General features: G+C 42.6%; 1 protein-coding gene across 3 annotated transcripts; it reads left to right on the top strand.

Moving 5' to 3' along the window:
• The first annotated feature begins 23,030 nt into the window (after positions 1–23,030).
• LOC124789531 (dehydrogenase/reductase SDR family protein 7-like) lies at positions 23,031–52,500 on the top strand. Of its 3 annotated transcripts, none has more exons than XM_047256926.1 (6): positions 23,031–23,273; positions 30,587–30,730; positions 35,854–36,073; positions 49,536–49,620; positions 49,724–49,884; positions 50,050–52,500. In XM_047256926.1, the coding sequence occupies exons 1-6, from the start codon at positions 23,124–23,126 to the stop codon at positions 50,235–50,237; spliced, it is 948 nt and encodes a 315-aa protein (XP_047112882.1). In that variant the 5' UTR covers positions 23,031–23,123; the 3' UTR covers positions 50,238–52,500. The 3 variants fall into 3 exon arrangements, with proteins under 3 accessions (XP_047112882.1, XP_047112881.1, XP_047112880.1); XM_047256925.1 differs by having other exon boundaries at positions 30,587–30,739; positions 49,539–49,620; XM_047256924.1 differs by having other exon boundaries at positions 30,587–30,739.
• The last annotated feature ends 19,589 nt before the right edge of the window (positions 52,501–72,089 follow it).

Here is a 72,089-nt window from a genome sequence, read left to right as displayed (position 1 = left end):
AAGCAGTCACCAGTCGCAAGAGTGGTTTGAACACCACAGTGCTTTAATAGGCACGGTCTTGTTGGAGGTGGTATGCTGTTGCTTTCATCCGACCTTTAAGTTGACTTACCTAGCCAGTTAACAGGGGAACCTACAGTTTTACGTGGCTTTCGGACCACAGTGCAACTCGGCATTTTTCACATCAACAAACACTGCTCCAGGGGAAATATGTGTAAAACGGTACATAAAAATCGTGGGACTGGTGATGGATCGAACCTGAGACCCTCGTATCCATAGTCTTGCTCTTTATCACCTTGCCACCATGCAGCCAATACTGTGGTTTCTGCTTGCCATTAAAATTAAGGATCTCTCGTTTGTGCCTGCGTTGGCACTTGCATGTCCCTTAGGAGACCTTACCTTTGGGATTACCCTCGTATACGTGTGTGTAAACGCCTTCCAATGCCCACTCAAGAAAGACAAGGATACCTAGTCTAGCTTCAATATTACAAATACGCCTCTGTTTGTGGATGAACGCAGACTTAGGTTGATAATCATTTTGAATATTTATCAGTACTGTACCCATTGGTGTGAAACTCGTTTTCTACCAATGATTCCCACAGCTACAGGAACACTACTTTAATACCTCTTAGACAAAATACTTACGCAGTGCTATCAGACGAAAAGATCAACCTGACACAAACTGTGAGAAGTTTGTTTTACGACCTTCGTACCTGGATAAAGAGCTTTTCCTATTTGAGATATCTGTGAACGTTGCTGCATAAGACGATTTAAGAAGAAACAAAATTCCTTCAGCTACGCCAATGTTTAAAGAAATCGTGTTAACGGCACTAAATCGTAGTTTGTAAATCGTTTACCAGCCGTACTCTGCCGCATTTCGCTGGTTCGAAGGCAAAAAGCTTAGTGACAAATTTCGCAGAAGGAAAAGGGGGACGAAATGTCTCCCACTCGAAGGTCATGTTGTTTTACTTAAATGATTGCAAAATCGAGTAAAACGAACAATGAGGTTGTCAGTTTAAGCACATTACTGTTGTCAATAAGACGTTGCACCGCCCACGGCCTGTATTGATAAATGGCCCGTTTAGGTCAGGCATATTGTACACAGAAGTGGAAGAGAGAGCACCACTAAATTCTACAATCCGTATGTATTGCATACACACAGAAATTACTGTTACAATGTACTTATGGAGCCCAATGAGTGAATTGCATATTTTCCGGTGAGAAAGAGCAGTGGCGAACAGTCTTCGCTACCTTAGGTTACTTAAACTGACGTCACTTTGAGCTGGAATTTATGGCCAGCGACTAAGTGTAAGGACAGTGAGTCGGATGCGGGTTTTGCAACTGTGAAATACTGTCCTTACATTATGGAAACGAATATTAAATTTCAACTAATATTCCGAAAATTTTGGACTTGGATAGCTTAGAATGAATATCTTTTTGTTTATTGCAAAGGAAAACAATTGATTTTCTAAAACATTCTGTGTCATACACAACTTGAAACAGGTCACGTCGACCAAATCATATGGAAGAACCGACAGCGACGTATATTGGAAGGCCGTAAGATCCCTTGGCTTTTGGTTTGGCAGTATTCGACAGCCATTTCTAGGCGCAAGTAAATGAAGAAAGGCAGCGCATTTTCGTTATCAAGTAACGTCTTCATCAATTACTTTAGTTTTAATGTGGTCTACGAGTAATTGCTGATGTTTGATATTAACATGAAAAGGATTCCGTAGACAGGGAAAGAACTTGTTCTTGGGCAACTACTTCTATAATGACCAAAAGGACTTAAATGATCTTCAAGCACATGTGCTCCAGTAGCGGTATGAAGAAAATGATAGTAATAATGATGGTGATAATCGAATTATCCGGTAACTTCACACTTCACAGCGGATTTTCTGGAACTAATAAATTTCCTGAATTAGTGAAAATTTCAAAATGGCTTCAAATCGAGGCTATGACGCCTAGAAGAGTCTTTACATCCTGCTGATATGAGAATAGCAGAATCTCCACGTCAGAAGCTTGCTTCTACTTAACCATTTAATAGACTCGCGTTTTTTTCCACCGTGAATAGTTTAGTAAGCTAAGAACATCATCCATTACAGCACACCCCTGGGGCTGGGAAATGTGGCCACAATGGACTGGTGGAACGAAATATCACAAGTGCAATGCGTGTGTTCAGGCATTTACTTTTAAGAGGCACAAACAGATTTACTTTACCTCTGGCAACCTCAAGAGAAAGCTGTTATAATCCAGAATCCGCATTAAACATCACGTTCCTTCATTCCAAACTGGGCAGAGCCGGTTTACGTTGGAAAATGACATAGGTGGAAGTCAGGGTAAACAGAAATACTGTCACCAGTAAACTTACTTACATTAGAAAATTTTATTTTATTTGATGAACTGATAGCCGTCTAAAGGAACAGGGCTCTTATTTTACTTGTACATGATTGAACTAGAGACGTTGAAAAATTTGGTGCTGGACTGTGATTGGAATTCGTATCTCCTCTTTCGAGGATCTGAATCTCTCGGAACAGTATAGTTCAATCATTTCATTCCTTTTCCCAAGATTGCAGTCTTCTCTAGGTCTCCTCCAAAGGTAAATATGTGGGTCCGAATCCTGATCCAGTACAAAAATATTCATAATTTCATTTCAAGCCCTATCACGTGCGCACCGGCCTGCTTGTGAAAATTAACGTGCATTTTTCATGTCTGTTCATGTTGCAAACAATTTCTGGACAAACACGCATACATCTTACTGTTGGTGAGTAAGCAATTGATACTTAAGCAATATTCGTGGACAATAGACAAGAGCGATAGGAGTGCGGTTCGATTGTCGCTCAGGCACAAAGATTTGTGTCCTTATTTTAGATTAAACACCTAGCAGATGGCAAGAAAAACCGATACGTAACATTTGATTTTACTTAGTTAACAATCCGATTACGTCTTGGGTTCGTATCTCCGTCGCAGAACTTCACATCATGCGCTTCATCTTTAAATTCATACACACTTCGTTACTTCTGAATTGAGGTATATCAGACATCTTTCATGGTTAGTTAACAGGGATGAAAGGGTCTTGATAGGAGTCCCGGTTTATTACAAAAACTGTCGTCTTTTATTTTCAAGTTTAGATTTGGTTACTTATATAGGCGTAAATTTCGGTACTTCATGACTCTTCATGGATAGTTAGCAATATGATATGATTAGATTAGATTAGATTAATACTTGTTCCATAGATCATGAATACGACATTTCGTAATGATGTGGAACGAATCATTTTAAAGAAAGATTTCTTTACATACCAGTATTCAACTTCTTTACAACAATTTTTTACCCTCTCTCTCTCTCTCTCTCTCTCTCTCTCTCACACACACACACACACACACACACACACACACATTCTCTTTTTATTTTTATTTGTTTGTTGTGCTCGACGAAGCACGAAAACGTCCGTGAATAACTTTCTTAGTTTTGAGTACAGTAACGAAAGAAATATAAAAACAACTAAGACAGTTACTGATTTATGATGCTTAGTAGCAGTCAGTTCTGAGTATTATTAGCAACTAAGCTCCAGTCCCTAAACCTAGTTACAGAAATGCGAATCAGTCGCATTACGTATTCCAGGCCGTAGCAGTCGCGTCTTTGAGGCGCCAGCTATGGTCACTTCCCAGCCCGCTGTAGGATCACATCGGTTCGTCTTCTTCCTGCTGGCAATGTAACTGAGATTTGGCAACAACGCAAGGTATGTTTGGCAACTCTGTGATCGACGAGTTACTTCCTGGTGTGCACAGAATTAAGCCTCAAAGTTCACTTGATTTCTCGTGTATTTCCATTGAATAACCTGAGTTGTTATCGCTTGAGGTGTAATAGAAGATTGTAAATTTACGGTTTTGAGCCCAGCAAAGCCATTGAACGTGGCAATCGCAACTAATCTCGTCCTGTAAATAGCGGTTTACGAGTTCTAGCCACTATTGACCTCGTAAGAGGAAGGCGCGAACCATATCTATCCGCTAGCTCTGTGATAACGTGCTGTCTTGTGGAAACGCAACTGTTATGGTTCGCGGTTCCAGCCTCGCTGAATGTAACGCTTTTATCCCTTCTGTGTAAGAATTGAAAGCAGTCAGATCAAATATCGATAAGCAAATCGTAAGAAAATACTTTCAGCTCATAGTGCAATGGTGAAAAACTTACAATGCTGCACAACAGGTAACGCCTCTTACCGCTGCTGAAAAGCAAATTTTGGGTTTCTAGGAATACGTAACTTTATTTATGAAATGCCACATTTGCATACCTGTTGAGTATGACACAGCATACCATTTAAACACAGACGCAATCGAAATCTAAGTGAATAGTGTTTTACTAATTCGTGCAGATAGAGGCACGCTTGTGTGCAGATACTCAGTTTTGTTAAAACAGACTTTCGTCGTAAGGTTATCGTGGGTCGTTTTATTTCATTTCTTACAAAATAATGCACAGTTTTCGTAAGGTTTCTTTTAGTGTTGTTAAAACAATACTAAACATGAGAAAGAAATTAATCAACGATATATGCGAATTCTCTGATGTTATCTGTAACAGTCTGACAGTGCACATGCAGTTTATTGATTACATGCATGTAGAAAACTTGTTCTGAGATAAACCTATCAAACAAGGTTTGAAGAAGAATAAAATACCACTACCAGACGACAGCTAATGTAGAAAATACTTTTCTGACTATTTTGACACGATGCGCTCTCCCCATACATAATACAAAATCTTCGAGCGCATCTGCTGCCTGGCCGTCTATTAAACCTGAAAAGAACAAAATGACGCAATAGTTAGTCTTTTTTCCACATGCGACTATTTTGGGATGACAAGTGAAGTGAATTATGTTCAAAGTTCCATTACATTGTTAACTTCAGCAGACAGCAGAATTGCGTTTTAAAAAAATTGTATTAGCGAATGTAATAGAACATGCGACGTCTTATCAACAGTGCGCGACACTTACCGTTAGGCTACTAGCTGTGACGTAGCTACAGCACCTCTGGAAGAGAACAACAGTTCCTCCAGAACTTCGGCATTCCACAGTGCTGTGAGATAATGCATATGGCCGGATATAGATTTCTGAGAGACAGACATTTACAGCATTTCTTTTGCACTGCACGATGGTTTCAACAAACAGATAACGCAATAGAGTAGCTCAAATGGAAAGGAACACTTCCTATTTAAATTTCTGCATCCTACACTGTTGGCAGTTCTGTGTAGGTGGCAGTTACGTTATTTTATTTCGGTGATTACAAAATAAAGTCGAATGTATGCACTGGGTAGCCAAGGCAGCTAGTTCATGGCGATTCGGTCAACCAAGTAAATGAATGTGCTGAACATCCTGCAAACCACTACAGGGAGCCTGTGTGTCAGAATTCTCATCTTGTGTGCCGCAACGGTGTTATGATAGAGAAATCAGTCGTAGAGGAGAGGGTTTGGTGGTCTGTTGGACTGATGATAGTTTCATATGTTGATGGTCTCGGTTCGATTCCAACTTCTGCCGATGTTTTTTGATAGGAAGAGGCAAATTCTATTCTCTTCTGGCTACGCCAAGTGAATAAGGTTGAAACACGTATGTATTCAGCACCAGCGATGGCGAGCCATAACAGAATCTCTGACCAGAGAGTTATTTATCGTTGCTAGTCTGCGCTTGACCGCGCGAGAGTTCAGTTGCATGTAGGGAGTCGGCAGTAGCAGTTGCGGTCGAGTTGCGAGAGAGTTCAGTTGTACGTAGCGAGTCGCGAGAGCATGTAGTAGCGCGCGAGAGACAGTCGATGTTGTGTGTGAGGAGTCGGCGGGCGTCGACATGGGCCTCTGGTCAAGATACACTAGTGTAACCTCCCCACAAAAATTTCGAATGAAAATATTTAAATGTTAATGAGAATAGAACCAAGTGTAACCTCCCAGCAAAAATAAATAATTTATAGGACAATGACAATAAATGAGAAATAGGAATCTGAGCCAAGTGTAAACTCCCCACAAAAATGAAAGTCAATTCAATAAAAAAATGAAATCTCAGTGACAATGAAAACGCAAATAGACCGAAATGTCGATCTTAGGCCCTGTGCAACTTTGACTTGAAGTGAAACTTTTCTTTAAGGAAATGCATGGGAAACTTTCTTTCAATTCAAATGATTGTTTTCTTAAAAAATTGCTTTGAAAACAAAATTATTATTGGGGCGATTCTTGAACAAATTAATTACAGTTAAGATACATTACATTATCAGATGTGCGCAATGCTGCTTCATTACCTTATTTAAAAAATATACCTCGTCCCGAATCTTGACCAGAGGCCCATGTCGACGCCTGCCGACTCCTCACACACAACTGCGACTGTCTCTCGCGCGCTACTACAATGCTCACGCGACTCGCTACGTACAACTGAACTCTCTCGCACCTCGACCGCAACTGCTACTGCCGACTCCCGACATGCAACTGAACTCTCGCGCGGTCAAGCGCAGACTAGCAACGATAAATAACTCTCTGGTCAGAGATTCTGTCATGGCTCGCCATCGCTGGTGCTGAATACATACGTGTTTCAAGGTATAATGGCATTGTGGTCTGAAAATCACATTAAACATGATATTCCTTCTCTACCAAGTTAACGTTGGGTGGAACCACAATAAAGTAAGGAGTGGCGACATGTAGAAACTCTATCACCAGTAACCTTTCTTATACTAGTTATTTATTTCTAGTGACGAAACAAACCCTGTGTATGGTCACAGGACACTTATTCCGTCTTTTATTTGAGCTTCTGTACGTCGATAAAATTGGTTCTAAACTGGGAATGCAACTCAGACCGCCCTTAACGCGGAATTTGATCCCTTCGTGACAATACAGGTCGACTACTACTTGTTGTTTGTTCAAAACTGCAGATTCCTCAACATCTCCACATATTGCGCATGAATGAGTTGGAATCCTGGCCCAGCACTAAACTTTTCACTATGTATTATCAAGCTCTAACATGAGAACACCTATCTGCTGGTGGATAATAATTTATATTTTTAATGCATTTTCATTCTTTGTCAACACTAACGATATCTGACGTTTTTGACTCCCAGTGAGACACAGAACTATTTGCGAGATCACTGTAAGTTCAAGGAAGTTATTCCGAGCTGCTGGTGGAGAAAAATTCGATAAGTGTCGTCTCTTTGTGTGTAGTCAACAACGATATATTTGGCGTTCGATTCTCAGTCAGCACTGAACGCTTCGTCATATTATTTCTAGTTCAAACATGCTCACATGTCGCTGCTGGTGTAACAAACCCATACTTAACGTTCCTTTTCTCTAGAATATAACAGCCATATGTGCCGGGTTGGAGTCCTGGGAAGGAAAAAATTAATGTTTCGTCTCGTCATTTCAGTTAATACATCTAGCTACTGCCGAGAAAATCCGATATGTCAAAGTTGATTGTGCTTCGATAACAATCCGATTAGGTTCTGGGTTCGAATCCCTGTCCAACACAAAACTTTACCTCACTGCATTTCAAGTAAGTTACTTGTGAAGAAGCAGTATTTAACATCTCTCGTAGTTCGTTAACAGAGACAATAGATGCTGGGTAAGAATTGGCGTCCGTTAAAAATGTTACGTTATGTAATTTAAAGTTGATATTTGTTAACTGATACTGTCTAAAATCGAGGTATATCACTCTCTTTGTGCCTAGTCAGGAATGACTGTTAATTTCCGTCCGTCACGAAATCTTAGTTTGCATGACCTGGGTTTGAATCCATATGCAGAACGAGGCGGTTCGATGTGTCATTTGAAGTTCATATATATTCTCAACTAGCTGCTCGTGAATAACGTAAATTTTTAATGACTTTTGTGTTAAATAACAAGTATGGTATGTTACTTTGAAGAGGAAATCATGAATACGACGAACTTACTACGTGCATTACCTATCTGACGTAATAATGAGAGTGCTAACATTTCAGGTATGTCATTTATTGCAATAAATGCGAGCTTACAAGCCTTAAGGGCAGTCTTATCTGTCAGGTGTTCCCTGATATTTTTAGTATCGTGGTATTACTTTACATCCTGAGTTATTGCGATACAGAGCAGTGTTTTCTAGTGGTGACTTGTTGGAACCATTTTCAATAGTCAAACGACTGTATCAAGGAGCGATTAGAGGACCTGCTAGACAGCTGCGTTATGTGGGTTGCATGGGAATCAGGCGAAATGCAATCCAGGTCGTTCGGATACATTTGAGCATGACTGTACTTCGTTAACAATCCGATTAGTTGCTGGGTTCGCATCCCTGTCACCAGCTTTATATGATGGCATTTCAATTTTAAACATGAGCATTCCTTGTTTGTTGTGAATGACACCATATTAAACGTCGTTAGGGGTAGTTCCCAGGACGGTAACTGTTATGACAGGATTCCCAGTTCAGTACAAACATTTTCGTCATTTATTTTCAGGATCTGCATTGATAACTGATACTGGTGCAAACGTCTATACTTCACGTCTCTTTATGCCTAGTGATCCAGTCTCAATAAGGCGCAAACAAAGCTTAGCTTAGTTAGCAATGGCTATAGGTGCTGGATTTGAATCCAGGTCCAGAACGACGACGTTGGTCATGTTCAAATTTGCGTACACGTAGCTGTTGATGTGTTACGAGAACAATGGTATTACTGGTGATTCACTGTTAATGTTGAGATTTCCTTAGAGTGCTTGTTGCCGTTAATCGCGTTTTTCTACTGGTTCGTCCAATATCCATTTTCCAGAGCCACTCGCTGTTGAGCGACCTTCAGCACGTGGATGGAAAACCTTTTAGTGAGCGAAAAACTTTTTTCCAATTGCCATACAGCTTTGTAACTCCATATATTGTCTCAAGTATTTGATTTTGACTAAAGATTACTGTGCGATATATGTAAAATAATCCGTTTTCTCAGAACTTTTGGAATGTCACTTGTTGTAATTAAGGTTAGTTTATGTTATGGGGTGTCTCATCGCTAAGAACGTGTTTTCTAATATGTTTTGTATGACGGTATTAGTTGACGCTTAGACTGACTGCCATAAAGACCTTTGGTCTCTTAGTAGTCTCTTGTGGTACCCATTGTGTGTAGTCAAACGACTGTGCCCCATGGGGTGTTAATGTTTAGAGGACCTGCAACACAGCTACGTTATGTTGGTTGCATTCAGCAGTGACCCACTTTTTTTGCTGTCAAGTGTACCTCTCGAATATATACCGCTGTCCGCAGACCGATAATTTCCTTCCACAGGAATCCCGCTTTTCTGACTACTCTTTCATTTTGCCAGACTGATGTTAGGCAACGACATGGAGCCTTTGAAATTGCGTCATGTCGTAATATATTAGCTATTTATACAGATATATATGAAACCAATGAAAAGTAAGAAGCGCAATGCGTTTGTCATATAGAGGGAGAGACGGTAAGAAAAATATGCTGCTACATTTATAAACCAGCCCAAAGTGATAGTTCAGTTACAAGTGCGACAGGGGCTACGATCTCCTTGGGATCTGTGAACTCCAGCGATGAATGTTGGACATCGTGGACTAACTATGGTGTTATGGAACGCAAAAAGCACATTCAACCAAGCAGGATAATTTCGAGAATTTCTCCTCAAAGAACCTACACAGCCCAGTTACCACCGCCTCTGTTCAACATCTGTATGCAACAGTCACTCGCAGACGGCAGGTAACAGCACTAGTACTGGAGGTATAGAAAACAGTGCAGTTGTTGTCGTAATACAGAAAAAGAGCGATTTATCTTACGTCCGCCGGCCGGTGTGGTCGAACTGTTCTAGGCGCTTCAGTCTGGAACCGCGCGACCGCTACGGTCGCAGGTTCGAATCCTGCCTCGGGCATGGATGTGTGTGATGTCCTTAGGTTAGTTAGGTTTAAGTAGTCCCAAGTTCTAGGGGACTGATGACCTCAGATGTTAAGTCCCATAGCGCTCAGAGCCATTTGAACCATTTTCTGACGTCCAAAGGGACACGATCATTGGCTTTCTGGGCAAGGATGAAAGCATTTCCGAAAGGGCTAGGTTTGTAAACTGTTCACGTGCTTCAGTGGTTAAAGTATACCGCGCATGGTAAAGTGGTGTTACCCAGGGCCAGCGCCGAGGCAACTGCGGTGCAGCATGACTACAGATGAGATGGGTTGGTTGGTTGATTCAGAGTAGGGGAGCAAACAGCGAGGTGATCGTTCCCACTGGATTAGGGGAGGAAGTCGGTCATGCCCTTTCAAAGGAACCATCCCAGCATTTGCGTGACGCAATTTAGGGAAATCACGGAAAACCTAAATCGGGATGGCCGGACGAGGGTTTGAACCGCTGTCCTCCTGAATGCAAGTCCAGTGTGCAACCACTGCACCACCTCACTCGGTCGATGACATGGGTGAACGATGTTTGCGGTGATGAGTATGGGCGAACAGACGTGCAACTGTTGAGCAACTGACCACCCAAATGAACCTAGGGGCCACCAACAAGCCTCCTCAAGGACCATTCAGCGAACGTTGCTGGGTGTAGCCCTGTGCAGCACGCACCTGGCTCATGTACCCTTCATGCCTGCTGTTATTCGGCGACGAAGGCTGAAAGTTGCCCGCCACTACCGCAATAAGATGCCCACTGAGTGACGACAGTTTTCAGATGCATCAAGGACAGAAAGCAAACACCCTGCAACAATCGTCGGAGGGGTCCAAGTTGGAGGAAGGAAATTTCGTGGCATTCCCTGGCCGTCTTTCTGGAAGGCAGAATGGATCAGCACAGGTAGGTATATGTGTCTATCCTTGGGGACCATGTCCACCCCTACATGCTGGTTGTTTCTCCTCAGCACGATGACATCTGCCACAAGGACAATGCAATGTGTCACACTGCTCGTAGTGTACGTGTGTGGTTCAAAGAGCATTACAAGATTAGTTTACCGTACACCCTAGCCACCATACTCCCTGGGTTTAAACCAGATCGATAATCTGTAGGACCACCTAGGTCGGGCTGTCCACGCGATGGATCTTCAACCAAGACACTCAGTGCAACTGGACATGGCACTGGTTTCAGCATGGCTTCACATCCCTGTTGGTACTTTCCAGGGCCTCAATGTCTCTCTTCCTGCACATCTGCACTGCAGAAGATGATTATTCAGGCTTTTTGTAGGTGGTCATATTAATGTGACTGTATCGTCGGAAAGTCATTCAAAGGCTGGTGTGAATGTTAGAGTAGCAAATTATTGCTGCTACAGAAATGATCGTCCGACTGCACGGTCGGAATGGCTATCTACGTAAAGAAATCGCTTCGTCATCATTTCCTACAACTATCAATCATGAAGACAACAAAAGAAACTGGAGTAGCAGTCGACACAGCGCAAGGGAGAGTTACTTTTATAACCATTTACAGGCCTTCAAGAGAACTTTACGATCTCGCCGATATCGAGACCTTTCTAGCATTGCGCGGCAGATTTCATCAGTGGAGAATTGGAATTCTAGCGTGACCAACGTAAGTGGCCGCCGGGTTCTGGGTGTCATGGAAACAAATGACGCCATCATCTTCAGCCCACATGATTCCACGTGCTGTCCACCCATCAGAGGAAGATGTAGCTACTGCAAAGTCGCTAACATATGACATAAAGAGAACGTGAGAAACGCCACACCACGCCAAGGACTTGATATCCGCGTGATATCATGGGTAACTATTCAACAAAGAACCAACGATGCTATGCAGCACTGTCTCTCAGGAACGCTATACAGATACAGTCCTTCAGCGTATAGCCTTAGAAACGCACCAGATCACTCAAGACGCCATTCCAGAACCAAAAGACGAAGAAAACAGAGAAAACAGAAGGTTTTGGTAACATCTCTCCCCTCATCTGCTGGACACTATCAGAAAAAGAAGAATATCGTCAGAGAACGCCAACGCACCAGCAATCCGAACACTGGCCATTACTAAACAGGACGAGGAGAGAATCCAAAGCTGCAGTAGAAGAACACAGAATTTTGCAGTGGAAGAACAGAGAATTCAGCCATGTACAGACTACCTTGCCAACCTGTCGCTTGAAGGTGGGATGCATTGAAAGTGTTGCGTCTGTTCACTAAAAGGTCACTCAGATCCCATCGTTTCTAGTTGACAGTAACACCGTCTATGAACCTGATGAGAAAGTGAACCCACTGGCTGGTCTTAGCCAGTAATACACTCTCACTAACTCGGTGGATCCACAGCTGTCGACCTCGTCACTGAGCGACAACCAATATTCGTAGGTGAACGAGCGGAAGACTTAGAAACCATAACACCGTAAGAAGTTAAGAAACAGACAATCTCCTTGTCGTGGAAACAGCAGGAGGCCCAGACTCCTGCCCAGACTTACTAATATCGTACTAAGATAACTACCATCTGCAGCAGTGGACCATCTGGCGAAAACCTTCAATCAACTACTCCGATTTCCGATAGCCTGGAAACACGTCGAGATCGTCCCTGTTTCGAAGCCTGGCAATGACCAATAAGCATCTTTCTTGCGCGCTAAACATTGTTTAAGAGACTCTACCTGATACGTCTCCAGAGGCACACTGACATAGAAGGGCTCCTCCCACACGACCAATTCGGTTTCTGACGTGGCCCCACTATTACTCGCCAGCTTCTGCGCTTTGTGGAAGAAACTTTGCTGCCATGGACATCCTGAGTATTTCGGTGCGATCTTCCCTGATGCCTCACAAACTTTTGATCCACATGGCATGAACGTTTCTGGTACAAGTTACTTGGGCAAGGTTGTCTCACCTGTCTCATTTACTAAATATTTACCTACAGTTTCCACGTAAGGGTAAACCATTGTGTCTCATTCATGCAGGTGTTCCTCAGGAGTCTGTTCTCCACCCGCTGTTGTACACGATCTACACAGTGGATTTACAGTGGTTTTGCACAAATATGGATACACCGCAAGAAATAGATGCTTGAATATAAATACAGATGCCGGCCGAGGTGGCCGAGCGGTTCTGGGCATTACAGTTTGGAACTGCGCGACCGCTACGGTCGCAGGTTCGAATCCTGCCTCGAGCATGGATGTGTGTGATATCCTTAGGTTGGTTAGGTTTAAGTAGTTCTAAACTCTAGGGGACTGATGACCTCAGATGTTAAGTCTCATAGTGCTCAGAGCCATTTTTCTAACCAACACTGCACGTTGCATTGTTGTATTTGAGATTACAAACGGCACCTATAGAATGTCCTCAATACGCTGCAACTTTTGGTCGTGGTCAGGACAGCGTTCTGTTTAGTTGTAAATGCATTGTGTCAGAGCTGAGTGAATTCGAACATGGGGAAATTGTCAGTGCTCCTATAGTGGTTGCTTGGTGCTTCAAGATGTACTGTATTGAAGACTTATGCCATATACAGGGAAAGCTGAAAAACATCATTCACTAGGTCACAAAGCGGTCGAAAGTGTGTGTTGAGTGGCCGGCCGGTGTGACCGAGCGGTTCTAGGCGCTTCAGTCTGGAACCGCGCGACCGCTACGTCGCAGGTTCGAATCCTGCCTCGGGCATGGATGTGTGTGATGTCCTTAGGTTAGTTAGGTTTAAGTAGTTCTAAGTTCTAGGGGACTGATGACCTCAGCAGTTAAGTCCCATAGTGTTCAGAGCCATTTGAACCATTTTGAACTTAATAATCTGAGAAGAATTCCATTGTATAAACACGAGCTCATTGAAGTTGGGGGGACATCAGCTGTATGGACTTCCGTTCCCAAGAATATCGCTGCAAAAACAGTAACTCTGGACCTTGGGCAATGTGTTCTGAGACACCAAGTCTTTTAAGTTGTATCTGTCGGTATAATGTGTATGAATAAATGTTGTGCATGTGAATCGGTAACGTTGACAGTCGTTACACATGTTGAACATTGTGTTCGTTACCCGAGTCCCACATTGGTGACCACGAGTTTATTGACAATCGCGCAGCGACATTTTGGTGTTGCTCCACCTCTTCCGACTTGAGAATCCAACACCTCGCCGAGGTGGATCCTGCACACGCGGACTGTCAGCCAGCTACGGTCAATGACAGCAAGTGTAGCGAGTGTTTATCTAATGCCTTTTCACCGCTGCAAGACGGAAATTGCAATACTTGCGTGTTTAATACCCGCACAACAATGCAACCATTGTCATATAAACGCACACTTAAAAACTACGATATTGAATTTCCATCGAGTGCCTTTAACAAACACTGATCATAGTGCTATGAGTGCTTATGTCGACACAAGCCTCGTTAGAATACGTAACGAAGGGACAACGACGATCAGCGGTAATGAACAGTTGCGCTACCCTGCCGCCCCCGCCGTTCTCGAGTGCAATATTCCATTAGATATTCACTTAGCCAGTACTAATGCAAGTTGGAAGTATACATCAACCAAGTGACCCTACCATTATTGAGATATCAGGCACTGACAATCTGATAACGGACACCAACCACAATGATGTAACAATCGCCGAACAATCAGTGACAACAAACAAACATGCAGGTCAGTGTATTTGGTGGTCTCAAGGACAGATAATGCCGGTTAGCAGTGATTTTGAACAGAATGGCATATTTGCGCAAACCGTTTTCTCTCTCACACGTCACGCGGGTGATGTCAAGGCAGCCGCGCTGCGTACACCTCGGGCGTGACGTCACGGCTCCGCCGGCCGCACCACTCCCCACACCTCAGCTCGCAACGGGATACGCTGACGCCCGCCGCGTGCTGGTACGGACGCAAGACACTACCGTTTTACCAAGACCACACATCAACAGCTACCAGGATGCCATAACAGACACATCAACAGCTCTACGACCACAAGATGAATACCAGAATTACAGCCTGACTGCTACACCACCCGCACTGACAATGAAGGGCGTGAAGTTCGAGCTCGACATTCCCGCCACGCCTATAGTGAACCCACTACCACGTGGGCCTACGATCTACGACGAGTTTATGCAGCCGACCATGATTACAACACACGCCGCCGATCCTATGGGCACACCACACGGACCGCCCGCGCCCAGATGGCCTCCGACCGACCGTGACTTCACCCCACCCACTGCGACGCGGGTAATGACCGACGGGGGCGATGCTCTTAACATGGACTTAACTGTTACACCACCCGCACCACACGATACGTTTCGTTACACTGACCCCACCATTGCAACCGCGATGGCGGCGACGAGACTGACGGAACAGTAGGCACAAGGACAAACACTGCCAGAAAACTGTGACATCCAACAGAACTACACTACTGGCCATTAAAATTGCTACACCAAGAAGAAATGCAGATGGTAAACGGGTATTCATTGGACAAATATATTGTACTAGAACTGACATGTGATTACATCTTCGCGCAATTTGGGTGCATAGATCCTGAGAAATCAGTACCCAGAACAACCACCTCTGGCCATATTAACGGCCTTGATACGCCTTGGCATTGAGTCAAACAGAACTTGGATGGCGTGTACAGCTACAGCTGTCCATGCGACTTCAACACGATACCACAGTTCATCAAGAGTAGTGACTGGCATATTCTGACGAGCCAGTTGCTCGGCCACCACTGACCAGACGTTTTCAATTGGTGAGAGATCTGGAGAACGTGCTGGCCAGGGCAGCAGTCGAACATTTTCTGTATCCAGAAAGGCCCGTACAGACCCTGCAACATGCGGTCGTGCATTATCCTGCTGAAATGTAGGGTTTCGTAGGGATCGAATGAAGGGTAGAGCCACGGGTCGTAACACATCTGAAATGTTACGACCACTGTTCAAAGTGCCCTCAATGTGAACAAGAGGTGACCGAGACGTGTAACCAATGGTACCCCATACCATCGCGCCGGGTTGTACGCCAGTATGGAGATGACGGACATACGCATCCAATGTGCGTTCACCGCGGTGTCGCCAAACACGGATGCGACCATCATGATGCTGTAAACAGAACTTGGATTCATCCGCGAAAAGGACGTTTTGCCATTCGTGCGCCCAGGTTCGTCGTTGAGTACACCATCGCAGGTGCTCCTGTCTTGTGATGCAGCGTCAAGGGTAACCGCAGCCATGGTCTCCGAGCTGATAGTCCATGCTGCTGCAAACGTCGTCGAACTGTTCGTGCAGATGGTTGTTGCCTTGCAAACGTCCCCACATGTTGACTCAGGGATCGAGACGCGGCTGCACGATCCGTTACAGCCATGCGGATAAGATGCCTGTCATCTCGACTGCTTGTGATACGAGGTCGTTGGGATTCAGCACGGCGTTCCGTATTACCCTCCTGAACCCACCGATTCTATATTCTGGGTTGGGTTGTTTGGGGAAGGAGACCAGGCAGCGAGGTCATCGGTCTCATCGGATTAGGGAAGGATGGGGAAGGAAGTCGGCCGTGCCCTTTCAAAGGAGCCATCCCGGCATTTACCTGGAGCGATTTAGGGAAATCGCGGAAAAACTAAATCAGGATGGCCGGACGCGGGGTCAATCGCCGTCCTCCCAGTGTCTAACCACTGCGCCACCTCGCTCGGTTCCATATTCTGCTAACAGTCATTGGATCTCGACCAACGCGAGCAACAATTTCGCGAAACGATAAACCGCAATCGCGATAGGCTACAATCCGACCTTTATCAAAGTCGGAAACGTGATGGTACGCATTTCTCCTCCTTACACGAGGCATCACAACAACGTTTTACGAGGTAACGCCGGTCAACTGCTGTTTGTGTAAGAGAAATCGGTTGGAAACTTTCCTCATGTCAGCACGTTGTAGGTGTCGCCTCCGGCGCCAACCTTGTGTGAATGCTCTGAAAAGCTAATCATTTGCATATCACAGCATCTTCTTCCTGTTGGTTAAATTTCGCGTCTGTAGCACGTCATCTTCGTGGTGTAGCAATTTTAATGGCCACTAGTGTATATTTCTACGCAGTCCACTCATGCCTCTATACACGGGCGATGGCACTGAGATATCAGCCGCTCCGACATCTCGCCACTCCACAGGCGTGACGCCGCCGCCCGGCCGGCCCCGCTGCACGCCGGACCACAGCTCCTACTGGAATATCACACCACACCATGCCGACAGGGACAACAAACAGTGGCCATACCTCATCAGGCCACCACACTCGGTCCGAGCAAGGCCATGCAACTACTGCACAAGGACAACTCAGTGGGACCGACACAAAACAACCACTACAGAAACCACCCACCATCTATCAAACTCCAACTCCCGCCCATTCACACAGACTCACCAGATGTGTGGATTGCTTTATGCTAATATATGACGAGGACTGCAGGGATCGAGGATGGCCGGAGAGAACTGTTAATCCATCTCGGTGAACAAGTGGATCTCGTCAGCGATCTACTGCTAAATATTCTGATTGCGCACAAATATGAGACAGTTCAAAATGGTTAAAATGGCTCTGAGCACTATGTGACTTAACTTCTGAGGTCATCAGTCCCCTAGAACTTAGAACTACTTAAACCTAACTAACCTAAGGACATCACACACATCCATGTCCGAGGCAGGATTCGAACCTGCGACTGTAGCAGTCGCGCGGTTCCGGACTGAAGCGCCTAGAACCGCTCGGCCAGCGCGGCCGGCACAATCTCTCAACCATACAACACCGAGCGGTAAGTGATTCAATAATACCGGTAATGGGGACAACCTTTGCTACCCTCTGGCTAGGCGACCACACACCACGTCCATGGACTTTCCTTGTGGCTGAAATGGTGGAACCAGTGCTCAAAGAAGACTTCCTCCATCATTAACGCCTTATCCCGGATCTCAGCAGGGTTCTGTTATTACAAGGTAAAGGACTACACGTCTTCAGTGACAGTCTGCCGTCCACCACAGACCCTCCCTCTCCACCGCTAGACATGGAGACTGCAGCGGATCTTGCGTTGCAGCGTGTAACACTGTGCGATGAACTCCACGAAAAGATCGCAGCCTACAAGAACATCTACAAGGAGAACAACAAGACATGTACAGAGAACGAGCAGCTACGCAGCCGCCATCACGAACTGGACAGCCCACTGCAACGAATCAAGCGGCAACTACGTACAGCTCGGCACACCCGAGAGCCACAGGATATCTGTACAGCCGTTAGCACGGATACAGAGGTTAGTACAGTGCCTGTTATACTTGGTGACGCAGCTCTTGCGAGTGGGTTGAACTGCAACAGCGTTTCTGCTCTTGTGAGCGGGTTACCCACCGACAAAGCTACCACCCCTGTGCACAGATCAGACAACAGGAGTCCGCCTCCTGGACCACCCCTACCAAACAAAACAGCATAGCACGGTTGGCACCATCCACAGAATTAATACAACTCTGGAACCGTCCGTACGCCGCTGTCCCCACCACCTAGACTTCCCCCCCCCCCCCCCCCCACTAACTCAAGGCAACCATTGACGAATTTCTCCAGGACAGTATAATCAGACCTTCGGACAGTGCATGGGCATCACCTATCACTATGCGGCCAAAGAAAGACGGTACAAAAAATGTTCAAATGGCTCTGAGCACTATGCGACTTAACTTCTGAGGTCATCAGTCGCCTAGAACTTAGAACTAATTAAACCTAACTAACCTAAGGACATCACAGACATCCATGCCCGAGGAGGGATTCGAACCTGCGACCGTAGCGGTCGCTCGGTTCCAGACTGTAGCGCCTAGAACCGCACGGCCACTCCGGCCGGCAAAGACGGTACATGGCGCCTCTGTGGCGACTACCGGTAGCTCAATGCCAGAGCAATTATAGATAGCTACAAAGTCCTGAATATCCAAGATTTTGCACATGAGTTGGCAGGGGCAACCATTTTTAGCGCACTGGACTCTAAAAGGGCGTACTTCCAAATACCTGTGGCCCCAGAGGACGTTCACAAAACGGCCATTATAATACCATTTGGTTTATATGAAGTCGTATTCATGCTGTTTGGGTTGAAAAACACCGCACAGACATGGAAAAGATTCACTGATCGTTTGTTTTTCAATCTGCCACACTGTTACAGCTGTTTAGATAATTTAATTATATGCTCAAAATCTACATAGGAACACGAACGACACCTAAATGTAGTATACGACAAGCTGTCACAACACGGAGTGGAAGTTAATACTGTCAAATCCCAACTGCGACAGCCTTGCGTCACGTTCGTCGACCACCTAGTCGACGCAACAGGCATACGGCCCACACAGGACAATATTGAGCAGATTACTAATTGGTCCCCTCCCACAAATTACCAAGAACTACGTTAATTTCTTGGCGTTGTCAATTTCTACCCTGTGCAGCTGAGACTCTACTTCACATCACTGAAGCTCTGTAGGGGAAAAGCACATCAGGGAAGAGGAATCTAGCATGAACAGCCGAGATGCAAACTGCATTCGACAACATTAAAGCTCAACTAACCCCCACTGTCACACTCGCACTACCTTCACCGGATGCTCATCTTATGTTTACATCAGACGCGAGCGACCGAGTGATAGGCGCTGTATTACAGCAGGAAGTGCCAAGGGATGACACAACCTCTCTGGGTTTTCTTAAAAAAACTGAGAGACTCTCAAAGGAAGTGGTCGAGCGTTGACTGTGAACTAGTGGCCACGTACAAAATGGTGCGCTACTTCCGCGACGATACTGAAGAGAGACCACTTACTAACTATACAGACCATCGACCATCAGCTGTCACATTAAAGAATCCATCTTCCGACGCCACACTTCGCAGGTGTAGGCACTTGGATCATATCTCACAGTTCACAATAGACGTTCGCCGTGTGTGCGGAACAGAACCTGGAACGATTCTTGTCAGGTGGCGACACGGGATTACAACCACGACAATGCCCAGTGCCCAGAACCAACAAACTAGTTTGGGTGCGACATATCAGTGGGAAGGTAACGACCTTTCGTCCCTGCAAACTATCGCCGAATAATATTCGACTTGCTCCATAACTTAGCTCACCCGGAGTGTGCCACACGACTAAACTAGTTTCGGAGCGTTATGTGTGGGTGAATCTGAAGAGGGATTGTGCATCTTGGACACATGCGTGCGTTCCTTGCCAGAGGGCGAAGACAGGACGACACAACCAGCTGCCGTTAGGGAGTTTCCTCATTCCGAAGGGCTATTTTTCCATTCACATATAGATTTAGTGGGGCCACTACCAGAATCTAACGGATTTCATTATACCCTATTGGTCATCGGCCGAATGACTCGCAGGGTGGAGGCTGCTCTGCTCAGGGACATATCAGTGGAGACAGTGGCGAGATCGTTCACCTATCTATGGATAACGAGAGTTGGCTGCTGTGATTTGCTAACAACCGATCAGGACAGACAATCCGAATCGACCCTTAACTGTGCCGCCTCTGCGGGTGCCACCGATTCCATACCACAACATACCATTCACAGTCAAACAGCCTAGTGAAACGGTGGCACCGGATGCTGAAACAGCACTGGTGTGCCACGATAATGAATGGTCAGAGGCCCTACCCTGGGTGCTGCTGGGTATCAGAATGGCCCACAAAGAGGACCCGACGCCTCACTAGCGGAGATCCTCTACAGTGAAGCAATTAGTCTTCCGGCGAAATTTGTCACACAGACAACGGACGAAGGCAATGAGGACCTCCAAGACCTCGTACAATGGGTCAGAGAATGGATACGCAGCATCAGAGCCCCACCGCCGTCGCACTACGCAACACCCACTGTATTTGTGCATAAAGACCTACTCACGTAATGCCATGCACAGACACCATCAAGCCAGCACTGCACCCAGCGTATCGTGTAACTTATAAGGTACTAAGACGGGGACCCAACACATTCGAAATCATGCTAGCCGGCAAACCCACTACTGCGTCCGTCAATAGACTGAAGCCAGCATGGACGTTGCTGGAGACACCGGGGAACAATTCCGCCCCTTTGACCTCACGCCACGACACAACCCCCTTTTCCGTCACAGTCGATGTCAAACATTACCTTCCACAAGATATCACAGTGTCTCTACATGACACGATGATCGTGGTATCTGCCACGTACGAAAACCGACAGGTCGGCAACAGCACAGTGTTGTGATCATTCTACCACTCCGAACCGATACCATAGTCAGTTGACATAACTGCATTATTATCTACGCTATCCAGGGACGGCGTCCTGTATGTGTAGTCCCAGACCACAACACGGAAAACCGGACACAGGATCAGCCTATACCCCCCACCACAGGATCACGTGCAGTCACCGATGGACGACCTGACGATGACACCGCCAGTACCACCTACACAGCCAGTACCGACGTCACGAACAGGACACAATCTCTATGGACTTCCGTCCCCAAGAATATTGCTGAAAAAACAGAAACTCTGTGTATAAATAAATACTGTGTATGTGAATCGGCAACGTTGACAGTCATTACACATCATGAATATCGTGTTCGTTACGCAAATCCTACAAAGTTACCCAAATCCTACAAAGTAATTTTGTCTACCTACATAAGAGAACTGGACAGGAAATGCTGGGAAGGTGTACTCTGTCTGTAGAAAAGCAAGCAGTGCTTGTGGTGGGGGTAGTCGTCTTTCCCATAAGAACAGTACGAGATGAAGAATCAAGTTCTCCTGTAGCAGTGCAGAACAACGTGCAGAGGAAGACGGTCACTTTTCCACGTTTGTCCCGAATAACTCGAAAACTGCGTCCTTCGGCGGAGAAGTATCCCAGTCCAAATTTAACTACATTAAAATTTCTACGAAAAAAGTCCTGTTCATTTTTTCTGTAGAACTTAATAGTTGGCGCGTAGCTAACGAGAGAATATGAAAATCTCGTTTGTGGTTTTTGAAGGCCGGGTATAACACCGCGGCTTGTATACAAAGACATCGGGAGGGACATCTGAATCACCCTATACATTCACTTACGAAATATGTTATCAGTAACCCATCCCAATAGCAATTTGCACAGCTAGAACACTAGGAGAAGGGCTGATCTTCAGTGTCGTGAGTTAAATCTAACTTTGGTACGGAAGGGGACGAACTATGCTGCCAGAAGAGTCTTTGGACACTTACCAAATAGCTTCAAATTTCAAAACTCTGACAGATAGCCAACAAGCATTTAAAAACAAATTACAAGAACTTCTGAATGATAACGTCTTCTGCCCAACAGATGAATTTTTAGAAATAAATTAGTTATCTTGCAATTATATAAATACTTGAATTACGTCATGTAAAAGAACCCGTTTGTTAAACTGACACGTTTCACATGATTACGAAGTGTCGTGTACATGATCTCTGCAGCAAGTATTAATCTAATTTAAGCACTATTGACATTCGGAAGGACGACGGCTCAATCCTGCGTCCGGCCATACTGATTTAGGTTTTCCGTGATTTCCCTAAATCTCATCAGACAAATGCCGGGACGGTTCCTTTGAAAAGGGCACGGCCGACTTCCTTCCCTAATCCGATGACCTCGAAGTTTGGTCTCCTTACCCAACACAACACAACCCCTAAGCACTCTTGGAAGTATAAATATAAGCGAAAAATGGTAAATGGTTAATTTCATTATCCCCGTTGGAGGTAGAAGGGTTAAATTCTATCGGAGTCACCTTGTTTACGAGGGGATTCCAAAGCTGGATTTAGTAAACCGATTTTCCTTTACCGCTTCTGGGTGGTTATGTAACCACCCGCAATCGATTTTCACTCCCATGTGAATGCAACTGGTTTTGAAACGTGCTTGGATTGTCAAGTTACGTCTTATTTTAGAATATTTGGTTAATATGGACTTCTTGTGCAGTGAAGGAGAAGCAGAAATATTAGGCTGAGCATGAAAGTGTCTACCTATTACATTTAAGTGAAGAGAAGTAACAGTTGTATTGACCACATCAGAACTGGATCAGCTGTTTTCCAGACGCCATATTTAACTGGGCTAGCAAATCCGCTTCAGATCTTTAAATGTAAACACGACAGCAAAAACGGTTTCCAAAATTCGGTTTTCGTCTTTTAAAAGGTGTGTCGCTTGTAAACCCGGTGCAATAGCACTTTCGTAATTGATTTATATCGATCACAGGCGGTACCGAGTACCGACTAACATTGCGATATTAAAAAATTTTCGATACCTCGATACTTTTGTGATCTGTCAAAACAACAGTAGAAACGTGGTGGGGGTAGAAGCGGCACGGAGGAATAAGAGCTGAAGGAGAACATGAACGGGTTAAGAATCTGAGAGACGATAAAATGAAAATTACTGCAAGTGATAGAAGAGGACTGTCTATATGGCGAACGCTGGTGACAATATGCGCTACGGTTACTCTTTTACCATTCACAATGTTTGCAGCATACAAGTCTTTACAGAGGCGTCGACTGAAATACAGGCTGAAAGAAAAGGTTGAGTTGGAGACAGTTATAAAATCTATTGTAGAACCAATTATTTTTTAAGACCCTTATGAGTTCGCACAGTTGTCTATATGTTTCATGTTGCCTCATTGTTTGTGAGACACTGCACAGCGCCCAGTGTGGCAATATAAAAGTCATTTGTAATGTATGTCCTTACGATGTTACCCGGACGATGAAACCCTTTTCATTTTGTACATATTTTAATGTGGATTTAGTGTTCATGTATTCCAAGTAAGTTTAGTAACCCGTTTCAAAGTGAGAAAAGTCCAAAACCTATATAACTTCGTTTATTACCCATTTGGTATATCATTTATCAGTTGTGTTCAATAATAGAACTACTGGCTTAAATTACTTCTACAGTCGTATGTGGAAGACGGCACAGAAGGGTAATCTACAAATTGTAACTTGAAAGATGCCATAAATTTCAGGGTAAAAACATGTACCTAGCCTTAAGTTATTAATTTGATTTATTTATTTATCTAGTGATCATCTTACTATTATATGATTTGTCATCATAATAAAGTGCCTCATTAGGGTGGTCCTTGTTGCACAATGCTCTTTGATTTACGTACAATTTTCCCCAGATAACTTAAGATATGAAACATAGTTTTACACTGCATTTGCAAAGGATGCCCACTGGTGGCCCCTGGACCGTGAACATGTTGCTTTGCACCTTGCACTCCACTCGTCTATTGTTACAACTGACCCCAGACCTATAAACATGCAACTGCACTCCCTGGACAGCTCCATGGCCTCCTCTCAACCTGTCTGAAAAACTGAGTCGGCATTCTCCCTGTGATATGTTGAGTTCAGAAGAATGACAAGTCATAATCAATCAGTTACGATAAAAAAGGTGCCCCTTTTCCCAAAAGGATGGGGGTATCTTAGGAGTGCAGATTATTCCTCGGGGGATCATAAATCATTTTATTGTAAAAGCATTATATTGTGATCATAGGTCAACTGAAAACTGCAGTACCACCTGTCACCTTAGGCTTCTGATGTGTATGTATTGTGTGACATCACTAAGATGAAGCATATTTGCAGAGGACTTGTTGAAGTTGTGGCGTGCTCTAGTGTAGGGTGTTTAGAATCACTAAATGGGAGCAAAGATTTGTGCACTTCAACTAAAGTGCACTTGCAGTATTTGTGGCTCTTATGTTGTATGTGGATGTTGGCAGCTCATTGATACTGTTTGAAGTCAATTAGTTGATAGTATACGTTAGCTAATGAGAAACTGAATCTAATTATTTTGTTCGGCAGTCAATCCAAACCCTTACGAATGGTCAGCATGTAGCCATATTTGCACATGAAAGAATAATGTGAATGTAAAATGACTCATTCCACATCGTTGTGATTAATGTAATAATTATGAAAAGGATAGTTGCTACTCACCAGTAGTGAAGAATATATGGCGAGTAGCAATCTGTCCTTTCATAATACTGTAATGGTAATGAAGCTGTTGGAAGGGCAGTAGTACTTCGCAAATTTATGTAGATGAATATGAGAGATTCAAGTGTGTCTCCCTGTGTAAATAGTTGAATCATATTTGGATGCTGTATCCTCTGTGCCTTTTGAAGTGTCTTATTTTTTTGGTTCATTTTATTGATCTGGGGTGTTGGTCCATGATTGTGTTGAAAGGGGGTAATGGTGATGTCTGTGTTTTTCTTTTTCTTTTTGTAATTATTTTAGTATCAGTTAAAAAATTTTCTTTAATTTAGTCTTATTTCTTTTTTCGTATCTCTTTCCAAGTATTCTTCTGTATGAAACTGCTGCCTGTTTTAACAGCGAGGTTTAAGTGATATGGAGTAGGCCCTACATTGCATGTTTCGCTACTTAAGCCAAAACGTTGATCCCTTGAGTGGAGTGTTGCTTAAATCATGTTGTTTGCTGAACCTATATAGGTGTAATAGAGTGGCGAAACATTGAGGGGAGAGTTGCTTGTATACTGTTGACCCTGTCAGTATATTTATACCTCAAATTTCCAGTTTCAGTAAGACTCACTTAGAGTATTCAACTTTGAACAGTGAAGTTCATAATTATGAAACATGGAATAGGAATGGCTTTTTTAGGGACACACATTAACAAATCTATTGGGACAGTATAATATGCAAACCAAAAGTCCTCTTCAATGCATTGTCAGATGAAAGCAAAGGAACATCAAACTATAACACATTTAAAATAGAACTAAAATATCTACTAATCATCCACAGCTTCTACAACATCAATGAATATTTGGAATATTGATCAGATTTCTAAGTTCTGCCTTGTAATCCCTCTACTAAACAATATATAATTATCAAAATATTTGTGGAAAAATCTAAAGATCTTTTACTAATGTACTTACATTAATTGATGTGTGTGGTTGTGTGTGCTTTGTGACATAGACATGTGATTCAGTTTTCTTACCCATATTCTGGATTTTTGGTTATTTTACCACTGTCTATCGATATGTGTCGATAACTTTCCAGTAATTTCTACCTTGTGTGTATGTGTGTACATAAACCTCTTATACTTAGATGAAATATCATTTATTTTATTACAATCAAGACAAATTTGTTGGTAAGAAAGCTACCAGTGTAGATGTAATATTACAACTTATATGTGTCAGTATTTCGCACATATTTATGTGTAAAATTTTATGCTGTCTTGTACTTTGACAAGTCTTGCCTCAGAACAGAGGGAAAAGAGGGTCTTATTAATGGTCTCACAAGCATGAAAGTAACCTCAGAATGGGTAATATAACACACAAGATCTCTCAGTAATCCGCAATTTGGCCACTCTTGTTCTTTACCTACATGAATAATCTTCCAATAACTTAAAAGGATGGTTAAAAATGATGATAACACAATGGTCGAAACTCTGTCGTAAGTCAACTCATATGATAGCAGTAAAGATCCAGTAGTGGTTTAGCCTATTAGTTTCTGATAATCTGACAAAAACTGAAGTAACACAATTTTCAGAAACTATAATAAAATGTCAGCACTAGAAATAGATGTTGATAGACATTTACTAAATGAAACGGCATGTAATATTCCTCTGGGTGCCCAGTTAGATAACAAATTGAAATAGTCAACACACAGATACCCCACTAATCTGAGTATTGACTTATTTTGCATATTTTCATTCTGTTTTATTTTGGAATTATCTTCTGGGGGCAGTCCAACTAAAGTAAACAAAGTGTATTCACCAGAAATAAACAGTAAGGATGTTTTGTAAAGTAGATCATGGAGCATTTTTAAGGAATCTGGAATTTTACCTTTAATTCCTATTACATTAAATATGTTTTTGTTGCTGATATTAAAAATAAGTTTTAGCTAAACTGAATCACAGTAAAAGACACAAAATTAATTTTCATATAGATGTTGCCTCCATGACTAGGTTTGAGAGTGGGATTCTGTACTCTGGTGGGAAGACAGTCAACTAACTCATGTCTAACATAAAGGAAGGAAAAAAAGAAAAAAAAACTACACCATTAGCCAGTTTTTCATCGAATTAGTGTAATATCTAGAATCACGACTTCATGAATTCTGTTAATTCTATAACAAATAGCAGTGTTAATGGTAAAACCGCATGGCAAGTAGTAATTTCCTGTAAATGGGACTCAGTATGTATAGACATAGGTAAATACTGTTTTTAAAATTAAAGCATGCAAATTAAGTAGAAATTAATCTACCTATAGTAGATTAACAGCGGTTATATAGTGTGACTGAGAATGCAGAATTTGTGTTTTCAAAGTTGCAGCTTCTGTTCTAATTTACTTGTTTAAAATTGGCTGGTTCAAGTGATAGTTTAGCGATAGTACAGTCCTATTACAATGTATGTATTAGTATATTGGAAGGAAACATTCCACGTGGGAAAAATTATATATAAAAACAAAGATGAGGTGACTTACCGAACAAAAGCGCTGGCAGGTCGATAGACACACAAACAAACACAAACATACACACAAAATTCAAGCTTTCGCAACAAACTGTTGCCTCCTTCCCTCTTTCCTGATGAGGCAACAGTTTGTTGCGAAAGCTTGAATTTTGTGTGTATGTTTGTGTTTGTTTGTGTGTCTATCGACCTGCCAGCGCTTTTGTTCGGTAAGTCACCTCATCTTTGTTTTTATATATAATGTATGTATTAGGTTTTGTATGATTTGCTTCTCTTTCATTAATGTGTACCTTGGCTCATTTCACATTTGTGAAGGTTCTCCTTTTTTGATGAGATCTACAGAACATTATGGATGACTGAAGCAAGGATCAAAAAGCAGCTTAATGCTTAACCAAAAGTTATTATTGAGAATATTGCTGGTTATCTTATCTGTAATCCTAATTGTTGAGGTCATTGCCCCTATGGAAATGATTTAATTAGAATTTGAAATTGAAGTACTGACATTTGAAAAAGTCCATTGTTGATCAACTATGGACAACTTATTTAATCAATCCCATGTTCTTCCTGTCCTCCCCCAAGTGGCTTTTCTTAAAAGGTTTGTGTTGGTTTTAATTTCATTATTGTGTGTCGATTAGATTTAGTAAAGAGAATAAAGCATTGTACCCAAAGAGAGAATTGTAAATGGCCTTTATTTAAATTTCATATCTGGTTCGCTTGGGTTCATTTTTGTGGATGATTGTTATAATGCTTTGTACTCGTACACTGAGCGCTATTAGCATAAAATTTTGGGAAATATGAATTGTTTAGTATAGGGGTTTCAACTTTTATGCATGATACCAATAAATGGTGAACACATAAAAATCCAATATAGCAACTATGAAGTCAGTCATACAACTACACTCCTGGAAATGGAAAAAAGAACACATTGACACTGGTGTGTCAGACCCACCATACTTGCTCCAGACACTGCGAGAGGGCTGTACAAGCAATGATCACACGCACGGCACAGCGGACACACCAGGAACTGCGGTGTTGGCCGTCGAATGGCGCTAGCTGCGCAGCATTTGAGCACCGCCGCCGTCATTGTCAGCCAGTTTGCCATGGCATACGGAGCTCCATCGCAGTCTTTAACACTGGTAGCATGCCGCGACAGCGTGGACGTGAACCGTATGTGCAGTTGACAGACTTTGAGCGAGGGCGTATAGTGGGCATGCGGGAGGCCGGGTGGACGTACCGCCGAATTGCTCAACACGTGGGGCGTGAGGTCTCCACAGTACATCGATGTTGTCGCCAGTGGTCGGCGGAAGGTGCACGTGCCCGTCGACCTGGGACCGGACCGCAGCGACGCACGGATGCACGCCAAGACTGTGGGATCCTACGCAGTGCCGTAGGGGACCGCACCGCCACTTCCCAGCAAATTAGGGACACTGTTGCTCCTGGGGTATCGGCGAGGACCATTCGCAACCGTCTCCGTGAAGCTGGGCTACGGTCCCGCACACCGTTAGGCCGTCTTCCGCTCACGCCCCAACATCGTGCAGCCCGCCTCCAGTGGTGTCGCGACAGGCGTGAATGGAGGGACGAATGGAGACGTGTCGTCTTCAGCGATGAGAGTCGCTTCTGCCTTGGTGCCAATGATGGTCGTATGCGTGTTTGGCGCCGTGCAGGTGAGTGCCACAATCAGGACTGCATACGACCGAGGCACACAGGGCCAACACCCGGCATCATGGTGTGGGGAGCGATCTCCTACACTGGCCGTACACCACTGGTGATCGTCGAGGGGACACTGAATAGTGCACGGTACATCCAAACCGTCATCGAACCCATCGTTCTACCATTCCTAGACCGGCAAGGGAACTTGCTGTTCCAGCAGGACAATGCACGTCCGCATGTATCCCGTGCCACCCAACGTGCTCTAGAAGGTGTAAGTCAACTAGCCTGGCCAGCAAGATCTCCGGATCTGTCCCCCATTGAGCATGTTTGGGACTGGATGAAGCGTCGTCTCACGCGGTCTGCACGTCCAGCACGAACGCTGGTCCAACTGAGGCGCCAGGTGGAAATGGCATGGCAAGCCGTTCCACAGGACTACATCCAGCATCTCTACGATTGTCTCCATGGGAGAATAGCAGCCTGCATTGCTGCGAAAGGTGGATATACACTGTACTAGTGCCAACATTGTGCATGCTCTGTTGCCTGTGTCTATGTGCCTGTGGTTCTGTCAGTGTGATCATGTGATGTATCTGACCCCAGGAATGTGTCAATAAAGTTCCCCCTTCCTGGGACAATGAATTCACGGTGTTCTTATTTCAATTTCCAGGAGTGTATAATAAAAAGCATATAAAAAATTTTGTTACGAAAATTTTTTGAAATAATTGTGAAACAAAATTGTAACAAACAGAACACAAGCAGAAATGGTGGGGTTCTGGGTGAGAACAAATTGAGCGAATAACATCTCCCCCAACTGTCAAACACCAAACATAAGCAAAAATTATCCAAAGTCTTTATTTCCTCATAATACAAATCCTCAAAGAATTGCCAAAAAATTGGTTTGCTTATCTTGAGCTAACGTGAGCTCAGCAGTACCAACTAACCACGAAACAGCGATGTAAGTGGAGGAAAGGAGTGGTAGAATAGCCAAAATAAGTTCTGTGATACCCTTCATATCAAGACTACAAAATCTGGATAATAACATGGGTGATTACAATGTGATGTCTGCCCCTGCCACTTTGTGTACTCTCATCCTGACAATAGGTGGGACCCTCTCATCCTTGGATCTGAGTGACCTGTCCCTCCTTTTTAACCTTCCCCAAGCTATCCATCTCTTCTCCCCAAAGAAGGACCTATGTTCTGAAAGCTACAAGTGTGACAGTCTTCCTTTTATATGTATTTATCAACAGTGCTGCATGTTTTGTCACCTGCAGGTAACTACTGACCAGAAATTCTGTTTCATAATTTATTAATTTTCTTGATTGCATTTGCCTCTCATATAGTAAGTCAAATGAATGATATTGCACTTGTCAGCCTAGACTTTTTGAATCTGCGTGAAATAGTGTCACAAATTGTCGTCCTGAACAGTGCTATACACATCTGTCACTGATATGGGAAACGGACAGTTTCATTGCATTTCCACATTTAATGTATTCTTTCAATACACTACACTTCTGAAGGAAAATTTTGGTGCTCAGCATGTCATGCATCTCTTTCATCGGCATACATTCGTTAAATTTTACTGTCAGATTTATCACACAACCAGGACATGCAACATCCTTAGCAAATAACATCATGGCCAACTACTTTTCTGCTGCTGATTCTGATAAGAGTTTGTTTTTGTAACAGCTTTGGTAATAATTTTTTTTGTGATAATATACTGTAAAACTGTTCAGGGCACAGAGATACAACAGCCATGGCAATTCGCAATGTTACTGTTGCAGGTGGTTCTGATAACAGGTGCTAGTTCCGGCTTAGGTGAGGCACTGGCTCATGCTTTCTACCGAGCTGGTTGTAGAGTTGTCCTTGCAGCACGACGTGAAGATGAACTCAGAAGAGTAAAAAATATGTTATTAACTACACACAGTGTAAGCAAAGTAAATATTTACAGATTTCAGAATAAATTGTTTCAAAGAGTTGTGTACAACTAAGAAGTTGATCGGTGGGATTTATGTGCGGTAGCAAGCGGCAGTGTGCCACTTGACCCATCACCCAATAGTGTCGTTCTGTCGCACCTGTCAATAGCGTAAACTTCAGCAGAGGTGGCCCTAGGGGTGCAAGGGGTGCATCACTTCAGGGTGCCGACCTCAGAGGGGTCTGTACTAACACTCCTCGCAGCCCGGCAACAGATAGGCTGTGACCATCTTTGCACTCCAGAGTCCACATAGTATATCTCCTGTTGATTTTTGTGTTTGTGTAGGCATCATGAGGCTATTTAGCCATGTAGTGTGTGTTATGGATGACGTCTTCAACAAATATTATTTTCACAAATGAGGAGGCTAGTTTTCTGAGTGTGTCAATTTTTCAACAAAATCAGAAGCTCCTGCCGTAGAGCATGCCTCTTTGTTGCCAGCTACCAGGAATGAGAAATGAGCTAAGCTGGAGCGTCTTGTGTGGAACGGAACATTGGTGATGCCACTAAGTATTCTTAGTCTCTTTGTGTGTAGCATACATCACTCACATGCCTTCTTCGTTGCACACCACTCTAGTTATTGGCTATTGGAAGCATACATCAGTGTAGAGATTTGCACTGCAGTCTATCACACAAGCTCTAGGGAGAGCTGCTAAATCCTGCACATCCATCCATCTCTGGTCACTGCCATGCAGGGCTATGGTGTGAAGAGTCAAGGTGAACAGAATGGGACATTACAGGGATAGGACTTTGTCACAATAATAATAATAATAATAATAATAATAATTCCCGTGGAGGCCCGGGAAAAGAATAGGCCTCCGGTATGTTCTGCCAGTTGTAAAAGGCGACGAAAAGAACAAACCACTAATAGGGCTAACCCCACTTTTAGTGTGATTAGTTAGTTCAGGACAGAACTAAAGAAGCCTCGGACACGCGCCGTCATGGTCGGGGACGATGCTTGAACCCTATGCCCGCCCACAATGGTAACGACACTGCTAGCCAACTGAAAAATGATTTAAATCCAAATAGAGGTGTTTTGCAGGATATGCTTCCTGCAACCACCCTAGAAGGAAAACAGACAGAGGATGAGATGGTCAGATGAAGTTAATCGACACCTCATGTTCTGTTATTACCAAGCAACAAACTTTGGAACCAACACAACTGGATATAGATCACAAGTATACACAACATTTATTACCAGATATCCAGAATTAAAATTTTTAACAGAACGACGACTAGCTGATCAGATCCGTGTAATAATCAAAAATAACAGGATACCCCAGTCAGAATTAGAAAACATCAAACAAGAAGTACAACAAATACTGGAACAAAATAATGTGCAATCAGAAGAAGAAGAAAATACAGTAATGGACTCAAACATCCCAGAGCAAACAAACAAAGAACAACACGCATCAATTAAACAATCAGAGGAAAACGAAATCTTAAGGCAGCCACCAGAACAAGCACAAATAGAACACGAAGTGACACACATGTCAGATATAGAAGAAAAATTTCAGCTGACATATATAGAATACAAAGACACAAATACAGACATTAGACCATTCTTGCATAGACTGCCAAATAACCCACAAGTCGAAACAACAATAAAAACTATCAACACAATCATACACAACAAAATAAATGAAAACACAACTATGGAAGAGTTACAACTACTGGTTTATATAGGAGCACTCACTACACTAAATATACACACTAGGCAGAGATCAGAACCAACCAACACACAGAAGAAACCCACAAAACCAGCATGGCAACACAGGCTACAGATCAGAATAGAAAAACTGAGAAAAGACATCGGACAGCTAACACAATTTATAAGAAATGAAATGTCAGAAAAAAAACGAAAAAGGTTAGGTAAAATCTCACAACAAGAAGCAATAGAGCAATTAGATGAAAAGAAGCAGAAATTACAAGCGTTGGCCAAACGACTTAGAAGATACAAAAAAAGTGAAAATAGAAGGAAACAGAACCAAACATTCAACACAAACCAAAAGAAATTTTACCAGACAATAGATAACACACACATTAAAATAGACAATCCACCAAACATAACAGACATGGAACACTTCTGGAGCAACATATGGTCAAACCCGGTACAATATAACAGGCATGCACGGTGGATACAAGCAGAAACAGACACATACAAGATGATACCACAAATGCCTGAAGTGATAATTTTGCAACATGAAGTCACCCAAGCAATTAATTCTACTCACAATTGGAAAGCCCCTGGAAAAGATAAAATAGCAAATTTCTGGCTAAAGAAATTCACCTCAACACATTCACATCTAACTAAATTATTTAATAGTTACATTGCAGACCCATACACATTCCCTGATACACTTACACATGGAATAACTTATCTGAAACCTAAAGATCAAGCAGACACAGCAAACCCAGCTAAATATCGCCCCATAACATGCCTACCAACAATATACAAAATATTAACTTCAGTCATTACACAGAAATTAATGACACATAAAACACAGAACAAAATTATAAATGAAGAACAAAAAGGCTGTTGCAAAGGAGCACGAGGATGTAAAGAGCAACTGATAATAGATGCAGAGGTGACATATCAAGCTAAAACTAAACAAAGGTCACTGCACTACGCATACATTGATTACCAAAAAGCTTTTGATAGTGTACCCCACTCATGGTTACTACAAATATTGGAAATATACAAAGTAGATCCTAAATTGATACAGTTCCTAAACATAGTAATGAAAAATTGGAAAACCACACTTAATATACAAACAGATTCAAATAATATCACATCACAGCCAATACAGATTAAGCGTGGAATATACCAAGGAGACTCATTAAGTCCTTTCTGGTTCTGCCTTGCTCTGAACCCACTATCCAACCTGCTAAATAATACAAATTATGGATACAATATTACTGGAACATACCCACACAAAATCACACATTTGCTATACATGGATGATCCAAAACTACTGGCAGCAACAACTCAACCAATTACTAAAGATAACAGAAATATTCAGCAATGATATAAATATATAAATATGGCTTTTGGAACAGACAAATGTAAGAAAAATAGCATTGTCAAGGGAAAACACACTAAACAAGAAGATTACATATTGGATAACCACAGCAACTGCATAGAAGCGATGGAAAAAACAGATGCCTATAAATATCTAGGATACAGACAAAAAATAGGAATAGATAATACAAATATTAAAGAAGAACTAAAAGAAAAATATAGACAAAGACTAACAAAAATACTGAAAACAGAATTGACAGCAAGAAACAAGACAAAAGCTATAAATACTTACGCTATACCAATACTGACCTACTCATTTGGAGTAGTGAAATGGAGTAACACAGACCTAGAAGCACTCAATACACTTACACGATCACAATGCCACAAATATAGAATATATCACATACATTCAGCAACAGAAAGATTCACATTAAGCAGAAAGGAAGGGGATTTATCAATATAAAAAACCTACATTATGGACAGGTAGACAATTTAAGAAAATTCTTTCTAGAACGAACAGAAACTAGCAAAATACACAAAGCAATCACTCATATAAATACATCGGCTACACCACTGCAATTTCATAACCACTTCTACAACCCTTTAGATCACATAACATCAACAGATACGAAGAAAGTAAATTGGAAAAGGGAAACACTACATGGCAAGCACCCGTATCATCTAACACAGCCACACATCGATCAAGACGCATCCAACACAGGGCTAAGAAAAGGCAATATATACAGTGAGACGGAAGGACTCATGATTGCAATACAGGATCAAACAATAAACACCAGATATTACAGCAAGCATATTATTAAAGATCTCAATACCATAACAGATAAATGCAGACTTTGCAAACAACAAATAGAAACAGTAGATCACATCACAAGCGGATGTACAATACCAGCAAATACAGAATACCCCAGAAGACATGACAATGTAGCAAAAATAATACATCAACAACTTGCCATACAACATAAACTAATAAAACAACACGTTCCCACATACAAGTATGCACCACAAAATGTACTGGAGAATGATGAATACAAATTATACTGGAACAGAACCATTATAACAGACAAAACACCACCACATAACAAACCTGACATCATACTCACCAATAAAAACAAGAAATTAACACAACTAATCGAAACATCCATACCCAATACAACACATATACAGAAGAAAACAGGGGAAAAAATTGAAAAATACATACAACTGGCTGAGGAAGTCAAGGACATGTGGCATCAGGATAAAGTTGACATTATACCGATTATACTATCAACTACAGGAGTCATACCACACAATATCCACCAGTACATCAACGCAATACAGCTACATCCAAACGTATATATACAACTACAGAAATCCGTAGTTATTGATACGTGTTCAATAACCCGAAAGTTCCTAAATACAGTGTAACATATACCGTACAGTTAAAAGGAAGTCACGCTTGATGAAGATCTGCGTCACTTTCCATTTTTAACCATACCTAAGGTCTGAGAAAAATAGAAATAATAATAATAATATAATAATAATAATAATAATAATAATAATAATAATAATTATTATTATTATTATTATTATTATTATTGTTTTAAATTCCAGCCAAATAGAACCAAACTGATAATAAGTAGAAATCTTTAATGCCACAGCTACCACTTGAAATGCTGGCAACTTAATAATATAGGCTAAGCCTGGTGTTCAGAAAAAGCTGTTTTTGTTGTGTTGTAGCATTTGTCATATTTTTGCCTTTTTCTGATTCTACATTTATTGCTAATGTCTTATGGATTTTCTTTTGCCTACATTGGTTTCCTACTTTCTGCTCTTGCATCTACTTATGTACTTCTTCTCTGTAATTGCAAGAATTGATATTTTGGCAAAGCAACTGTTTTCAGTTATTTGAGAACGATATCCTGTTTAAAATGATAGATGATTGTCAACATTTGTTGCTATTATGTCTCATCACACACACACACACACACACACACACACACACACACACACACACACAAATAGAAAAAAAATTCTTGCAAGAACTGAATATGTTTCAGACTGATGTTACGCATCCTCCTGTTGTTTTGCCCCTGGACCTTTCTGATTTGAATGCTTTACCAGGAAAAGTAGCAAAGGTTCTTGAGATTTTTGGTCATATTGATATTTTAATAAATAATGGAGGAATCAGTTATCGGGGCAATATACTGACCACATCCATTGATGTTGATATCAAACTCATGCTTATTAATTACTTTGGGCAGGTGGCACTTACAAAAGGTATGTAAATCACCCATGTAATATGTAAAGCACAATTAGGTTTGTACATGCCTTATGACAATAAGTAATAGACCATTAAAACATATTTCATTGCATCTTATTACTTGTATTGTTTGCTAGTAGTATGATTTTTAATATGTTGTTCTTTGGATCAGTCATTGCATATAAAATATGAAGACTGTTTTTCTAGTGTTCAACTGATAAACCTGTTTATTTCATATGAACTCCTTGTGCATGCTAGAAACTTGTAATAATGAACTGTATGCTTAAAAATTGTTACCTTGTGTATAGCAGAAGAAATGTTGATTTACAAGTCACCACAGTGTTAGCAGTCTGCAGGGAAGACAACCATATTGGTGAGAGCGCTAATAATTATTACCTAAGAGATGCAATAGAAACAGCACTTCTGCTGGCATCTGAAGGTGGTAGTGCCATCAGTAGTGTGAGAATAACTGCAAAACATAGCAGCCCTATGCCGACAGTATGCGAATGTGTGGGCTTTTGTACTGTTCATGATTTCATTTGATTACTGTTCTGTTATTTGCCAGTGGTACCAATGAAATTACATTTGGGATGCCAAAGTAGTAAGACTGGAAGCTAATAAGGCTCATATATACACGACTGATTAACAAACAAGTCTTAATGGAAATAATTTCAGTAGTATGAGCTTTTTTACAAGGAAAAAAGCCTAACAGAACTAAACTGAAAGTAAATAATGAGACTACAGAGAGTGCACCATCAAAGGATATAAGGGGCAGTCAAATGAAAACCAAATATCCACCACAATGGGACAACAGAACGGATCCATTCAAAAGTAATCACCACATGCGTTATGAAGTTTATCGCACTTGGCGACGAAATGATCAGTTCCTGTTTCATAAAACGCTCTTGGCTGCTGACGGATCCACAACTGCACTCATTCTTGTTTTATAAGTCAACCAACAGAAGCTATCAAGGGCAGTGATGTACATGATCACAACACTAGAACAAAGTGTAACTATTTCTGTAACAGAACAACGTTAAAAATGACTGATAGAAGTCCATATATCAGTGGTATAACAAGCTACCAAACTCTCTAAGAATGTACACGGGAAATGTTTTAAAACAAAATTAAAATCTTTTCTATCAGAGAAATGTTTATATTCTTTCAACGAATTTTAAGATAGTGATTGTAACACGAGGCATTAGCATATCAGTTGTAATGTGATAAATGTAAGAATCAGGCATAAGAAGCAACAGCTACAGAATATAGTGTGTTTTATAAGTGTAAATATAACCATAGTATTAAGTCTGACATTTACAAAAGCCATCATTACGATGGCTCCATGCAAAGAAAATGTAAATCAACCCATTACATGCAGCCTCCCATCCTTCATCAAAGACACCAACCACTTTCTCGAACGCCTGGAATCCTTACCCAATCTGTTACCCCCGGAAACCATCCTTGTAACCATTGATGCCACTTCCTTATACACAAATATTCAGCACATCCAAGGCCTCGCTGCGATGGAGCACTTCCTTTCACACCGATCACCTGCCACCCTACCTGAAACCTCTTTCCTCATTACCTTAGCCAGTTTCATCCTGACCCACAACTTCTTCACTTTTGAAGGCTAGACATACCAACAATTAAAGGGCACAGCCATGGGTACCAGGATGGCCCCCTCGTACGCCAACCTATTCATGGGTCGCTTAGAGGAAGCATTCTTGGTTACCCAGGCCTGCCAACCCAAAGTTTGGTACAGATTTATTGATGACATCTTCATGATCTGGACTCACAGTGAAGAAGAACTCCAGAATGTCCTCTCCAACCTCAACTCCTTTGGTTCCATCAGATTCACCTGATCCTACTCCAAATCCCACGCCACTTTCCTTGACATTGACCTCCATCTGTCCAATGGCCACCTTCACACGTCCGTCCACATCAAACCCACCAACAAGCAACAGTACCTCCATTATGACAGCTGCCACCCATTCCACATCAAATGGTCCCTTCCCTACAGCCTAGGTCTTCATGGCAAACGAATCTGCTCCAGTCCAGAATCCCTGAACCATTACACCAACAACCTGACAACAGCTTTCGCATCCCGCAACTACCCTCCCGACCTGGTACAGAAGCAAATAACCAGAGCCACTTCCTCATCCCCTCAAACCCAGAACCTCCCACAGAAGAACCACAAAAGTGCCCAACTTGTGACAGGATACTTTCCGGGACTGGATCAGACTCTGAATGTGGCTCTCCAGCAGGGATACGACTTTCTCAAATCCTGCTCTGAAATGAGATCCATCCTTCATGAAATCCTCCCCACTCCACCAAGAGTGTCTTTCCGCCGTCCACCTAACCTTTGTAACCTGTTAGTTCATCCCTATGAAATCCCCAAACCACCTTCCCTACCCTCTGGCTCCTACCCTTGTAACCGCCCCCAGTGTAAAACCTGTCCCATGCACCCTCCCACCACCACCTACTCCAGTCCTGTAACCCGGAAGGTGTACACGATCAAAGGCAGAGCCACGTGTGAAAGCACCCACGTGATTTACCAACTGACCTGCCTACACTGTGACGCATTCTATGTGGGAATGACCAGCAACAAACTGTCCATTCGCATGAATGGACACAGGCAGACAGTGTTTGTTGGTAATGAGGATCACCCTGTGGCTAAACATGCCTTGGTGCACGGCCAGCACATCTTGGCACAGTGTTACACCGTCCGGGTTATCTGGATACTTCCCACTAACACCAACCTATTTGAACTCCGGAGATGAGAACTTGCTCTTCAATATATCCTCTCTTCCCGTTACCCACCAGGCCTCAATCTCCGCTAATTTCAAGTTGCTGCCACTCATACCTCACCTGCCATTCAACAACATCTTTGCCTCTGCACTTCCAGCTCGACTGACATCTCTGCCCAAACTCTTTGCCTTTGAATATGTCTGCTTGTGTCTGTATATGTGTGGATGGATATGTGTGTGTGTGCGAGTGTATACCTGTCCTTTTTTCCCCCTAAGGTAAGTCATTCCGCTCCCGGGATTGGAATGACTCCTTACCCTCTCCCTTAAAACCCACATCCTTTCGTCTTTCCCTCTCCTTCCCTCTTTCCTGACGAAGCAACCGTTGGTTGCGAAAGCTAGAATTTTGTGTGTATGTTTGTGTTTGTTTGTGTGTCTATTGACCTGCCAGCGCTTTCGTTTGGTAAGTCACATCATCTTTGTTTTTAGATATATAAATAAATAAATAAGTAAATAAACTTTCTTCAGATTGCCAAAGACTTGAAAATTGCACAGTGAATGATCTGCTCTGTATGGAGGATGTTGTAGTGTCCCCAACCAAATTGCCTTAGTACAGCCTTCATCCAGTAGGCAGTTTGGGGGCATGCTCTATTGTGCAACAGGGTGATTCTGTCCAGCGTCATTCCTCAGCAAGTTGACTTTATGGCACATTGCAGTTTCTGCAAAATATCTTTACAGCAGAGCCCATTGATTGTGGAGCCACACTTGAGAAACTCGATGGACAGAAGTCACCTACAACTGAACAAGGTCATCATGACTTAATGTGGTGCCACCATTGCAAAGCCAACAGTAGAAACATTTCACGTCTCCCCGGCCAAAGAAATACAAAGCTGTTCACACAAGTTCTGATAAGGTCATGATGACCTCTTGGATTGCAGGGGGTCTCTGCTCCTCTAGTTCCTCATGTGTGGAACCACAATCAATGTGCAATGCTGTGAAGACACTGCAAAAACTGTGATGTGCCATAAAGTGAAAATGAAAGGGATGCTGTTGGACGGAATCTTCCTGTTGCATAACACCCATCCCTACTATTAAAGTTACTGATCCATATACGCTGAGGTGACAAAGGACATGGGATAGTGATGTGCACATATATAGATGGTGGCAGTACTACGTAAACAAGCTATAAAAGGGCAGTGCAGTGGCGGAGCCGTCATTTGTACTCGGGTGATTCACATAAAGAGGTTTCTGACGTGATTGTGGTTGCTTGATGGGAATTAAGACTGTGACTGCAGAATGGTGGTTGAAACTAGACACATGGGACATTCCATTTCAGAAATCATTTGGGAATTCAATATTCTACAATGCTCAGTGTCAAGAGTGTGCCGAGAATATCACAGTTCAGCCATTACCTTTCACCACAGAAAATGCAGTGATCAACAGCCTTCATGTAACGACAAAGAGGAGCAGCATTTGCATGGAGTTGTCAGTGCTAATAGATAAGCATTGGGGCAGTGTGGTGACATTTAGCATTAATGACCAGCATGAGTGCCTTTGCTAACAGCTCGACATTGCCTGCAGTGCCTCTCCTCAGCTCGTGACCATATTGGTTGGACCGTAGATGAATGGAAAACTGTGGCCTGGTCAGATGAATCCCGATTTCGGTTGGTATGAGTTTATGGTACGGTTCAAATGTGATGCACACCCCACGAAGCCATGGACACAAGTTGTCAACAAACCACTGTACAAGCTGGTGTTGGCTCCGTAATGTTGGGGCTATGTTTACATGCAATGGACTGGGTCCCCTGGGTCTTTGGCTACTCGGAGAATATTTTCAGCCGTGCATTGATATCATGTTACAAATGACAATGGAGTTTTTATCAATGACAATGTGCCATGTCACCGGGCTATAATTGTTTGTGATTGGTTTGAAAAACATTCTGGACAGTTCAAGCAAATGGTTTAGCCACTCAGATCATCTGACATGAATCTCATCGAATATATGTGGGACATAATCGAGAGGTCAGCTTGTGCACAAAATCCTGCACTTACATCACTTTCACAATTAGGGACATCTATAGAGGCAGAATGACTCAGTATTTCTGCAGGGGACTTCCAACGATTTGTTGAGTCCAAGCCGCCTCAAGCTGCTGTGCTACATTAGACAAAAAGAGGTCTGATATGCTATTAGAAGTTATCCCATGAGTTTTGTCACATCATTGTAATATTCTTGACCCCAAACACACCTGCACTACCTTGTCTGACTGATATTGACTTCCATAAGTGTCTTTCTTCAGGTTGCCACACATGTAAAAAAGCACATACTGGAAGATTTGAGCTGTATGGTGAATGTTGCAGTGTTTCCCGACCACGCTGCTGAAGCGTTGCATTTCTGATTAGCAATATAGGGATGGGTGTTAACATGCAACAGGATGATTACACCTAAGAGCATTCATTTGGCGTTTCGGCTTTATGACACATTGCAGTTTCGGCAAAGTGCCTTCATAGCACTGCACATTGATTGTGGTTCTATAGTTCAGGAACTCGAAGAGTTGAGGCCCCCTGCAGTTGAAGCGGTCATCACCACCTTACCAGAACTTGTGTGAACAGCTTTGGATTTCTTTTTCAGGGGAGATGTAGAGTGTTTCCACTGTTGGCTTTGCCTATCGCTGTCAGGCTCACTGTTGGCTTTGCCTATCGCTGTCAGGCTTGGAATGGTGGCACCACGTTAAGATGATGACCTCTTCGTCTGCCGGGGCCCTCTGCTCATCATATTTCTCGAATGTGGAACCACTATTAAAGTGCAGTGCTGTGAAGATATTTTGCAGAAACTGTGATGTGCCAACTTCATCCCCCTACTCATTACCCAATAATCAGTCATACATGCTAAATTGCTGTTGCTTGCTATACCATTTGCACTCCTTGTCAGCACCTTGTGCTGTTGCCATTCAGATGGGCATTGACCTAGTACTTGTATCACTGCTATTTTCCTGCTTAGAGTTTCCACATTTCCATGCATCATCCCTTGTTTGCGTAATACTTCGTACTCAAATTCACTGGGTTTTAATGCCCATCTTGTCAGTCTATGGGTCCTTCAAACTTAGTAGCCACTTTCTTTTAATCCTTGCCGCGTTTCAAGGCTCTGACGTTATCTATACTGACGGTTGAATGGTTGCTGGTCGTGTCGGTTATGCTCTTACTCTAGGGGCTCATTATGAACAACACTCATTGCAGTGTTTTCACTGCCAAGCTGGTCGCCATCTCTCGTGCACTAGAGCATATCCGCTCCTGCTCAGGTGAGATCTTCATTATCTGTAGTGACTCCCTGAGCGGTTTATGAGCTATCGACCAGTGTTTCCCTCACTCTCGTCTGGTGATGGCTATCCAGGAGTCCCACCATATTCTTGCCAGTTGCGGCCGCTCTGTGGTCTTTGTGTGGACCCCGGGTCTTGTAGGCATCCCAGGAAATGAACGTGTTGACACACTGGCCAAACAGGCTGTCGGTACACCAGCCTTGGAGATTGGCCTTTTGGAGAGTGACCTCAGGTTAGTTTTGCTGCAGAAGATACTTTGCACCTGGGGTGAAGAATGGTGCACCCTTCCTTCACCCAACAAACTTCGGGCTATCAAGGAGGCTACTGGTGCATGGCACTCCTCCTTGCGGGTCCCTCGCAAGGACTCTGTTGTCCTCTGCCGGCTGCGCATTGGTCACACCTGGATGACACATAGCTATTTATTGCGCTGCGAGGACCCCATTTATGTTGCTGTGGGTCAGCTTTGACGGTGCTCCACATCTTGTTGGACTGCCCACTTTTAACTCCACTCAGGCAGACGTTAGCTCTGCCTGATACACTTCCTGCACTTTTATCAGATGACCTTGCAATGGCAGATTTAATTTTGAGTTTTATTCATGCAGGGGGGTTTTTATCGCTTGATCTAAGTGTTTGTCCTTTTTTTGTGTGCTGAGTCTGGCCTTTGCCCTACGATTTTAGTGTATTTCTTGGTGGTTGGCTTTTCCTTTTTTGTTTCTATGGTCGGCCAACCACTGTCACACTCAGTGTGATTTTAATTTCTTTTTTCTGGTCTCTGTCTGTGTCTTTCTTGTCCTGTGTCATCTCTTGTCATCTCTATTGTTTGTTTTTATTCTTTGTAGATGTTTCAAGTTTGTGGAAAAGGGGACCGATGGCCCTAGTAGTCTGGTCCCTTCAATCCCACAAACCAACCAACCATCAAACCTAGTAACCACTTCAAAGCAGCATGGTCTGTCACCAACTTAAAACTTCCTTCTGTACAAATAATACTCCTAGTATGTCACACCACATGCCAGGCAAAATATCTTCCTCTATCATTGAATAATTTTTCTCTGCTCCATTCAACTGTCTTGATGCAAAAGCAATGTTCTTATCCATCAACCTTCTTACTCAAAACGCAGCCAAGGACATGGTTCAAAGCATCAGTGACAATATAAATTCCTTTCAAAAGTCTGGAAACACAAACACTAGACATGATGTTAATACCTCTTTTTATTTGTTACATACCTTTTGACACTCTTCAGACCATATTAGTAGGATGCCTTTCTTCAACAACTGTGTGAGCAGCCTCACAATATCCCCAAACCCTGTTACAATTTTCTGTAATAGTTTCTGAGACCCAGAAAATATTGTAACTCTGCCTGTGATTCTGCAATCACTTTGAAAAGATGCTTTTTTTTTTTTTTTTTGTCCAGATTCACCAGACACTGACAACTTTTCAGTCCTTTCAACACTCAATACAATGAACGCTGGAATGTTGAGAGAGCATTTTTCGAACCCAATGGCATTCTTCTATACTGGTAATGACCTCATGGTGCTGAAAATGCAGTCCTCTCTCCATCCTCTGGAGCCACTTCTAACTGATGGCATCCAGTCGTAGTCCATGGTTGAGAAGTACTGGCTCTGTCCAAGATTATCAGTCATTTCTGTAATGTGCAGAATAGGGTAGGCAAGTAGGCAACCATCATAGTCTTGGTATTTAAATGGTGTTAGTCGCTACATAATAGATATTTCCTTGAACAATGTGTAGACTGCTTCAGTATAATCACAAGTGCCACCCTCCCTCCCCTCCCCCTCCCAGAGGCTACTATTCTCATCTGTTATACTGTTGTCAGTCAATTGGTGATTGATAAATTCCTCCAAAATGAGTCGTGCAGACTGTGGTATTCTGTTAGACCTCCAATAAACTGGTGCACTGCTCCCCATCAAAATCCTCTGTTGTGTTACGGTCATCTCAGGCAAGGCCCTGATGAAAAGAACAGGTCTTGGGATTCTAATTACAGTTCCTCCATCTGCACCCTCTCAGTCCCCTTTAAATTTCCTCACCTTCTCGTGAAATACTACCCTAACATCATCCAGTGCCCTCTTATAGCCCACAACTTTATGTGGCAATCTTCCTCATTCAGAATTTACAGCGTTGACACTAACATTCCCTTTAACAGCTTAACCTCCTCAACCCCAAAAATATCCTCATTGATGGGGTATCATTTTGCCTTCACCCTGTCCTTGTAAGCATTGTGAATCTAATACCACTATCTTCCAATGGTTCCACTATACATAACATGGCTCAACACTCCCCCATAGTGATTTTCTGGTACCACTTGACACACTGTCATATGAATTAAGTATTAATGTCATTGTTCATGGGTTAACTCCTTGCCAGAGTTCAACATTGACGACAGCTTCCTGTAGCTGGAATGTCTTCCCACTGAGCTCTTGGATAATGCTGGCCATTGCTTACATGAGACCCTAGTTATACACATTGCTTAAACTTGGTTGTCGCCAACAAACTGACTCATCATTACCGACCTCAGTCTTAGTATGTCTCATTGTCCCTGGACCCACACAACATGTAACATGAAGAGTTCCATCACCTCTTGCCCACTAAATCTCTCAAGGTTGCTGACACACACGTCCCTCTGTCCAACAAAAACTTATACTCTAACCACCATTTACATCCACTATGGCACATTCTGCCTTTGCATCAACTTTTACTGTGTTCACTTTTATCAGGGTACTTCTTACCACCCATACCACACTTAATATTACTCCTGTACCCCTGCTGCTGATCCATACTAAATCTGCGGCTATTCTCATCAAACTGCTGGTAGTTTATACCATTCCTATTACTCTGTGGCTGGCATGCCCCATAATTAAAACTTCTTCCACTTGATACAAAAACATTTTTCCGAAACCTTACCTCTGACGCAATGTCAGTTTCCTCGTATTCCAATCCCACCCTAACTGCTGCATGGAGATCCTTAGGCACTCCAGACACCCTCCTAGACATCGCTGGTGCTAAACCCTTTAGGAAACCATCAAGCAGTCATTGCTCAGCTTCCTGTAGCAACACCTCGTTCACTTCCTCATTATTTGTCAACTCATACATGTTCAAATTAAGTTTTCTAATCATATCCACAAAATCCTAATGCCTTCTCGAAATTACACTCAACTGTACATTGAAAGACTGTGCACTGTTTTGCTTTCTATATCTCTGTTCTAATATTTGTCTAAGTTGCTCAAAAGTCTCTACCTTGTGTAGTTCCTCTGTGCATTATACAAATGACTTTGCCTCCCCAGACAGATGCAACCTTGCTATCTGTAACAACTGTTTAGCTGACCAACCACCCATGTTGGCTGATGACAAGATTTCCTGTACAAATGCCATCACATTACCAGATGACCTACCTACTCGGTATTGTCGTGTCAGTCACTTTCATTTAAGTGGAGACCGTGCACCACTCTGTGCTTACTGCAACCAACCATTGAAAGAGTGCCATCTTCTGACCCAATGCCGACTTTGTAACCATTTGTGTTTTAATATACGTTTGTCATCTAAATTATCCGACATTTTAGCAGATACAGTACAAGCTGTAGATCATGTTCTACTTTTCATTCATTGCAGTAATATAGTGATGGAAATTTAATTTTCAACCATGTGAGGAACCTCCTCAAAGGGGAAGTGATCATTTTTAGCTATCCCTGTACTCCAGTTCATTAGGCTCTGGGTATTAACGACTTCAGACTCATTCAGTAATTCACAATTTTGTGTTAGAACATGGATGCTTATGACAGCTGTTTTGTGCCCTAAAGCAACAAACAACAAACAAGCAAACAACCTGCCAGAAACGGGAGAAACCAGGATCCACTCCTAGAGTCTGCAACTTCACTGATTCTGTTTCCTCACATTTTCTGCTGGCTTATAATTTACAAATGTATTCTCTACCCTCAACTGAGCTACCTGATTAACAAATGACTGAATAGCTTCCTCACTGGTGACACCTTGAGTGTCTGATTTTTGCCCAGTGCATCAGCCTTACTCATTTCTACAAACCTTGTACTAACAATTCAACAATTAAATAGAGCATTCTGTAGCAACTTATGTTACCATGCTTTTTTCTTCTGTCTATTTATGAGCCATCTGGGCATTCTACACTGCCTTGACAAGTGGCCAAAACAGATACATCTTTAGACAAAAAATTGCCACAGACTTGGTACAAGGGGCAGAGTGACCAAGTAAATTGCACTACTCTGCTACTTAGGCATGAAAACTGTTGACAAAGAAAATGTTTCTAACTGGTTTGATGTGGATCACACAGAACCAGATCATGAGATGTTGAGTGACAGTCCTATTGTTCAGTGAGTACAAGAGAAATCTGAGGAGGTGAATGACAATGACGCAGATAACATTTCTCTAATTCCAGAAACAGTAATGAATCATGCATCAGCACTTCAATGGGCTGAAGGGTTACTGGACTACCTGGAACAGCAAGTAGCACTCTGCAGTTATGATGCCTCCTAAATGTCACCAAAAAAGAATAGAATAGTCTCACTCAACCCACAATCACGATATTGCAGGCTGCAGTTCGGGTGTCACACTGTGGAGGGTGTAACACCCTCTGCTGTCCACTACAGTGATGTCAGCTCTCCTGACACTACTCTTTTGAGTTTTTTGCACTTGGGAAGATGAGTGGTGATAACAATGGGCCAAGATATCCATTGTAAATACTGCTGACCAAAAGAAAGATGTTTATTCAACTTTTACCCATTGTGACATTAGTTCAGCGATGCAAACATGCCTCACTCCACTGATCCTGGCCAGCTCTGGCTTGTGGCTGGCTGCTTCCACCTGGTGAGGAGATACCCACGTAGGTGTCCTGTGATGCTGACAACAGGCTGGAGTAGGACCAGTAGCCTCAGCAGGCAACAGGTGTGGCATAAACAGCACTGTGTGTTGTGCTGTGGCTATATTTCATTGGGGAATGGCTTCTTCTTGCAACTCAGCCCCACATGCACTCACCACAGTGGCCCGTGGTGACTGCTGTGTGGATCCTGAGACATGAAGCCCCACAATGAACTCAATGCTGGTGGCGACTGGCCCAACCTGAACTTGAACTCATGGCTACTACTGGCTGTGCCCAGTTGTCTAGTTATTTGGCTTGGCACTGGTATCGTGGTGGTGGTGGTGGTGGTGGTGGTGGTGGTGCCTAGTTGTAGTCCCGGTGCCTCAACATTTTAACCTATTTGTATGGTTCTGGTTGTGCATTATTCTACACCAAGGCCTGGCATGTAGTCATATAGTGCATAACAAGAGTTTTGCTCTGGTGTGCTGACATTGATCTGCACACTACGGCCATTACCACTGTGTGGTGTAGTTTTCTGCTGAGTGCAGCTAGACCATCTCAAAGTCCCTCTGTGTATGTGTTATTCTGACCTAAGTCGCCATGCTGCGGTTGCTATTGCGATACTCCGTAGCAGCTTTTTGCCACTTCTTATTAACTTCACTAAAACTGGTTAGCAGCTCTTCGCTTGATAGTTTTCACAAAATTTTCTAGTTAATATTGCGTGCATGGGACTTAGAAAATACCACTTTTGTAGAATGACATACAGAAGATCTGATGATATAAAGATTGACCTTTTGAGAGCACTGTCCTGTACTGTCGTGAAGAGAGAATTTATGAAGCTAGAGCGATTAGTTTTCTTAAGCATTGTCAGAAAAATGTAGTCTTGTGATAAGTTGACAATGGCAAGTATTTTGGAATATGAATTCTCTCTTGTAGGTGAAGTAAAATTGGTTTTTCCATTTGTGTGTGTTACAACTACAGCATAAATGAAAATTCTAGAATGAAATTTTCACTCTACAGTGGAGTGTGCGCTGATATGAAACTTCCTGGCAGATTAAAACTGTGTGCCGGACCGAGACTCGAACTCGGGACCTTTGCCTTTCGCGGGCAAAGGTCCCGAGTTCGAGTCTCGGTCCGGCACACAGTTTTAATCTGCCAGGAAGTTTAAATGAAAATTCTTTGGTCTACAGCTGAGTCTGTGCCCAAATGAATACAAGTATTGTGGCAAAGTGTCATGTTGTCACCAGGTCCACAGATGATTTTAAATCATCTTTGCCAGGAGATACAGAAATGTACTGCGTAAATAATTTTTACAGTGTACTCCCAGTTATTCATGGTAATTGGGGACCTGAAACCATGCGTAATCAAATTCTGCAGATAACCCACAATTAAAGTACACAGTAATGTTTTTGTTGTTGTTGTTGTGGTCATCAGTCCTGAGACTGGTTTGATGCAGCTCTCCATGCTACTCTATCCTGTGCAAGCTCCTTCATCTCCCAGTACCTACTGCAACCTACATCCAACTGAATCTGTTTAGTGTATTCATCTCTTGGTCTCCCTCTACGATTTTTACCCTTCACGCTGCCCTCCAATACTAAATTGATGATCCCTTGATGCCTCAGAACATGTCCTACCAACTGATCTCTTCTTCTAGTCAAGTTGCACCACAAACTCCTCTTCTCCCCAATTCTATTCAGTACCTCCTCATTAGTTATGTGATCTACCCGTCTAATCTTCAGCATTCTTCTGTAGCACCGTGTTTCAAAAGCTTCTATTCTCTTTTTGTCCAAACTATTTATCGTCCATGTTTCACTTCCATACATGGCTACACTCCATACAAATACTTTCAGAAATGAAAGTAATGTTTATAATAAATTCTACTTTATTCATTGTATTATGTGTGAGAATACAATACTCACAAAGAACAGAGTACAAGCCAGTTACACATTACACTACTCTACTTTGAAACAAAATATTCTTGAACTGATTTCTGTCTCAGCGAGACACTACAAATTTCACGCAACAACAACTTGTCGGAGAGGGGAGCGATTTCATGCTGTTCCAGATAGTCCAGTAACCCTTCAGCCCATTGACATGCTGATGCATGACTGAGTACTGTTTCTGGAATTAGAGAAATGTTGTCAGTGTCATTCACCACATAGGATTTCCCTTGGACTCACTGAACAATAGCACTGTCACTCAACATCTCATAAGCTAGCTCTGTGTGATCCACGTCAAACCATTCAGAAATATTTTTTTTTTCAACAAAATCAAACAATGTAAAATCCCATATGGAATTTTAACAATATAATGAAAAGGATAGTTGCTACTCACCATATAGCTGAGATGTTGAGTTGTAGAAAGGCACAGCAAAAAGACTGTTGAAAAGTTATCTTTTGGCCAACAAGGCCTTTGTCAAGCGCACGCACGCACGCGCGCTCACACACACACACACACACATTGGACTGACGCTGTTGAGGAACAAGCATTGCAAAGTCAGTTTAGTCTTAACTGTTTCATTAATATCCAGCATGGTTGTGGGTAATTTGGTGGTTAAATGTATTTATGTTTATTTTTTAGCAGTCCTGCCATCTATGATTGACAGGCAAAGTGGTCACATAGTGTCAGTAAGCAGTGTTCAAGGAAAGATAGCTATTCCTTACAGGTAAATGTAAATTCAAAAGACTCTACCCATGTGTTAAACACAAATGCAAAATAATTGGTTCATTTATTCCAGTTTTTTTCTAAAAGTGCCAATGTTTGTGTAGGTCTGCCTACACTGCTTCAAAGCATGCGGTCCAAGCATTTAGTGACACCCTGAGAGCAGAAGTTGCTGCACACAATATAAATGTTACTCTTGTGAGCCCGGGATACATTCACACAAAGCTGTCTGTAAATGCATTGACAGGAAATGGAGAGGCTTATGGAGGTAAGATAGTTTTCTAGTGGTATGACAGTACTTTGATTTTTGCTAGATTTTTTTTTGCAAAACACTTTTTGTGATATTTTTTGCTTCTGTGACACATTAATTGCACTATATACTCTCCTACAACACCACCTTAAGTTAACTTGAGGTTTATAATGTCATCTGCAGTTATGGATTCAGCAACAGAAAATGGTTCACCAGTGGAGAAAGTGGCTGAGGAGATCCTGTATGCTGTTGCAACAGAAAAAAAGGAACTTACAACATGCTCATTTGTAGCCCATATAGCAGCTCTGCTTAGAACACTGTACCCAGAGCTGTTCTTCTGGCTAATGAAAAAAAGAGCTCATCAACATTAGGAAGAACTTCCTATTTATTTGCCCCATCTGTTTAAGTTTGTCATTTTTTGTTACTTTATGTAGCTGTTGACTTTATATCATCTTGTTTTTGATCTCTGATCACATTAGCTCTCTTTATTTTAAGGTCTTATGAACAATATGTTCATATATACAGATATCTTTGTGAGATTATCTAAAAAGAAATTAAGAATGAGAGGAAAGGACAATAAGACAAATATTACCATTGATACAAAGAGAGAAAACAGTGTATAGATGCAAACTAAAAAATTAGAAAGGCATCTGTAGTTACTGGAAACAAGTGAAATGTACATGTTATTAAGTAAACAACGTGCGTTCAGAGCTATGGAAGCCCAGTAAAATCCTGTCCTAACAAAACTTACTTTTCAAAAATTCCTATTTTTAATGACTACATTCATTGGTCCCCCCAAAAACTCCCATAATAACAATGATACTGAACTTTGTTGTTAATGAACCGTATTTTAAGAAAGGTAATATTTAAGGAATAAATATGAAAGATTCTGCAATTTGAAACCTGGCTTTGATGCAAATCTCAACAAACTTTTCCTTTCATTTTTACTTACAATGTGATAATATGACATTTGATTCTCTCAGTCAGTAGTTACATAGGTTACACTGTGTTTTTTACTTCTAGTCAAAGAAATAGAATAGGTTTAACTGATTGAGTATTTTAGAGGCAAGATATATTGCCATAGAAAACAACTGCATCATCAGGATGATGGTCCTTACGTTTCTAGCTGCATTTGTATTTGGGCCTCACATCCATATCTTTCTTTGTGGAAGGAAAAGCTTGAAAATTACCATCATTATTATTTTGATAGCTAACTACCAGAATGTAGGTTAAAGTCAAGAGGTCTTAAGGAATGGTTTATGTTCCCTTCGATACACCTAAGGGGCGCACAAGCTCAAGCAGTGTGCTAGATAAGAAAACAGTAAGACATGATGCAGCATGCTAGAAGAGCAGCTTGGTCTAGTTCTAACATATTAATCCAAAAGCTAACAATTAAGTGACATTTGAGATGCTCTAATACTTGTTAACCAAGAGGAGAACACTGGGGTCAACTCTGCAGAGGTTCAAATGGTTCAAATGGCTCTGAGCACTATGGGACTTAACTGCTGAGGTCATCAGTCCCCTAGAACTTGGAACTACTTAAACCTAAATAACCTTAGACATCACACACATCCATGCCCGAGGCAGGATTCGAACCTGCGACCGTAGTGGTCTCGTGGTTCCAGACTCTAGCACCTAGAACCGCTTGGCCACCAACTCTGCAGAGGGGTGTTTGAAGCTGGCTGATAATGCTTGCTGTGGCGCATGCGCGGGTTGTTGCTGCTGTGCTCGTGCTGTGGTTACCAGTGAGAGGAAGGGCATGGGCAAATCCTGCGTGCAGCATTGGGAGCGTGTAAAGTAGCATCACTGCTCCAATGGTGCAGTTGCTAGCAGTGTTGGTGAGGACACCGTTGAGAGTGGCAGGTGCCTGTTGGGATGGGGCACTGTCTGTCAGCTAGAGGCTGCAAAAAGGGTAATGCTGTGGCAGCATGAGGTCCCAAGCACTGGGAGGGGTGTCACTCATACAGTCGATTGATGGTGGACCAGAGGCAGCGTCAGCTGGTGGTGTATCAGACACAGCATCGAGGGGCAGTGGCGGCCATGGCACGTCAGAAGCAGTGGAGGGAACAGTGTTGGCCTGCATCATATCGGGTGCATTGTTGATGGTGCTGTGGCTGGATCCAGTGGTAGGTGGGGGAAACTGTACCCTCAATGGTGCTGTGCTTGTTGGTTGGAGTGGACTCTAGAACATGGGCGGCTTGAGCCTGTCTATTGTAATGTATTTAACTGTTGGAGATAAAGTTTATCTCATACAAAAAGTACGATGCCCACAGTAAAGAGTTAAGGTAATTTCATTATGTTGCCAGAAAAGGTGTTTAATTTATTTAATTATGAATATTTTCTTTTATGATAAATAACAGATTCGTTTAAGATATTAAATGCTGTATATTTAAATGTATTTATTTATATGTATCTTTGGAGTTTATTAAGATCAGTAGACCAAAGAATCTAGAATGTAGGAATGCCTGCAACTTCCGGCACATGTTGGCTTGTCTGCTTCTCTTTGTCTGTATTGGGGAGAGATGGACGTGTTTATGTGACAGGTATAATGGATTTAGAGTATCAATGTTCATAGTGAAAATGGTGTAGTTACTAACAAAAAGTATGAATAAATATAATTTTTAGCTGAAAGTATTTCAGATCCGGTGATGTTTATTTCAAACACTAAGAAAACCCAGGCCATGCTTATTGGAATGATTATTTTGCAGACGAAACTTCGGGAACCCCTAGACAAATGAGATCTGCAGTGTGTAATCTTTCAGCAGCTACTAAAAAATAAGTCTTGCTGAAATTGCGCTGGAACTAGTCGTATTATTCTCATTCAAAAACACGTGGTGAGAGTGTGGTCCTACCAAAATGTACTGCATAAGATTCCACAAAGTTTCAGTTATCTAAGAAACGAGATAGGTAACAACCAGTATGATACTATGGAGGCAGTTGTTGCTAACCCATTCACACGAATGGAGAATGACTTGCCCCGCATCACATCAGGTGTGGGCCTGGATACTGAGGGCAGAGAAGTGGTTGGTATGCATCCACCCAAAGCATGATGTCTGTGTATGCTGTGAGGTCACGGCGGATGGAGGTACGGTGCACATTGTGCTGTTGCAGAGGTGTTGGTCACAGTTGAGCCATGTAGCCCTGAAGCTGTTGGATGAAACCTGGGATTGTGCTTTCAGGAGGGAGCAGGCTCACTTCTAAAAAATTGCCAGGAATGGGGAGTGGCTGTCTGTATGTCGGCTCAGCAGCTGAGGTTCCCAGGTCGGTTTTGTGTGCGACCCACAGGCTTAGAAGTACCTGGGGTAGGGCAACAGATCATTCAAAAGAATAAGATGTGATGGTGGCTTTAAGTGTGTGGTGGAACCGCTCCACCATACCATTAGCTGCAGGGTAGTAGCTGGTTGTATGGTGGAAACTGGAGCTGCAGGTGGCTGCCAGAGAGAGGAAGAGGGCCGACATGAATTGGTGTCTCCGATCTTTAGTGATGCCATGTGGGCAACTAAAGCAGGACATCCAGGTCTGAATAAAGACTGCCACCACAGCTTTGACTCAAATTGGCTGAAATTTCTGGGATGCCAGATGTCAGTAGTGAATTGTACGATATACTCCTGAAGCCTAAACTGTCGAGGTGAGATCTGGTCTATGTCTTCCCTGCAAAAACCAGGGATGAGGGGGGGGGCTATGGTCTGTGAAGAAGCATCCCTCAACTGAAGATCGGAAACAGCATACGGCTTCATGGGCTGCAAGCAGCACGTGGTCATATGTGCCCCAGCAGCATTGTGTATCGGAAAGAGCTCAGAGGAAAAGCAGGTGAGCAGTTGCCAGATATTGTCCATGCGTTGTAGGATGGCTCTGACAGCCATCTGGTTTGTGTCTGCCACTATTTCAAGGGGGGGGGGGGTCGTGGGTGTGGGAGTGGGATAGAAGGGCCACATTGACTGGGTCGTGTTTTGTTTTTTTGAAGCTCTTGATCATGGCTGGGGTACAAGGGACCAACTTGTTTGCTCAGTTTTTGTCACCACGGAGTGCTGTAGTAAAGGGATAAGGTGACAGCAGCGTCTTCGAGATAGAAACGGAAAATGTTGACCATGTTAATGAAATGTCAGAGGTCTTTGAAGGTAGTAGGATGTGAGAAGTCTGCTACTGCCAGTACTGTCTTGAGGAGGTGACGGGAGCCAGTGTCAGAGGAATTTGCCCTCATTCACCTCAAAAATGAATTTTTCCAAGTTGAAGATCACTCCAGCTTTCTGTAGGCCCAAAAAAATTCCGCATATATGTTGGTGGTGCTCAGTAGGGTCTGTGGATTAGATGAGTGTATCTTTTAGGTAGGTGGCTCTATCAGAAGTAGCAACAAGCAGTTAGGTGTTGCCGAGAAAAATTTTCCTTACGCGTCCAAGCTGCCAGATTCGCTTAAGCGCAGAGCAGTCTTGAGATGTAGTGGGATTAGGGCCAGTCTCTACGTGAACCGTGTTCACGTGTAGTGATTTTGCTGTTTCCTGTTGGTTCACAGCTCTCACGTCAAAAGAAAACCAAACGGATTTCTGTGGCCGGGAGCTATAAAGTGAATTAAGTAATTATGGAAGGCTTAAATATGTTATTAGTTTCAGTTTTCTGATTTTATTTTATTTCCAGGTTTTGGCAGTCGCCCATCAATTGCCTTGCAAAACAATGAATTTATTTTTGTCAATTTATTTGAAACATTATTACTAATGTCAACTTTTTGCGGAATTTCAAGTGCATGTTGTCATCTTCTGGGACGTATGGCAGTATGCCTTAATAAAGAACTAAACATGAGATAATACAGTACTGGTACTCCAAGAAAATTTGCATCCCGAAAACCACACTAAAAAGTTTCATATCAGGTTGGAGCCTACTTCTTTGTGAATCTGGAAATACAAATGTGCCCTTCAAGTCAAATGACGTCTTTTCGCAGGATTTACGAAATTCCGATGCTCTTGGAGTATCCTCTGATGTCCTGTTTCATTTATGACGTAAGATCTCTTTATGCTATATAGTACGAATATACGGGCTACCGACGTCATCGTAGCTGCCCAGGCACAGTAACGCTGTTTCTGGCTCTCTGACAACTGCTGAAACGAATTGTAACAGGTCACTAGAAAATATTGCGATTGGTGGTTTGAAAAGCGTTACTTACAAAGTACGTGTCATTTTACGCAGTACGAGTTACGTTACAATTGCGAACGTGCTTTGAATTTCTTAAATCGCAGAGCGTCTGATTCTCATTTTCAGCTTAACAGTTTGAGGGCCAGTCACTTAGAAGAATTTCGAGACCAGACATTTACGTCATTACGTAAAATTTTACTGGCACATTTGTGTGATGTATCGAAATGCAACACGCGCAAGAAGACAAATATTATATGTGAAAGATTAGCTTTTCATGTAGCTGCACTATGTACATTAATTTAAACCATTAACTTTTCCTATTTGTGTGTTCGCAGTACTTAACAGTGACGTTGCCATAGGCTGACTACACCACATGTGTCCTATGCTCTGAAACACTATGTTTACGTGCGACACATCTTCTGAAAGACGAAAACCGAATTTCGGAAACTGTTTTCCACTGTTGTGTTTACATGTTAAGGTCTGAAGCGGATTTGCTAGGCCAGTTAACTCCGGTGCCTGGAAAACAGCTGATATAGTTTATTACGTAGTCAGCACAATCGCTGTTTCTCTTCAATTATATGAGGTGGTGGTGGTGGTGGTGGTGGTGGTGGTGGTGGTAGTAGTAGTAGTAGTAGTAGTAGTAGTAGCTTTATTCATCCGTAGATCTCCTTTTACGAGGATATAGGACACGTCAAAATATTTACAAATTTAGATGAATTTAAAATAAGCTAATTCGTATACACATATATTTACAGACTTCAAGTTAGAGACAATCATTAGATTTACTCCTGGTATACAATACTTTTTTTACAAATAACTTATCAAGTAATGTAATGCCACATTGTTCACTCATATCTCACCATCAGTCACTGCATACTATACACACATTGTTTCATAACTCTTCACTCACTCACTACACACAGCTTCAGTCTATTTTCTACTCATCATTCACTTTAGAAAAAGGCACTCTGTCAATATTAGCCGAAATTTTTAGGAAACAAGACGAAACCTGACAGCCCAAGCAGCTGCGTTTACACGGGAGCGAAAATTGATTGCGGAATTAGAAAACCGGCGACCAGAAGCGGATTTCCAGAATCGATTTTGAAGTGTTTACGTGACCACCCAGAAGCGATATTGGGAGATCGGTGTACAAAATCCGCTTTTGGGAGCCCCATGTAAATGCGGTGAATATCTATCATCGGCTGGCGAGATCTCTTGACATGAGCTATGATTGGCTTACAAAAGTTCATAGCAATCTCGATTTCAATGCTTCAGAAACTAATGTTCTGTGTTTGGTGGAATTCGACTATGTACTTTCATAATACAAAAATATGCAGCGTACATGTTGCTGCAAATCGGAGATCTTTCGAAAACACATTTTTTTTCTGGGGTTTGCTTCCTAAAGTGGTGGTAGGTTCTAAGCCAGTTTATAAAACCCTAATCATTCAAAGGACTGATACATTTTACGATTCCGATGGAAGGTATACTATTACTTAACAAGGAAAAAAGTGTATTTTCACCTGGGAGAAAGTGTATTTCTTAACCGGGAAATCCGAGAATGTTTTTTCATTGCCCACATAGACAGACTGCTGTGAAACCAGCCATGTGATTTACAAGCTCACCTGCAACCACTGTGGTGCATTCTATGTGGGCAAGACAACTGACAAGCTGTCTGTCTGCATGAATGGCCACTGACAAACTGTGGTCAAGAAACAAGTGGACTATCCTGTTACTGAGTTTGCTGCCAAACATGGCATCCTTCATTCCAAAGACTGCTTCACAGCCTGTACCATATGGATCCTTTCCACCAACACCAGCTTTTTTTCTGAATTGTGCAGGTGGGAACTTTCCCTGCTGTGTCCATTCCTGCAGCCCTCCTGACCTCAACTTTCTTTAGTCATTGTCCTCATCCACCCAGCCCCTTCCCTGTTCACATTCCAGCATTCTAACATGACTGGACCACTGATAAATCTGAAATGACAAACAGCTATCGGAAGTGAGTTTGTCAGACAATTATCTGAAAAATGCTTTACACTGTGGAAAAATGTTTTGTTGGGAGACTGAATCACAGTATTACTTCTGGTTGGAATCCGAATTATATTAAGTTTTTTTCATCGTTATCCTAAGTGCAAAGATATCGTTATGTCTAGCTCAAGAGTCCAACAAAAGTAACCAATTATTCTCTGCAAATGGTATGAAGACATTTCGGACCTAATATTGAAAATTATTCTCTCCCATTTTTCTAGATTTTGTTGTGTCGATTACAAGATTTTTGTTGGTAAACAGTCCGTTTTTCCAATATTTATCCTAATTTGCCTTGATGTTGCTCAAAACAGATAAAATCGTGGAAGCAGTAATCCACTGATACTTAGTTGTATATTAATGTATCATAGTATTCATAGATCGCACAGGTGACTATCTTTTCCACTCAAAATGATAAAGTGCAGTTTGCACAAAACCTCACAAGTTGGCTTTAGGGGATAACAAGAAGCTTTCATCTTCATGACAGCTACGAATTACTCTGTAGTATTACCTGTAATAACATGTTTATTGTGTTAATGAATCAGAACAGAATTAAAACTTGTGTTCCTTTATAAAATAGCGTCAATATTAACGATTATTTTTTTTTACAAAGAAGTGTTAGTGTAGTCACTTCAGCAAAGTGATTAACATAGGTCCAGATGGCCAATCACTGGCACAGCTGCAATTCCTGCTGGCAGGGGTCACTGCCAACCGCCTCAACTTGTTTCTCCCCTCCTGTAAGCTTCTTTCCTCTCTCCTCTAAGGCCAAGACTTCCTTGCTGCCCAAGACAGCCACCCCAGCATCCCCTGCTGACTTTTGGCCCATCGCTGCCTGCTCGGTGTTAGTCAGGACCTTCCACAAGGTACTGGTGACTTGGCTTATGCAGATGTCATGTGTAAGAACGTCAGTGGGCATTCATCCCCGGATAGAATGCTGGAGAATACTTTCATCCTCCATGAGGTTCTCGTTGGCACTGACTACTGCTGTCACTCTGCGTTTGTGGCCTCCCTTGTTGTCTCTGATTCATTCAGTTCTTAAGGCCATGCGGCTCTCCGCCCTGTGCTTAAGGACCATGGTCTTCCAGACGAAATCGTGGATTATGTTGAGGGTAGCACGACAGTCATTGTGGGTGGCGGAGCCAGGTCCATGGCCGTGCGGCTGGCAAGGGGTGTTCGGCAAGGAGATCCTCTGTTCCCCCTCCTCTTTAACATTGCCGTCAACTATGTTTTAGGCCAGCTGCCGTCCCACATAGGTGCCAAGGTGTTGGATTGCCACGTCAATTTGGCAGCCTTTGCAGATGACATCCTGTTCTTTGCCTCAACAAAGGGGGGGGGGGGGGGAGGGAGGATCTGCAGTCCCTCATCAACACAGCAATAGTAGCCCTCGACCAACTGAACCCGTGGAAGTGTTTCATCCTTGTCCTCGTGGCATCCAGCAGCGACAAGAATGTGAAGGTTGATTCTGACGTCACCTTCACTGCCTCTGACTCCACCATGCCAGTGCTGCGTGTGGATGACACCTTCAGCTACCTGGACCTACAGTTCTCATCTTCGGGTCGGTGCCACATCCAGGAGCAACTGGGTGTCATCATGGCAGCGTTGCTAAAGTCACAGCAGTGTGGCCCTATGAACTTTGGGACGTGCTTCTCCTGGGCCTCTACCATGTGCTCTCCTCGAGTAGCACCCGCATGGCTGTGGACATCTGCGTTCGTGCTGCAGTGAGGAGATGGTTCCGCCTCCAAATGGACACTCCACTGGGCTATTTCCATCCTCCTATAGCCCAGGGGGGCCACAGCATCCCCTCTGCCCGCTGGATGGAACCAACTCTGAGGCAGAACAGACTCCTTGCCTTGCTGCAGCTCGGGCCCTCTGCCACCGATGCAGGCCTGGAGGAGGTGCACCATGAGGTGGCGGTGCTGCAGCAGCATCTATTGTGGGAGGGCCATTTGCTGAAGACGTCTGCACAGGTTGGAGAGGGACCGTGTGCCTGCATATCATCTGTGACAGGGCTGCCTTGCTGTCATCGGCCAAGACACCTGACCAGCACTGCAGGACTCACAACACCAGTTGCTTCCTGTCAGGCCACGACTACATGACTTGCATCTGCATGTGTATCAATGCCGTGCCATTGAAACCTCTCATGAGTCACAGCTGTGACAGGGAGAAGTGCTAAGCAAGATGTAATGCCTTCAGACTGCCAACCACGTTGTCCAGGGCTGCAAGCTTGCCAGCAGAGCCCTTGTGCGGCGGCATGACGCCATTGCGAAATATGTCCCACGCATGCTGGCTCAGTGGGCTATTAGGCTTAAGACTTATAACTCATGTATTATTCATGTATTTTGTGAATAAAGCTGGCTGTAACAGTTTACAAATCTGGAAAAAAAAATGCTGTAGAGGGCTGTTGAAGATTTTTATGATATAAAATATGTTCAAAAGTATCACTAAAGTACCATTAAAATATTAATAGTGATATAAAATATAATATGTAAAATGAGTTATAAAATGAACTATAGTAATGAAAAACTTTATAAGAAGGCTGAAACTGAAATTACAAGATGGATAATTAAAGTCACAATGTTTTTTTTTAAAGAAATCTCATTGTTTGAAGATGTACGGAAACTGTTCTGTAACATTGTACAGCTATTACATAACAATCAGCATGCAGAGGTTTTCAAAGGTAAAGGAACATCTATTGTCAGTCAACATATGCTTGTATCTAGAAAATCTTTCAACATTTGCTGAAAGAGCTGGAGTGTACACTTCACCTTTAGTTTGGAAAATAATCAACACATGAATATCGATATTTCATGAACTGACATTATGTTTGGTACAATATTGATGTTTTTGTTTTAAAATCCATACCTGGTACACATTAGCAGTAGCTGACATGACAATAATAATAAGCAGATGTACCATCAATTTATTTTCAGAATGAACAAATGCACTCTTTGCAATCTCTCTCTCTCTCTCTCTCTCTCTCTCTCTCTCTCTCTCTCTCTCTGTGTGGTGTGTGTGTGTGTGTGTGTGTGTGTGTGTGTGTGTGTGTGTGTGTCCATCCCTGACTAAGAGATATAGGTCTCTTATGTCACGTTATATGAACGCAAAGAGTTGCTATAAAATGCACTTGTTGCTATGGTTCAAAGTATTTTCCTGTTTAAATATGTGGGTAAATGTGTTAATTGATAGTATCCTATCATTAGATGGTATGGCCTGGTGGTGACATATGTCATAAAAAATCTTTGAGCGAAGAGGTATAAAATTTGGTTAGTGTTTACTCTGCAAACTACCTATTTATTGTTTTTCACACTTTCATTAATTTTCAAGCCCTTGTTTCCCGAACCTCGCATTTCATTGTCAAATGTAATGTTTGTTATGCATGGGATTATGTTGTTGTTCAGCAGCATATTTGCACTTATCATGGTAACTTCTAGATATACAATTCATGTGTACACTGTCACTAGCAACAATCGTCATTGATTATGAAACTATATTTAGATATTACTCATTGTCAAGCTAATTTTCTGTATATCTTTGCGCCATTATCGAAAATTTCTTTAGTTATGCTTACATGCACATTATTATGCAGTAGCTTTAATTCAAGAATAAATTCTTATAATTTTAGATATGGTACTTTCATTAATCTACAGTTAGAAGAGGTAACGGAAGACTGTCAGCTATTGTGTAATAGAAGCTGCTGTATTGCGTCTACAGTGTAGCCAATGAAACACTCTTTTTCACGATCTGTCAAGTGTAAATTTTGAGCAGCCAGGGTACATTACAGTATTACATTGGTATGACGGGGAAAAATGCCATCACTGCTGTGTGTCTACGCATCTTTCCTTACCCTTCACCACCATTGTGCTCTTTTCTCCACTCCGTGCACTCCCCTCGGTGAAACTGTGAAGAAAACTTTTACAAGCTGTACATTTTATGTCAACTTCATTATGATCATGCATGCTGCTGGTCTCAGAGATCTGCCAACTGTAACGCTACAGCAGAGTGACAGCTGTGCTGTTTTCTATTGTGTTGGCAATGAAGTCAGCTGTGTGTCTATATTGAGTTTTCACTGAACCTTGTCATTCCTGTGTGCAGTTTATACCATAACTGCTGCAGTTCTCAGCAAGCGTGCACTCCTAATGTAGTAGCATTGCATGGCAGATTAGAAAACGTTACCTATTCTCCTCACAGTGACCTTCTTCTTCTTCCTGCTTTCCGTAATGCTTCTAAGAGTGCACAGTGGTTAGCACGCTGGAATCGTATTCAAGAGGATGATGGTTCAAACTCTCATCTGGCTGTCCTGATTTAGGTTTTCTGTGATTTCCCTAAATCGCTTCAGACAGCTGCTGGGATGGTCCCTCTTTGCAAAGGGCGTGGCCTACTTTCTTCCCCATCCTTACCCTAATCCGATAGGATCGATGGTTTGGTTCCCTCCCCCTAAGTCAACCAACAACCAACTTCTAAGGCATCAAAGTTCAAATTAGTGTCAACTTATAATGAGTTGGCCTAATTTTTATGAGAACAAATTTATTTAGTTGTGGAAGCAACTGATTACAAGACATTGAAGAAAAAAAAAAGATTTTTTTTGAGAATATTACGGAGAATTTCAGATGTATTGGTACTTGATTTTAACATTACTTTTTTTCAGGTCATGTATCATATCTTACCAGAATATATTATTTGTGGTAAGACGGTAATAGTGGTTTCCCCCTCCCCAAAGGGGCTCGCCACTCTTTGGCATTTTTTCCCTTCCATGCTGCATGTCTATCCTCTTGCTGTTCCTTTTCCCTTCCCTTGGGGAACATGTCTGGGGTATTCTTGGGAATGTTCTGCATTCGTTGGTGACATGCGAAGAGTCTCACTTTTGTTTTTTGCTCCCTTCTCATCTCATTCCTCCACTTTGGCGTTTGAGGATCCTCTATTTTTCTTCTTCCTCCCTGTGCACTCCTGAAGGTCGGCCCATGTGTATGACGTGTAACAGGTGACTGTGTAATGCGTAATTCCCTGCTCTCGATCAACTGATAAGGTTCGCACTTACCCCCCTGGTACAGTTCAGTCAGGCCCTGGGAGGGGTGACTGCCTGAGCTGTAACCTTGCCAAATTATCGATTGGTCTCTCTGTGAGATGTTCGGGAGGTGTGTACAATCACCTAAGGTGGGTTTGTCCCCTGGTGGGGGAGTGGGAGGGGGGGGGGGGCAGTTGGCCAGAGACGCTGGCAATAATGGGGGATTTCTTCATGATGAGTCAATCATCTTCCCACTCAACTTCTACAAAATGTAAATACGAGACTAATGATTCAAAGACCCTTCCCACTACACCATGGTTCCTCCTGGTCTCAAGTACTGAAGATGGTAAGTCCTTCGCCATGGTAAATCCATTTATTATTCAGAAAGGTGTATATGCAATTGCTGGCCCTGTGAAGTCCTGCTCTCACTCTTGCTTTTATAGACAACTTCTGATTCTCAAGCACAATAACTCGCTTCTCCACAGTTAACCTGTTCGTGTCGAGGCCCACAGAACTTTGAATTCTTCTCATGATGTAAGTTACACCAGGCTGCTCGACGGTCTAACCTAGACCAAAATACGATCTTACCTCTTTCATCAGGGTGTCATTGCCGTTCATGATGTAATGAAAAAGGTAGATTCCTCCTTAGTGCCTACCCGAACTCTCTTTCTCACCTTTGAGAAGAGTGGTGCTTCCATCCAAGCCAAAGCAGGCTATGAAATTATCACCATGTGGCCATACATTCTGAACTCGATGTGCTGCTACCATTGTCATTGTTTTAACCACACTAATACGTCTTGTCGACATCCAGCCAAATGTGTCACCTGTGGTAGGGATGCGCATGAGGGAGGTTGTCCACCTCATTATCCCCGCTGTATCAACTGCAATGGTGGCCATGCCGCCCGCTCTCGGGAGTGTCTGGTGTATTTTGGTGAGCAAGCTGTTCAAGAGATGCGAGTAAAGGAAAAGGTGCCTTATCCAGTTGCTTGCAAGTTACTGGATAGTCGCAAACTCTGTGTTCTCCCATCTGGTGCCTATAATTCTGTTGTTGGTACCCCTCACTCCATGGAGGACATGGCCATGCAGACATGTGACCTCCAATTCAGCTCTGAGGTCGTGAAATCGCCCAGTGTCAAGATAGCATCGCCATTCCCCCTCCCCCCGTCCAGCTGCGCAACGAGCTGTCAAACTCTCGCCTCCAGGGGCGAAACTACCAGCTACACAACCGGTAGGCCAGAAAGGACAGGAGTAGTCCTGTGAAGACTTCCTCCATCCCTCCAGCCAAACGACACCCAAGTCTTCATTTAACCAGAAAGGCTCGAAGAAGTCCTTCAAAGGCAAACGGTCTTCTCCTTCTCCTTTGCCACCTCAAAGATCCTCTTTGGTGGTATCGGCACGTGATATCTTCGCCCAGTCTGCCTCTGTGTCGCCGGTGCGCACCAACAACCGTTTTTCGGCATTGGACTCTACAGACTGACTGCACAAGCACACTGATTCTTCTTTGGACCCCATGGAGCAGGATCCTTCTGCTTCTGTACCCTGTAGTAGTGCCTCTTCCCAAGCTGTCACTCAGCAGTCACTGAGGCGTCACATCCACGTCTCTTAGTCATGACTCTCCTCCAGTGGAACGTTCACGGCCTTCAGCCCCACAAAGAAGGTTTATGGCTGCTTCTAGCATCGCAGCATCCCCTTTTACTCTGCCTTCAGGAAATGAAATTGCGCCCTCACCACCACTTTGAGCTATCACATTTCTTTCCAATTAGTTTTGACCTTCCCCCTGAGGTCGGCATTCCCTCTCATGGGGGCGTCATGCAACTCATACAGGATGACATTCATAGTCAACCCATCTCACTGACTACCAGTCTTCAAGCTATGGCAGTTTGCCTTTTCCTTCCCCACCTGACTTTTTCCCTCTGTCCTCTAAATGTCCCTCCATCATTCGCTGTCACCAGGGCAGACTTCCTTCAACTTATTGGGCAGCTGCGTCCCCCATTTTTGCTACTCAGTGACTTTAATGCACATCATTCCCTTTGGGTTTCTCCCAGGACCTGTCAGAGAGATGCCCTTTTGGCTGACCGTAACCAACTTAATCTCTTCTGCCTCAAACTGGAGCACTCACTTACCTTTCCGACTCCTAGCACACCTATTCCCATTTGGGCCTATCCCACTGCACTGCCCAGCTTGCCCATCGTCTTGAGTGGTCTGTTATTTCTGACACTTACTCGAGCGACCATTTCCCATGTGCTATCCATTTTCTGACCCCTACCCCATCCACGTGCATGCCTAAATAGCAGCTTCCTTGGTCTGACTGGCAGCTTTACTCCTCCCTGGCGACCTGCAAAGAACAAGATTTCCCCAGTTGTGATGCCCAGGTCGAATATGTCACAAACAGTACCCTTACTGCTGCTGAACGTTCCATCCACCACACTTCCTCTCTACCACATCATGTTCCAGTCCCTTGGTGGACTGAGGCATGCCGCGAAGCAATTCGCACATGTAGACATGATCTCCGTGTTTTTAACAGCCACCCTACGCTGGCAAACTGCATACATTATAGACAAATGTGCATGAAGTGTCGTCGCATTCTTCGGAGTAGCAAAAGAGATAGTCGGATTTCAAATGAAATTACAATGAAATCACTACGCTTAGCTGCATGCAGGCATTGGTATATGTCAATAGGGACAGTCGAAAATGTGTGCCCCGACTGAGACTCGAACCCGGGATCTCCTGCTTACATGGCAGACACACTATCCATGTGAGCCACCGAGGACACAGAGGATAGTGTGACTGCAGGGACTTATCTGCGGCACGCCTCCCGTGAGACCCACATTCCCAACTTACTGTCCCGCACTATATACTCGGGATACTGGAAAATCGAAGTAGATGAGGCTGATCGTGAGAAAACTGCATTCGTCACCACTGAGGGCCTGTATGAGTGTAAGGTTATGCCTTTTGGTTTGTGTAATGCACCAGCAACTTTTGAATGGATGATGGATAATCTTCTAAGTCACCTGAAGTGGACGATGTATCTTTGTTGTTCAGATGACATTATAGTGTTCTCAGAGAAATTGTTGAACATATAAAAATACTGAGGGCCATTCTTAACAGTCTCCAACCAGGCGGACTGAATCTTAATCCAAGAAAGTCTCTCTTTGGAGCAAAAGAAATCAAAATACTTTGACACCTGTCAAACGAAGGTGTGCGGTCAGACCCAGAAAAGGTGAGATCTATAAGCGAATTCCTATTCCCAAAAGTATTAGAGATGTGAGAAGCTTCCTCGGATTATGTTCTTATTACCGCAATTATATAAAAGACTTTTGTATCAAAGCCAGGCCACTCCAAGAATTGTTAAAAGCCGATGCTAAATTCATCTGGGGGTGGTGCTCAACAAGATTCTTTCGATGTGCTGCAAAAAGCTCTGACGACCTACCCTGTACTCGGTCTGTATGATGAGGGAGCACCTACAGAATTACACACAGATGCCAAAGGGTATGGGATCGGTGCTGTTCTGGTGCAGATTTCGGATGGAAAAGAGAAGGTTATAGCCTATGCTTCTAGGACACTTACAAAAGCCGAGAGAAGCTACTCAACTACAGAAAGAGAATGGCTTGCTGTGATCTGGGTCATATGCAAATTTTGACAGTATCTCTGTGGAAGGCCATTCACAGTTGTTACAGACCATCATTCACTTTGTTGGTTGACAGGTCTTAAGGATTCAACAGGACGACTTGGCAGGTGTGCACTATGTCTTCAAGAGTATGAAATTACCATAGTGTACAGCAGTGGAATGAAACACCAAGATGCTGACTGTCTCTCAAGAAACCCTGTGCAAGGCCATCAAGACTTTGATGAAGATAGTGACTGTCCTGCAGTTCAGGATCTCCCTGCTGAGCAGGAGGGGGGTGCCAAGATATCTCAAATTATGCTTGCCTTAAATCAGTCAGAGGATGTGAAAGGACAATTTAAGGTAGTTAATGGATTACTTTGCAAGAAAAACTTTGATCTGTTTGGAAAGACGTGGCCACCAGTGATTCCTAAAAACATGCACATGTTCTACAGAAATTCCAGGACACACCTGAGGCTGACATTTAAGATTTATTAATACATACGATAGAATCCCCAAGAGATTTTTCTGGCCAGGGTTATTGAGGAGTGTCCTTCACTATGTGTCACACTGTCGACAGTGCCAGAGGAGAAAGGCAGTTCCTCAGAAACCACCTGGCCTACTCATACCATTTCGACCAGCTGAAACGCCTTTCCAGCGTGTTGGGATTGACGTCCTTTGATGATTTCCAACATCCGCCAGTGGCAATAGATGGATTATTGTTTGCACTAATTATCTGCCATGCTATGCCATTACAAAAGCCATGAAAACAGCCGAAACATTCAAGTTAGCCAAATTCATCGTGGAAGACATTGTATTAAAACATGGTGCCCCAAGATCGTTACTTACAGATCGAGGGAAAGTTTTCAATCTAATCTTGTGACGCAGATAAACTGTCGGTGCAACATTACTCATCACATGACGACTGCCTGCCATCTGCAAACTAGCAGGCTTACTGAATGCCTTAATAAGACCTTGGCCGACATGCTATCAATGTCCGACAGTGTTGAGCAGAGCAAGTAGGGTAAGGTGCTACCTTTCGTGACGTTTGCCTACAACACCGCCAAACAAGCACCACAGGATTTACGCCATTTTTCCTGGTGCATGGACGTGAAGCGACTATGGTGATGGACACTGTGTTTCCATTACAAGCTGATGACATGGACAATGTCTACATCGACCAGGTGTTAACCAGAGCTGAGGAAGCTCGGCAGTTAGCTCGGCTCTGCAGGCTGAAGAAAACAATCGCCGAAGGTACGACGTGCGCCATGGCTCTGTTGTCTACCAGTCTGGTGACCTGTCTGGATCTTCACTCCTGTTCGGAAGGATGGCCCCAGAAGCTCCTCAGGCGCTACTTTGGACCTTATAAGGTTGTAAGACAGTTGTCTGATGTTACTTATGAAGTTGGAGATTTCGACCCCAACGCAAGATGACGACAGATCAGATATGGTCCACATTCTTTGAATGAAGCCCTGTAAGGATCCTGCAACCCAGGGTTAATTCGAAGCTCCAGCAATAGGCAACAAATGGATTAGATTAGATTAGTTTTTCGTTCCATAGATCTGTGCTGAGGAGATCCTCGTGGATGTGGAACATGTCAATTTTTTTTTAAGCTGAAATAACAATACTAATAGTATGAGTATATACAATACATCATTTGTTTCTATTAAAAAATTCGTCAATGGAGTAGAAGGAGTTGGCCACTAGTAAGTCTTTTAGGCTCTTTTTGAATTGATCTTTATTTGTAACTAAGTTTTTTATGTTTGCTGGCAAATTATTGAAGATGAGTGTTCCTGAGTAGTGGACCCCTTTTTGAACTAAAGTAAGTGCTTTTAAGTCCTTGAGCAGATAATTTCTGTTCCTGGTATTGTATGTATGAACTGAGCTGTTTGTTGGAAAAAGAGATATATTATTTAGGACAAATTTCATTAAGGAGTAAATATACTGAGAGGCAGTAGTTAGTATAACCAGTTCTTTGAAGAAGAGTTACCCCAAAATATTATACCATATGACATTATGGAATGAAAGTTGGCAAAGTATGCAAGCTTTTTCATTTTTATGTCGCCTATGTCTGCTAACACTCCAATTGCAAATACAGATTTGTTAAGGCGTTTCTGCAGTTCTCTGGTGTGCTCCTCCCAACTGAGTTTACTATCAAGTTGTAATCCCAGAAATTTAACATTGTCAACCTCTTCTATCTGCTTTTCTTGATACTTTATGCATATGCTGGTTGGAAACCTCTTACAGGTTCTGAATTGCGTATAGTGAGTCTTTTAGAAGTTTAATGTCAGTGAGTTGGCTATAAACCATTTATTAATATCCATGAAAATATCATTAGCAGATCTTTCAAGAACTACACTCGACATACTATTTATTGCAATACTTGTGCCATCTGCAAACAAAATTAACTCTGCTTCTGGCAGTGTAACTGATGAGAGATCATTAATGTACACAAGAAAAAGCAAAGGACCTAAGATGGAACCTTGTGGGACACCACATGTAATTTCTTCCCATTCTGATGATGACTGATGACTTAATTCACCAGTCCCTTGCACTGACACTTTTTGTTTCCTGTTAGCGAGGTATGACTTGAACCATTCTGCAGCGCTGCCCGTGACACCATAGAATTCTAATTTATTTGAAAGAATGTTGTGGTTCACACAATCAAATGCCTTTGACAAATCACAGAAAATACCTGCTGCTTGTAACTTGTTATTTAATGAATTAAGTACATTTTCACTGTAGGTGTAAATAGCTTTCTCGATATCAGAACCCTTCAGAAATCCAAACTGTGTTCTTGATAATATGTTATTTGTGGTCAGATGGTTGAGAAGCTGCCTGTACATTACTTTTTCTAAAATTTTTGAGAATGCTGGCAAAAGTGAGATCGGTCTGTGGTTTGATGGTATCTCTTTATCTCCTTTCTTGAATAGAGGCTTAACATCTGCATATTTTAGCCAGTCAGGAAATGTCCCAGTTATAATTGACTGGTTACACAAGTAACTTAGAGTTGTACTAAACTCACAAGAACATGCCTTAATTAAATTTGTCTATATTTCATTGTAACCACTAGAATGCTTTGTTTTTAAAGATTTTATTATGGAAGTTTTCTTTTGGTGAAGTGAGTGACATATTAATGTACCTGAAGCTATTTGTAAAGGCTAGTTTTAGATATTCAAGGGCATTATTTACTGATCCTGACAATCCCATTCTATCAGTAACGGATATAAAGTTCTTGTTAAATAGATTTGCCACACTATGCCCATCAGTTACTAATGTGTCATCTACACTTAATGCTATTTTCTCCTGTTCCTTTCTGGTTCTACCAGTCTCCTCTTTCATTATATCCCATATTGTTTTTATTTTGTTCCCTGACGTTGCTATCTTCTTCTTGTAGTGCATTTGATTAGATGTCTGAATTACCTTTTTTTAATATTTTACAGTATTCCTTGTATTTAGCTAAATCATGCCGGCCGGTGTGGCCAAGCGGTTCTAGTCGCTACGGTCGCAGGTTCGAATCCTGCCTCGGGCATAGATGTGTGTGATGTCCTTAGGTTAGTTAGGTTTAAGTAGTTATATGTTCTAGGGGACTGATGACCTCAGATGTTAAGTCCCATAGTGCTCAGAACCATTTTTAGCTAAATCATCAGCATTGGAGCTATTCTTGGTCGACAGATACATTTTCCTTTTTGTCTTACACGAAATCTTTATTCCTTGTGTAATCCATGGTTTTATTATAGACTTCTGTTTAACTTGAGTAACTTTTAGAGGAAAACAGTTTTCAAACATGATACTGACATTGTTCATGAATGTGTAATATTTTTCATTCATGTCATGAGCACTATAAATATCTTTCCAGTACATATCTTTGAGCAGTTTTCTAAAACACACAATTTTTGGTTGATTGACTACTCTCCTGTACTCAGATTTAGCAGTGTTGATAATCTGCTTAGAATTTACATCTAAAACAAGGAGCTGCATGTCATGATCTCACAGTCCATTTATTACAGGTTTTATGATATGATTGTTCCTTTGATTTGTCTATAAAAATGTTATCAGTGGCTGTCTTGGAGGATTTAGTGATCCTAGTTGGAAAGTTTACAGTGTGAGTTAGATTGAAAGACAACATTACTAACTGCAGTAAATGTTTACTGGGAGATTGCATTAGAAAATCTGTATTAAAGTCACCAGCAAGCATAATTTCTTTGTTTCTTCATGTTAAATAACCCAAAAGAGCTTCTAGATGATTTATGAGCAGATTATAATTTCCTGCAAGTTCTTGGTAAATAGTTACTATTATATAGGATCTGTTATGGAACTCTACTTCTGTTGCACATGCTTCTAGATGCTGCTCTAAACAGAATTTATTAATGTCAATGTTCTTGAATTTGTGGCAGTTTTTAAGAAAGGTGACGAAGAGCGTAGTGCAAAGGAAGTTCTAGGAAGATCACCACCAGGGTGAACATCAGTCATTGGGAGTCGGAGTATGCAGGACAGGATCGATGACTCATTCCTGGACTAGGACGACGTAACACCGAGACGCTGTTCTCTTAAGGAGGGAGCAGTGTCGCAGGAGAAACTAAGTAGTACAGTCAATGTGGTGTAGTGGTTATAATACTAGACAGTTGCATGGAGGGCTGCGAGTTCAAAACTCACCTGAATTATAAAATTTTAATTTCTATATTTGGTTCAAGGACATTCTACAAGTATCCACAAATATCAAGAATCATTTTACTGAAATGTTCTATAACTGTATATATATGCCATATGTGTAGTGGCCAGAGGCAATTCGCTCTGTGCTCTTGTATGTGCAAGTGCTGAATAAACAGTCGTTAAGCGAAGTGCGAAGTTAGTGTTCGTCATTAATCTAATTACACCTTCTTCTACATGACAATATTATTCGTATATACTGAGAACATTCAAAATATGTATTCTTGGGATACACCTGATCTTACTCTCAGTTCTGTTGTACATTTATCCTCCAGGGAAGGTAATGGGTTCTATTACTTAATAATGAGTCAAACCAATGATGTATCTGTGAAGGTTCTCAATTCCTGCAACAGTCATGCGTGAGCTGATAAAAACCTGCATGTTGTGTGCCACCCTGGATTTCAGAAACAATAGTCTGAACATTTGGACTGGTTTCATGGATGGACTTGTGACTGGGCCATAAGTCCCTCCTCCATATCTCATCAGTGCTGTGTATTTGCAATTCCTTGACAGTGCACTGCATGGGCTCTTGGAAGATGTGTCACTGCATGGGCATCAAAACTTGGTTTCAGAATGATGGTACACTACATCATTATTCACTTGTGGATTCAGGCAGTGGTGGATAGATTGTGTTGGCCTGATTGCTTGGCCTGCACATTCTGCTGACTTGAACCTTCTGGACTGCCACATATGGGGTCATATGAAATCCTTAATTTATTATACCCCTACAGGCGAGGTTTATTGTTATGGCTGATGCTGTACAACCAGGGATTGGTGATCGTGTGTACAAGGAATGGTGTGGGGGTACTGTACCTGTGTTGACATTGGTGGTCCTCACATCGAGCCCTACTTATAAGTGGACCAAGCTGACAAGTAGCAGTGGTCAGAGAGCAATGTGTGTTGTGGTATTTTGCATGTACACTGATAAGCCAAAACATTATGATAACTGCCCACTGCAATGTTGTATACCTCCTGGTGGCATTGTGGGCATGTGGCGTAGTACAAAAAGTATGTAAAAGCAGACACAGATGGGGGTCGACCCTGTCGAAGACATGAACTGCAAATGGGGAAATCTATTGAGATAAGCGACTTTATTACACGGACCCTGTGAATGAGTGTCTCGAAAACGGTGACCTGGTACAATGTTCACTGGCTACTGTCGTGAGAATCTACAGAAAGAGGTAGGACAGTGAAACTATCACTAGGCTCTCAATGGCTGGACGGCGATGACTCTTCACAGAACACTGGGTTCAGAGGCTTGTCTGCTCTGTGAAGTAGAATAGATAGTGAGCTGCGGCATCTCTGCCAAAAGAGCACAATGCTGGTGCATGCACAAGTGTTTTGGAGCACACCGTTCAACACGCATTGTTGCACACGGAGTTCTGCAACAGACCACCCCTACGTGTTCACATGTTGACCCAATGGTATCGTCAATTATGACTGCAATGGGCATGGGTCTATCAGGATTCGACCGTCGTTCAATGGAAACGTGTCGGCCCTTCGAGTGAATCCTTTTTTTAATTTTTTTTTACACTAGAACGTTGGCCATCTCCACAACGCCGTCTTTGAGATGAACAGCAGCTCGAAGTGTGCAACAAGCCGCGGACGCAGGTTGGTGGGGGTGGTATTATGCTATGGGAGACATTCTTCTGTGCTTGGATAGGGCCTGCGGTAGTAATCAAAGACTCGCTAACGGCTGCGAATCACTTGTTTTCCTTCATGCTTGAAGTCTTCCACGATGGCGATTTCGTCTTAAGCAGT

Source organism: Schistocerca piceifrons, chromosome 3, assembly GCF_021461385.2.
Source record: "Schistocerca piceifrons isolate TAMUIC-IGC-003096 chromosome 3, iqSchPice1.1, whole genome shotgun sequence".
NCBI lineage: Eukaryota > Metazoa > Arthropoda > Insecta > Orthoptera > Acrididae > Schistocerca > Schistocerca piceifrons.
This window is presented reverse-complemented; position numbering and strand designations above follow the sequence as displayed.

Coding starts and splice junctions, on each gene's coding strand:
- LOC124789531 (XM_047256924.1), top strand. CDS start 23,124: ATGAAAATTACTGCAAGTGATAGAAGAGGACTGTCTATATGGCGAACG. Junction 30,740..35,853: donor CTACACACAGTGTAAGCAAA/GTAAATATTTAC, acceptor AATATGTTTCAG/ACTGATGTTACGCATCCTCC. Junction 49,885..50,049: donor AAATGGAGAGGCTTATGGAG/GTAAGATAGTTT, acceptor TGTCATCTGCAG/TTATGGATTCAGCAACAGAA.